General features: G+C 40.5%; 1 protein-coding gene across 2 annotated transcripts; it reads left to right on the forward strand.

Annotated features, from left to right (window-relative positions):
* Positions 1–22,182: 22,182 nt before the first annotated feature.
* Positions 22,183–59,236, forward strand: BCHE (butyrylcholinesterase). Of its 2 annotated transcripts, none has more exons than XM_049803129.1 (4): positions 22,183–22,275; positions 27,832–29,353; positions 49,754–49,920; positions 56,730–59,236. In XM_049803129.1, the coding sequence occupies exons 2-4, from the start codon at positions 27,837–27,839 to the stop codon at positions 56,855–56,857; spliced, it is 1,812 nt and encodes a 603-aa protein (XP_049659086.1). In that variant the 5' UTR covers positions 22,183–22,275; positions 27,832–27,836; the 3' UTR covers positions 56,858–59,236. The 2 variants fall into 2 exon arrangements, with proteins under 2 accessions (XP_049659086.1, XP_049659087.1); XM_049803130.1 differs by lacking the exon at positions 22,183–22,275 and adding an exon at positions 24,153–24,648.
* Positions 59,237–72,089: the final 12,853 nt, after the last annotated feature.

Genomic DNA, 72,089 nt, shown 5'->3' on the forward strand with positions numbered 1-72,089 from the left:
CAGAAAATTGGAAGTGGAAAAGAAAGTAGTTCAATGCCACAGCAACTAGCTGACCAGAAGGCAGAGCCCTTTCTCAGTCCCGAACACTGAATTGACAACCCACACTCATATGGCCAAGGAATACCAGATATGAAAATTGAATAAATGGGTTGGATGGCTACCCCAGTGTTACACCAGATTTTAATGTTTCTTTATTTCTAATAAAAACCACGTGGAATCTAGCAAGTCCTGCTCAAATGACAAGTTGACCCTGTGAATTAAAACTACAAAAAGTTAAAGAAAAAAAATTAAATCTACATGTACTTGTTTTGGATCTTGGAAAGAATTTCAAACCAAACTCCAGTCCTATCAGCAACTATAAAAATACACTATAATAGGCAAAGGTCTCAGCAAAGTGGGAAATGCACAGATGTGTAAAGAAAGCTGAGCAGAAATGTGTGCGTTTCCTTCAGTTGTTTGCCAAAGTGGCATTACTTCAGTACAGTATTTACATATAAAAAATAGCATATCTTTTGAGTCATATGATGTTCCTGGCTCCTTAACCTCATGCTTATCTGACAGCAGGTAAACCAGCAATTGCACATACAAGTTGTTTGGCTACGTGGTAGCTGGTTCTTGGCCTGAGAAAGCACTTTTATTCAAAGAAAGAAGCAGCAAGTCAGGAAAATCAGCTTTTGAGGTTGGTCTTTTCCGCTTCCTTTTCAAAAGGTAAGAGCGTTAAAAGCGGGAGAACTGGAAGTGCTGATTTGATCAGGCAGGGAGGTTCAAGTAAATAAAGAAATACATGCTGCTCCCCCCCCCATTGCCATGGTAATTTGTTGCCAACATAACGAGTCTGCTATTTTAATGGGCAGATGATGAGACTGGCACCGGCTGGACCCCTCGGCTCTGCGGCGGAGGGGCTCCGGGCGTTTTGGTACCCAAATTCTGGACCGTCCCCTCGGTGGCTGCCGGTCCTGTAGAGTTTGTCACTGGCACCGGCCCAAACCAGCCGCAGGGCGTTCCAAACCGCAGTCAGCCACGCAAATCCCAAAGCGCGGTTCTGGGAAAATGAACCGAATTGCACCCAAAGCCTGGAAGAGACCGCTGGACCTATCCTGCCCTTTGCTTCGAGCGGCGCACAGAGCACAGACGAAAGGTGCTAAGCAGGAAACTGGGGGTCTTCCTCTGTGGGAGCCCCGAAAGAGAATGAATTAATTGCTGATGGCTAAAACCAGCATGTTGTGGGTCCTTTCTATACTCTTTCTTGTTGAAAATACCAAATGTGCTCTAAGGGAATGAACAGGCAGTTAAACGTATTGCGATACTTTACTATTATATTTTATTACTAAGTAATCGCGTTTTAGACAAGCACAAAAAGGGCATATAGGCACCTCTGTGTCACACTAGGGGGATGCCAAATGACTCTACAGTACAGACAGACCTACGGAAAGGCAAACACAAGGAGATGGGTTGTACCCAGCTAACGCGGGGTCACGCCCGTGCAAAGGGGACTGGTGTAGGAATCAGCAGTGCTGCAGAGGAGGAAAAGACATCGTCTAAATCTGTCCTGGCCAAAGAAATAAATGTCAGCCTTAAAATCGCTCAGTAATATTGGAGTGAGAATTAGCGTTATGTTGAGTAAACTGAAGGAGGTCAAATTATGCATCGGTGTGGAATGAAACCGCATGTGCTCTTTTCTCTTTAAAGTGTTAGTGGGACATCAAGGTGGAATTAAAATGTTTTAAATGTCAGTTGCTTGCGCCTCGTAGATCCCACTGGGAATTTTCCAATCATCAAAAATCCAGCCATAATAAACGGCGCTTAAACTTACACTGCAGTTTGCAGCTATTTCTCTCTAGCCGATAATGCTGTCAGATGTCTTTTGTGCAAAGCATCTCACAAACAGAAGAAATAGAGCAAACGCTTCCGAGTTGATTTCCTGCTACTCCACTGGCACAAAACCTTTGGCAACAAGGTTGACGCTTCAAACGTGTTTTTCTTTGCGCTGCAGTCGTGCCGCGAGATTAGCAAAACTCAGAGACTGAAGTTTACCGTCACTTGATGGCGCGTTTCCAAAGCGCCGTTCGCTTCTGCCGGCGGAGGCTGCGTGCTTCCCGGGCTGGGGAAGCTCCTCCTGCGCGAGGAGGCTCTTTGCAGCTAATCCTTGGTCACAGCTCATCAAGGCACCGCTGAGATCCTGGAGGTTTCGCACTTACAAATTACAGTTATTAATGTAACGTGCCTGACAGCTCGCTGCTTGAAGCCGAGCGCTGAGGAGCGGCTATTCCTTCTCCTTTGGCTTTCTCCCGACTCATGAGTTGTGCTCAGCTTCTTCCCTTCTCCTCTCCCTTTTCTCTTCTAGCTGAGCCCAAGGCCATCTGCAGCAACAAGTAGAAGGGCTGTGGCACAGATGAAGTTAATCATTAGCTGATATAGTGGCGCGGTCGATGCTATAGGTAACTAAGCCGATTAACACGTGTGATTCTGCAGGAGTGGTCAGTTAAATCTTTGCAGTCTTCCTCTCTGGCATTAATCTCATTTTATAGACTCGCTTCTGGATGGTCAGCATTTGTGTTCAGGTCTTTGGATGCTGGAGAAGTCAGACTGGTCTGTCAGACTGCTCCGGGCTCCCCGAGCTCCTCGTCTTTTCAATCTTTGCATAAACATTTCTGCACTCCCACCATAACTAACATACTTATTTTAGTGAGCAGTAGCAGTAAATCGTTGCATTTCTAAGAACTCTGAAAAATAAAGTTCGCAGGCTTTCCCAGTTGTAAAACCCTTAGAAAGGCTTTTCTTCCCTTTCTGCGCCTGTTTTTCTCTGGCAGAAGTGTGACTGTTATACAGCAATTTTCCTTCTGCGCTTTTAAAGTGACTGCTTTTTATTTGGATGTATTTTCCCCTGAAAATCCTTTCAGTCAATATGGAATTAAACAAAGCAGCTTTCTGAAGAGAAAAAAATATCTGAAGAGGTTTCCTCTGAAAGGTGTGTGCTGTGGACAGGGAACACGGTTGCCTCCCTCTTTGAGCCAAAGCAGTTTACTTTGTACCTGGCAGAGGGGAATACTGGTGCAAAGTTGCAGTGAGAAGGAAATCAGACAGAAGTGTGGAAAAAAAGAGTTTGGATACCCAACTCCTCCTGCCTCAGTGCCACGCAAAGAGGCTGCATTATTAGACCATCTAGTGATGGTACTGAATTACCACCTCACATCACGAATAATGGACAAATTAGGTCTTGATACTCACTCCAGGTCATCTCAGCCCCACTTTGCACCACCTGCCCTGCTTTTATTTCCTTTGCTGCTTGATCCCTGTTCCCAGAGTTTCTCTGATTCAAGAAATAGTCTTCCCTCATCTCTCTCACCCTAAACAAAGCTGCAAAATAGACGGAATTGATGAACCCACAGGGAAGAACGGGCACCGAGGGTCCAGTAAACCAAGCAAGGAAGGCAGAAGGAATGAGTCTGGACAGGCCAGTGGCCGTTCATTCCTTTGTAGAATAATTTCTTTTCAAAAAGTATTTATTTTTCTTTTTTTATATTGGTTCTATCACTTTTGATGGCCAGCTTTCTACCAACCTGACTTCAAAGAAACAAGATGAAGTTTTAGAACCTATGCTGGGGAAGAAAAAGTATGGATTCTATTGTCAAATAAGTTGTATTGGGTTTGCATGGCAAGGTTTTGGTAGCGGGGGGGCTACAGGGGTGGCTTCTGTAAGAAGCTGCTGGAAGCTTCCCCCATGTCCCACAGAGCCAATGCCAGCCGGCTCCCAGGTGGACCCGCTGCTGGCCAAGGCCGAGCCCATCAGCAATATTGGTAGCGCCTCTGGGATAACAGATTTAAGAAGGAAAAATGTTTCTGGGACACAGAAACCGCAGCTGGAGTGAGGAGTGAGAAGATGTGAGAGCCCCAGCCCCGCAGAGCCCCAGGTGAGTGCAGAAGGAGGGGAGGAGATGCTCCAGGCGCCGGAGCAGAGATTCCCCGGCAGCCCGAGGGGAAGACCACGGTGAGGCAGGCTGTCCCCCTGCAGCCCAGGGAGGTCCACGGGGGAGCAGATCTCCACCTGCAGCCCGGGGAGGAGCCCACGCCGGAGCAGGGGGATGCCCGAAGGAGGCTGGGACCCCGTGGAGAGAGGAGCCCGCGCTGGAGCAGGTTTGCTGGCAGGACTTGTGACCCCGCGGGGGACCCACGCTGGAGCAGGCTGTGCCTGGAGGACTGCAGCCCGGGGGAGGGACCCACGCTGGAGAAGTTCATGGAGGACTGTCTCTCATGAGAGGGACCCCAAGATGGAGCAGGGGAAGAGAGTGATGAGTCCTGCCCCTGAAGAGGATGAAGCAGCAGAGACAAGGTGTGATGAACTGACCGTAACCCCCATTCCCCATCGCCCCCCCATGCGCCGCTGGAAGGGGGTAGGTAGAGAATCCAGGAGTGAAGCTGTGCCTGGGAAGAAGGGAGGGGTGGGGGGAAGGTGTTTTTAAAATTTGGGTTTATTTCTCATTACTCTACTCTGGTTTGATTGGTAATAAATGAAGTTAATTCCTTCCCCAAGTCGAGCCTGTTTTGCCAGGGCTGGTAACTGGTGAGTGATCTCTCCCTGCCTTTATCTCGACCCGCGAGCCCTTTGTTTTATTTTCTCTCCCCCGTCCAGCTGAGGAGGGGAGCGATAGAGCGGCTTTGGTGGGCGCCTGGCCTCCAGCCAGGGTCATCGTTCTGCAATGCTGAAAACATTGTGGATTCATTTTCTTTTTCAAATAAGACTATAATAACACATTTACCAGCACACAGCTTGCTGCTGTTGTCAATGGCTCCTAGACCTGATACAGCGAACCCTGTACCGGTTGCGAGCAGTCGAAGAAACGTGGCAGAGTACTCAGAAAGCAGAATTTACATCTCAGAGGACTTGCCAGTATTCCTCCATTTGTGTTCATCTCAAACTGCCACGCAAGCTTATTTGGTTTTGTAATGTCATCTCAAACCGAGTCATGCACTCAGGGACAAACTCAGTAGAATTTGACAGCTCTCAGTAATCTAGGATAGTTTCACTGGAATATCTGTATAGAAATAAGACATGAAGTGTAAGATATTGATGTACTTTCCAATAATGATGCATATATTTCTGACCCCTCCATGTCAAGAGTGCTGTTTTCAAATCAGGACAGGGTGGACAAGGTTTGCCTGGATGGTGAGGGGAAAGTAAATTCTCTCCTATCCCCCAAAAGCCTGATAGTCTGAAGCAGGTCGGGTTAGCTTAGCAAAATGATGCGGCTAATGCAGATGTTTCCTTCTTATAAATTTAACCATAGAAATATCCAGGAGGGGAAAACATAAGAGGAAATGGTAACGTTCATGGTAAAAATAGTTTTGTACACATTTATCCTGGAAGAGGGAGTAAGGTTTCTAATCACAAGTGACTGAGATTGTCAAATGCTCTCCCATTAGGAGCAAAGTGGGGATGAAAGTACAAGATTATACTTAATCAGGCGATGAGTGAAATAATATATAATGATTTCTTAAAAGAGTAGAGGTCTGGACATGATGAGCAGGAAGTCTTAAGGAATTTTGCTGTGAACAAAATTGATTTTTGTTAAACAACACATTCAGAAAGAAAAAAGTCTGCAGAAGCTATCGGCCTGCTCTGGCAAACAGATGCTTTTGGGATTTTTAAGGTTAGTAGGCCTTCTAGCTTAATTAAACTGTGTTCTTATCAGGTAAGTAACACTGAGGAATCTATGGAAACTGAGATGCTACATTGCTAACAAAATAAACTAGTATCCTCAGCTTTACCCCAGTCCATGTATTGAGAAAAAGAGAAAGGAAAAAGAGACAGTGAAAAATGCATATTTTAATAATTGTGAACATATTTTTAAAAAAAATTTAGGTAGATCAGGGATACTTTCTGAATTCCTTTCTAGGTGGATATCAACTCTTGATTTCCATCAGTTCCCCTACAGGGACTATCAAGACTTCATGACTGCTAATCTTGCATTACAAATAGAGGGTGAATGCTTTGCATGTGCTACGCACAACCTGAAATAAAATACAATTATTGACTTCAGTTCTACATTATTCTCAAAAGGGCAAATGTACTGTGTTATCTGGGAAGGCTTCCAATCACATTTTTAGAAAAATGGAATATTTTAGGTGGTCTACATTAGGCAACATTATTCATAATGCAAATGAAAATATTACATAGTCATATATATCAATACGTGTTGGCATAAGGCAACTGATTTTCTGAGATCATTGCTTCATCAAGTGACAATGGAAATTAAATGTTCAACTTTGTTTTCTGCCAATTCCTCCTGCCACGATGCCTAACTATGAAATACACCACGAAGACAACTTTTTGGCTGAACCGACTGCTAATCAATTTATGTTCTGAATCATGAGTATTCATTGTACTTAGTATTTTTATCTTGATATATGTGCACAGGATAATTGAACCAGATTTCTCTAATCAGTGTGAGCATGGCAGCTTTTCAGCTTTTGAGACACTGCACAGTTGAAAGACTTTTGCTGGTTTTGCTGGTCAAAAAAGGAGCAGAACCGTGTGTAAAACTGCTTTTACACTTTTCAAAGCTCTTGTTGCCTAGAAGACATTTCTGTTTCTTCTTCTGAATGTTTTCCATGTTTTCTGTGATGTAATTGAAACTGAATGCAAAATCAAGAGGATGTGAAATAACAGCAAACTTTTTAATTGGACTTTATCTTTTTGCTAGCAGTCGCTTGCAACACATTAACCATTTTTGGCTGCTTTTGAAGAATAAGCAGACATTTTTACTGAGCTGTTGTTTAGATTTTTTTTAATTTTTTTTTTGAGAGTTAAATAACCATCTCTGAATCCATTATTGTCTGTATTGGTAGATTCATGAGTCTTCATTTGCATGAAACTTCCTCTACCTTTTTTTTCCAGTTGGCTACCTTTACTGGAAAATGAGTTGTATACCATTTACTTCCACGCTGAACATCTGCATACATGCGTGGTATGACTTAAACCTTTAAGATGGAGTTTACGTGGGATTTAAAGAATCTTTTTGATGCTGCATGCCATTCATTCAGACATAGTAGCACTTTTCCGCAGCAGCAGCATGATTCCCACTTTTTTTCAATATACAAGGGAAAAATATGTTTTATCTACCTCGCAGAGCTTCAGACTCACTGAATGGTTTAAAAGAAGAATTGTCTTTGTTCTGATTTATGAGCAATCACAAGTAACAGAGATTCTCCCCTTGGGACTTCTCTACTGAAGTGTAACCACATCGAGATTAAGCTTCCTTTTTGTGTGCCCTGATAGTCTTGTGGGTGCTATTACAAGTTAAAACATACAGACTTGGGAGCCAGATCTAAAGCAAGCAAGCACAAGTATTTATTGCAATAGAGAAATGCAGAATATTTGCTGCATAAGCGAGTACTTTTTGCGTTATGCCGTCGATTTAAAGTGACAAAAATCAGCAGCAAGTCTTGGGGCACTCCATATTAACCTCTCTGTATGTCAAAAATTAGATCTTTTTTATTCTCCTTTGTTTTCTCTATTTCATGAATAGTTTTTAATCCATGACAGAAATTCACCTTTTACCCTGTAGTTTTCAAATTTCTTAATAGGCTTTGGTGACAGATTGTGTCATAAGCCTTCTAAAACTACAACTGAATGATCTCCTTAGGTTAGCTTTCATTGTCTGTTAACTTTTTTTGCTGGCATTGAACAGATCTATGGGGGCAAGATTTTTAACCTTGCCAAAGGGGGGGGGGGGGGGGGGGCGGGGAGGAGATTTTTCCCTATTTCACGACTTTGTAAATGTTCTGGAGTTTTATATTCCCATTTATCATCCCATCTAAGACACTGGACTTGACATAGTAGTAGCTGCTTCTCAATAATTTAGATAGAAGGAAATTTGAAAATGTCCAACATGCTCTTACCTTCTTTCTGAACGGACAGATTCGTATCTCAGCTAAACAGATGTACAGAAGCAAGCTCTAACAGTGCTACTGTGATTTTCAGTAGCTGAAAATCTGATTGTATTCTTTGAGAGACTATTTTAGGAGAGAAAGCAACAGTGCTGCATGTCATCCACAACTAAAGTGTGATCCACAGGCCAGGATGGTACCAGCTCCCCACTGGGAGCTGAATAACCTGAATTGTGTTTCTTGTGTTTGAGCGATTCCTGATCCAGTGTATTCCCACTGAGGTGCAAGAAGGAAGAGGAGCCTTTCCTCCTCTTCTTTTTAAGCAGAGCTAAAAGCTGTTTTTCTTGGCGTACTTTGAGGGAAGATAGAAGACAGTATGTGTTGCATCAATTAAGGAGGAAAGCCCACAGGGAGGAAAACCTACTCCAGCACCAAGCAAAAAGTTGAAGGGTAGCTGGAGAGTTATCCTAAAAGGTTTGGGAATATTTAGAAGGCAATACACAGCCGAATGCTTAGTGATATGGAAGTTAAACTAAATCATCTCCAAATGTGACTCTGAGTTATTTTGTCTAGGTTTAAAGGTTTGGGGTCCTGGTTTGGGGTTTGTGTTGTGGGATGGTCTAGTCTCTTGTGTCACAACCCCCTAAAACTGATCTTATCTAATTATTTAGGTTTATGAGGGAAAGTATGAGGATCCAGCCCTGAATCTTAGCCCAGTTTTCTTTATACTGTCTCATGTACAACTAACAGGTGGTGGGTTCAAAAGCAAACTGAAAGGAACAGTTTTTCATGTCTCGTGTACTTATGCAATGGATCCAGTCGCCTGATGTTCTGAATGCCAAATGGTTACAAGGTCACAAAAAGTGCTTGGGCAAATTCAAGGAAGAAAAGCCTCTGGGTGGCAATAAGATAAAAACCATCACCGCTTATTGAGACTCGGTTTTTTGCCGGCTGTAAAATTTTACATCTATCATTATGTTTAGCCTGCTCTTCTACTTTACTTTTGCAAACTTCCCTGGAATTTGTTGATTTACCTTTGGTCAGACTCAGCATGGCTGTTCTTACACATTCTTCTTACGTACAATTTCTGTTATTTAATGGAAGATGTTATTAATTCTCTGCAGTTAACATATCCCTTTAGTCATACGTAGTGGAAAAGTGATTTTGAGTCACACCATTGTCTGAGGTGATCCGTCCTGTAGAAGAAAAAAATCTGCTCAGTTCAGTGATTTACTTAGAAACTGTGTAATGGGGAACCTGAAAAAAAAAAATCTATTTAGAAATCAGAAAAGAAAAAGAAGTAGCTCAGGTATGAACTATCAAAAAGAGTAATCTGAAAGATCTGAAAAAGTTATGGGTTAGTCCAGCATGCCAGAGGCACTCAAAAGATTCAGAGGGTTCGTCTAGCGCAAGCAAAGTTGAGATTCCAACTGCGAACGGACATCGTGTCCAACATCTGCACCAATCTCTACTTATTCAAGGCATCCTCTGAGCTATCTCCTCAGTACACTCCTGATTTTTGAAACAGTATATAGTTTTGAAAAACTGAAACGGGTTATGCATGGAGGGAAAATGCAGTAGTGAAAGTAAGCTGCCGTGAGGAACATTAATGGATGGTTTGTTAGAAATTGCACTGAGTGTAACATCAATTCTCGGGTCAGCTTTGGAGTGTTTGCATCCTAAGCCTGTGCAGCTGGATTATTTATTTTTGTACCTGAATTTCATGGCCAGCAAACGCTGCCAGTAGTTTACAAAACGAGCCAAAGTCCTATGAGAAATACTGAGCTGGATAATCAAAAGGAAAATGAGTCCGAGGGACTGGGTTTCTTTCTGGTTTTCTGGGATTTTAGGGTCTTCCCAGACGAGTAACAGCCATCAGATGAGCACAGTAGCATAGCTCTGTGGTGATGCATGTTGCTTAAGGGCAACAGCACAACCTGGTGGTTTATGGTTATTCTAATGCATCAGATCAGGTATCTGCACAAGAAAACACGGGACTTTCCCTTCCCCAGAAACCAGCTCATTGTCTGTACAGAACTGAAGCTGTTTTTCATTAATTCGTTTGTAAGACACCATTTTACCTGAGGTTTTCAGAATAAATAGAAAAGACCAGACTGCAAGGGCATATGCAGAAAGATAAATTAATAGGTCCTTTCCAACATCTATGATTCTGAAACCTCGAGGCGCCGTTGTGATGATCCATTTCATGTGGTTTTGTGCTGGATATGTCTGAATTTTTGTTCCAAGATAATAGCTAGAGGCGTATAACTAAAAAGAAAAGCTTGCAATATGCACTATGCAAAATTTGAAAAAAAAAAATACAAAAGGAAAGTGTGTGCAGGAAAAATTACAAGTTTGTCTTGCTTGCTTTTTCCATTATGACGAAGCTAAGCAAAGTATATAATACATTTGCATAGACTGAATATTCAAACACCAATAATAATATTTATTCTCTTTCTTCTGTGTCTTCAGGGCATGTGACGCTGGTCAGAGTGTATCTTCTGATGTGGCAGTGAAATGAAGTGGGTGCCAAATGTGCCTAGACAGAATTTTCAAATAAAATTAATTACATTTTCTATTTTGCATGATTCTGAAGAATGGGCTATGTTATTACTAGCAACGCAGCTGGTACTGGTGTAGTTGCTGAAGAAAATTCTTGCAAACTACATATTCAGTTCATTTACTGATCATATAGAATGGGACAAAAGCCACAAGCTGTAACGAGAAAGGTGGTGCCAGTCCAATGCTGGGGCTGGCCCTGAGACTGTGCAAGCATTTTTCACCTTCAGGCTGTGTCCAAAACACAGATTCCTCACTCCTACTTATCTCGATAGAAAGAATCTTTGATTTCAGCTTGTGTTGGGTTGGACCTTAGGGAAAAGGTATCTTAAGAGACGCTTAACAAGGCACTGAAAGACTGAAGCGATTGAGTCAAAATGCAGCAGTATTTTTATGCAGTGAAGATTCCTATAGGACTGTCACCACAAGTGAATGCTAAGGTTTCTCATTGCTTCATATTTTTACTTTAGTCCTGTTGGTGGCTGAAGTATGATTTAAAATCTTGGTCCAAGAAAGCACTTTAGCCACGTGGAAGTATGATTAATGCATTTAAACTTACACTAAGGTTTCATTTATTTTATTGTGATTGAATATATATGAAATGTAAAGTGTGCTGACATTTTTGAAAATGCTTATTATTCTGCTTTAGCTTATAGAGGAAATATGTTCTTACATAAACAGGACAAAATACTCCAAAGACCAGTGAAGATATTTCTGAGGAACTGTACAAAGAGTTTTGGGAAAGGCTAGAATGAAGAAAAAAAAAAAAAAAGAAAGGAGGGAAATAATTGTTTTCTTTTCCTTGAGTGCTGAACTGGAGGATAAAATGGTTAAAGATTAATTCCTGTTATTCACAAACTTTCCCTAAAGTTCACTGAAGCACGGGGAGGTGATGTGGTTCCCGCATCCCTGCATCCTGCTGGAGCAGATGCCAGAAGCACTTTCTGTTCTGCTGCAGGTAGCCATAACTAAGAACAGAAATCAAACACATCTGAGATGAAATGCCTTTGTGCCAGCTTCCCACACAGCCTGCTTCACAGTGGAGAAACTCCAGAATATTTTTCATCTTGCTAAAAATTATCGGTGAGCACAGTGACATCAGGTCTACCCGCTTAATATTTCTTTTCATCACACGCTAACCATAACCCATCGGTTCAGAGCTTGTTTTTTTACTTTGCTCACAAAGTCGTTGACTGTTGATTACTGGACAGAGAGCCTCAAATCAGCTGGGTTGAGCTGATACGTCTCCAGCAGCCCCCGCTGCCGGCACTGCTGTGTTGTGTCTGGGGCAGCACGGACACACGCCGCCGCTGATGGGATGAGTCCTCCGCTCTGCTTCCCCTACGGCTGGCTAAAGTTATTCCATGTTTTCATGTTAGCAGAAAGAATTTGTCAGCAACAACTTAATATACTACTTGGGGACGTCTGCCAATCTTGACAATTGAGTATCAAACACCCACTCAGAGAACAAGCGTGTACCCAATTTTCATGCTGGGTAAGAGAAAGCTCTCCTTTTTCCATGTTAAATGGAGGGAACATAGAAAGAGTCTGTATTGTTTTCACAGTGCCATTCGTGCCACCAAAGTGAATGCTGCCTCAGCATTTACAGTACATTTGGAGGGTGAATCATCTTTTACTCTGAGGAGTAACAATTCTGTAGTACAAATTCAACGTGTTCCATTATGTGTCCACCAAATTGTCTTCTCATTGCTACAAATTTTGTATTAAATTATTAGGTCAGCTTAAATTTGGGAAGCAACAAAATAAACAGCCTTTTTGGCTCATTTACATGTCTGTGATTATTGTAAAATGGTTTGCTTCTTAAATTAAAGTGATGCAAGCAGTCTGCCAGGAAAAACAGCAGCAATGTTTTTTGTTACATTTTTGAAAAGCTGGTTGTAACAGTCAGTCATTAACCCAAGAATAGGTGGACACCTGGAAAATGAAAATTCAGATTACTTGCGGCATACGCTGGATCCGTGGAGGCTCAGGTTTGAAATTTCCTAATTTTCCTTTGAACTAAATAACATTTTGAGTCTTTGCCTAATGGTTTTACTATATACTGTTGCAGACGCGGGTAGCACGCTTTGGCACCGTACACCTTTAGAGCTGTTAGGGCTGGTGTATCAATATCCGCGATCCGGTGATTAAGGACCGCCTAATAGCATGCATTGTCAGGATACGGAGTATCGCATTAAAAGCCATTAATAGCTCGATCCTGTGCACTGGCATGAGGTAATATAGCAGCTGTCCCGCGGAGAAACTCTTAAGGCATCCTGTCAAAGGTAGACATGCTAATAACCGCGGTAGGCGCTGGCATATTGCATCGTGATGGCGCCAGGGTCCTTCCTGCTAACAGCACTACGGTCATGTCAGACATATTCTATATAGTGCTAAAAATCCATGCGTTAACAGCGCCATTTTTACCCACATTCTCTTGTACGCCATGCCAAAGATTTATAGTAGATGAGTTAACAGGAGCCAAGATCAGGCCTATTTCATACGACTCTGAGGCACCATGAGGACAACAGGAGGCAGCAGGCAGATGCTTGAACTCCCAGTCTGAACAAATTGTCTTCACTGCCTGCCCTCAACCTACGTCTTATTTTCACTGCTGTTGAGATGCCAGCTCCTGCCAAAAAACTCCAGACTTCGTTTCTGGCTGACCCTGTCTCAGACAAACACCTCTCTGTTCTTCAGCGCATGGGAAGCAGCTTCCCAAAAACATTTCCACGCAACTTTGTCACCTTCTATTGCCTTACATTCATGTGGGCATATGCTGTATGTGCTCACAAATGTTGCTTTGTGGTTTGCAGGGGACGTGCCAACTTTCTGCTTCCACCAGATACCACTTACCTTAAATTGAAATTTTTTTCACTGACACTGCTCATAGCTGATCTCCTTGCACACCCCATTACATGAAAAGTCCTGATCATGGCTGAAATTCTGGTCACGGAGTAAAGACCCAGCACAGCTTTCTAAGATAAAGGTTTGCTCTCTATGAACGTACGATAAAATTTCCCTACAATAAATCCAAAGGGGTCTTAGTAAAGATCTTTAACCCAGTAAGGGGGCAGAGGGAACGCTTTCTGAAGTGCCACAGATCAGTAAATGAAGGTCGCTGTTTGGATGTTTGCTATGCCAAATTCTGGTTATCATCACTGGATTGGGCATTCACTGCGGTGCCGCTACCACCTCCGGCAGGTATTTAGGGTTTTACTGTGCTTGGAGAATCTCACTCCCGTTATTCAAGAGAGGTTGTTGGCTTTAGCAGACTGTGTTTTAACCCCTCAGGATCTTTGAATGAGGAGGAGGAGGCAATAGGTCTGTCTTTCAGCCACTTTTTTTGATAAATATCCACTGAGGCACAGGAACCACTTCCGTAGCCTCTGCTGTTGAATCTGCGTGTGTAATGGAAATGGCTAAGCTGGAAATTCTCTGCTTAATACCCATAAACTCTTGGGCTCCTGCCTCATATTTTGGCTCAAGTGTAGCATACTAGACAGACAGTAACACACCTGTCGAACAGCCCTTTGATAGCTCATCCCATAGCAATCCCGTATCCAGGACACCGGAGATACCAAAGGAAAAGCTTGAAAATCCCTCCAGCTGCGTAAGGCAGGAGCTGTCTTCCCATGGTTAACCTCACATTGCTCAGGGGTAAAAAGCTCTTAGTCCACAGACCAGACACCAAAGCCCACATAACCAGAACTTGGAGCTGCTTCTCTCTATTAATGCTATTGACTCTTTATTTGATCACCTAAAATAAATGCTTCTCTTTATCCTGGCTCAGTTCTGAAGGCTGCTAGGTACTGGCTGTGCACGGTCCCATTTTCTGCTTGGTGACCAGATGGTCTTTGGGTTTGTTTGCAGAGATGAGTTGGACACGTCTGGGTGCGCATACCGGGGTAGGGAGGTACCCATGGACTCACCGTGGCTGCAATAGCAGGTAGGGCAGCTTGGTGAGAGCAACAAAAGAGCCAGTTCTGAGGATCTGATGGTGTACACATTGCAGGGTTTCATTTTCTTTTTTTCTTTTTTTTTTTTCTTTCTCCTCCCCCCCCCCCCCCCCCCCCCCCCGCCCAGTTTCGAGAAGCTCTGGACTGATCCCATAGACTGAATCCCCATTGCCCATGCATCAGGTGCTTAGCACGAACTAAATTCCTGCTGTCCAGGCACCCATCGTGCTGAAACATCTGTCTCAGCATTAGCTTAAAATCATTTGCATGGTGTCACACTGGGATCACTTAAGCCCAAAAGGACAATGATTTGGGAAGCATAGAAAAGAGCTGGAACTGTTCACTTACATTCCCTTTGGTCAAACATCTTGTTTCCTGTCAGTTCTGGTATAATTATCTCAGCAATATTTGATGAATTTTACTCCTTGCCCATCTTCTCTTGAAATAGCTTCCAGGTCTCTCTACAAAGCACTCTGATTCAGCCCCTTTTCCCATTTCATGCACCAATACTTAATTCTTGTACACATTTTTATTGATTGTTTTTCTTAGTGTTATTTTATTTTGCTGTTTTACGGCTGCTGGTAACATTTATTAGAAAAACTATTTTTTATACTCTGTGTGTAAGAACATTGCTGCACATTTTTTGGCAACACTGAGAACAGCTGACTAAAAATTGGGGGGATGGAATAAAAGGAGGAGGAGAGAAAAGGCAGCATAGGAGAGTTAGCAAATTGCTTTTCACTTTTCACATCGTTAAATCCTAAACACTGGTAAATGCCCTTTCACTGGGGAGGACAGTTCATATTTGATATAAGTACAAGCGTGCTTAATCAGAAAGGCAACACCACAGGCACTTGCATTTCTTTGTGCGACATTCAAAATCTTCGATGTTTTCATCAGCTGGTGATGGAGGGTTTTTTGCATGAACACGAAAATTAAAATCACTTGAATCTTTTCACTGAGCGAGTCTTAGCCATTGCGCTTTATTCCTCCGGCGGCGCTGGGAAATACACTGACATTTTATTAAAGCTGTGTTCCTGCAGGATAGGCACTGAAAGGCAAACCGTGTAAAAGTCACTCACCAGCGCCTGCCTGCCTACCTGTGGGTTTTCTTCACCGCGACTGACTCGTTGCTTTGGCAAAAATGAAGGCGTACAGGTTTGTGCCATGATATTCCATCTGTGCCTTCTGAATCCGTTTCCAGACCAAATCCTCGCTACCACCTTTATTATGATTAATTATTGCACACAAAAGATTCACAGCCGTGGTGGTGGCTCCACCAAGAGGCGCTGGCAGCTCCTGGGCAGACTGCTCTGAAGTGGCTTTCCTTCCCCATGGTATGTCTAGCAGCTCAGGAGCCCAGGAGTGTTCTGCAGTAACTTCTTTTGATTATTGCCTGTGGTGACTTTTAGAAACTGCAACCTCTGAATCCCAAGGGCTGACTTCTGTTTACTGTGGAAAATGGATGGAAATGCTGCTTTTATTCAAGATTACCATCAAAAACGTCTTCAGTTTTTAGTAATATACTGAGAGAAAGCCTAGCACACTGCAGCTATAAAACTGGGGGATTTAAAACAAACCAAGAAAGATGGTGTTTTAAAGTTCTGGGTTTCTGAATACAATTCAGCCTTTCTTATGATCTTGGGCACATCTTTCAATTTTCCAATATCCTTGGTCTGATAACTTAAATAGAAAATCTTTCAGGTTGCGGACTGTCTTTGTGCATTTCGTACTGAACCTGCCTTCAGGCGAAAGTGAGAGAATGAGCAGAGAATCATAACGTTCCTGCAAATGCTAAAAATGCCTCTTCTCCCCAGCCGAGGTCCGCAAGGTCTGCCCGTGGTGCCACGTTCTCTATCAGTGCACCGAAGTTTTCCTTTCCTGTTTCAACCTGCTGCAACCCTTGCTAAGGGAAAATACACTTATGGATTGTTTTCGGTGTTAAAACGTTACTACATGATAGGGGAAAGGGACTGGGAAAAGTCAGTGTTGGTTCGGGCTTGTATGATCTCCTTGGTGCAAACAAAGGTGAGTGGAAGGAAAAGTAGGTTTATTGGGTGGGTTAATGCGTCAGGAATCTGCACAGGGCAGAATAATCATGACCTAATGAAGGTTACTGATGACGAATTCTTCTAAGTCTTTTATAAAATAATGTTTTCTAATGGTTATGGAAGATTAATGTTTTAAGGACACTGTTGGAATCAAAATGCCCTTAGTATTTTGACTGGCATCCTTGAACTTTATATTGAGCATCATATTTTGAACATCATATTACCTTTAAGTTAATATTATGTACTTAATATATAGAGTCTACTCTATATACTAGAGGGAGTCTACTGTACATTACCACTAAGCCACCTGTTCCGACAACTCTGTTTTTCAAGCAGATGGCATGGGGATGTCTTACCCAATATTCACCAACCATGGCATCTTCCTGAAAAATTTGCACAGATGTTTATAATGAGATTTTTGTGATCACACAATGCTTCCACATCCACAGAACGGAGGGGCCTTCTGTTAAAAAGTCACTCAGCTTGAGAAGGTTGCTTCTTTGTTGAGACTACAATAGTGCTTAGCAGTGCCTGAGCTTTCATAAGCGTAATGGTATCTGGGCATGACCGTATGGCAGAGGTCAGCGCGTGTCTACGTGTGTTGTGTCACAGTGGTAACAAAATAAGCACAACCTCTTCCAGGGTCGTCTCTTTTTCCCAAAGTTATATTTCTTTCATGAAACACATAGGCAAAGAGATCAAATCGACTGTGAATGATGGAAAATAAAGGAAAAATGCTCTGGAATATATTTTTAGTTTTGCCCTGGGTGGTGGGTTGACCCTGGCTGGAGGCCAGGTGCCCACCAAAGCCGCTCTATCGCTCCCCTCCTCAGCTGGACAGGGGAGAGAAAATATAACAAAGGGCTCGTGGGTCGAGATAAGGACAGGGAGAGATCACTCACCAGTTGCCCTGGCAAAACAGGCTCGACTTGGGGAAGGAATTAACTTCATTTATTACCAATCAAACCAGAGTAGAGTAATGGGAAATAAACCCAAATTTTAAAAAAACCTTTCCCCCACCCCTCCTTTCTTCCCAGTCACAGCTTCACTCCCGATCTTCTCTCCCTCCTCCCCCCAGAGGCGCACGGGGACGGGGAATGGGGGTTTATGGTCAGTTCCTCACATGTTGTCTCTGCCGTTCCTTCCTCCTCAGGGGCAGGACTCCTCACTCTTCCCCTGCTCCAGTGTGGGGTCCCTCCCACGGGAGACAGTCCTCCACAAACTGCTCCAATGTGGGTCCTTCCCACAGGGTGCAGTTCTTCCCAAACTGCTCCAGTGTGGATTCCCCCCCCGGGCTGCAGTCCTTCAGGCACAGCCTGCTCCAGCGTGGGTCCCCCGCGGGGTCACAAGTCCTGCCAGCAAACCTGCTCCAGCGCAGGCTTCTCTCTCCACGGGGTCCCAGCCTCCTTCGGGCATCCCCCTGCTCCGGCGTGGGCTCCTCCCCGGGCTGCAGGTGGAGATCTGCTCCCCCGTGGACCTCCCTGGGCTGCAGGGGGACAGCCTGCCTCACCGTGGTCTTCCCCTCGGGCTGCCGGGGAATCTCTGCTCCGGCGCCTGGAGCATCTCCTCCCCTCCTTCTGCACTCACCTGGGGTTCTCCAGGGCTGGGGCTCTTACATGTTGTCACTCCTGTCTCTGGCTGCCGTTTCTGTCTGTCCTGCAACTTTTTTCCTTCTTAAAAATGTTCTCCCATAGGCCTTACCACCGTCACTGATGGACTCAGCCTTGGCCAGCGGCAGGTCCATCTCGGAGCCGGCTGGCATTGGCTCTGTGGGACATGGGGGAAGCTTCCGGCAGCTTCTCACAGAAGTCCCCCCTGTAGGCCCCTGCTACCAAAACCTTGCCACGCAAACCCAACATGCCCTGATGCAATCATAGTGAGGAAAACTAAAACGTGTGACCTGATGTTGACCAACATTGACTCTGCCTTCCTCCTACACGAGCAAAGCTGTTAGAAAGCTGCATCCGGGCTGCCTTTGTTGCACATGGGCTGCAATAACCTCTCAAGTCTCCTCTCCCACAAGCTTCAGACCGATGCAGAGCAACAGCAGGGCATCAGTGGGTCTGAAGTTTTATCTCATGACAAACACCTAATTATTTCCATTAAAATCTGTAGTTATGACATATTCGGGTGCACTGACCCATTTATTGGAGAGTGGACCGAGGCACACTGAACTTGTTTCCCCTATAACTTCCCACCCACAGGTCCCAGCAGGTCCTGATGTAAGCCTCAATTCTTTCATTCCTATTTCAACATGCTACATTAAATTGAAATTTGAAAACTGCAGTGGCTTAAGCTAAAGCTTCGAACGTCTCTACGGCATTTTTCGTCAGAGATGTGTATCTCTCTTGTGGATGCAGAAACTGAAGGATCATATTAGTGATAAGGCCTAAAATAAAGAGGAAGAATTGGGAGAATTGGGAATTGGGAAGAGTTCCCACCTCCCAGATACAAATTCTCCTTAGCAGATTCAAATGAGCTCATTTATCCATCAAACTTCTTAGTTATTCACAGAGTTTGTGTATGAGAGGACATACTATCGTTGTGAGCTTCGCAGTGCTGTCGGTAGGTGATTACTAGCAACCAAGCCTGGTTATTCAGGGATCTTTACATAATTTTAAACAATTAGAGATTTACTATCCGTAGGAAAGAAAAAGGAAACAGAAATAGAAAACATTTATATTGTCAATTAATTGTCATTTTCTGCAGAAATCCGTGAAACCTAACTTATAATTTAATTAGCTTTATCGTGCTCACACAAGATTTCAGCTCTTTGCTGACACTCCAATTTTGCCTGTCTTTTTATAAGCTAAACACCAGGCTATAATAATGTCATGCAAGACATATTGTGTATCCATTAATCATTTTTTATTTTCTTTATTGAATCTGATCCCTATATGAGACAAAATATTGAGTTATGTAAGAGTACCATAAGGAATTAAGAGTAAGTGAACATTCAAAAGAAATAATAATAATAATAATAATACCTTTATCTTTTAACTGGCTATATTTTCCCATTCGCTTTGATTTCTTCAAGAATTTTATAAAAGTACAGACCATAATTGTGCTAATAAAGAGGAAATTATACCAACCTATAATTAGAGTAATAAGGAAAAAGGTACAGCGGATCATAACTGAACCAATAAGAGGAAAAGATAATCATGTTTAATGGCTTACATGAGTGTTAGTGTCTTCTTAATAAATTGGTATCCATTTTCACGGTATGTATCTAAGACACCTTTCCTAATATTATCAAATTACCCTCCAGATCTATTGTTGGGAACTTCTGCTAGTCCTGGAAGCTGCTCTGGAGTGAGGCTTCTTTGAATAACCAGAATAACAGAAATTCAGACTGGTCTAACCAACAGCTACAATCACCTGTAGCAACATTTAAGCTCTCTCCAGGTTTATTTAGGGTGTCCGTCTTTTACGTTCATAGGTATACACAGGTGTCGTGTGCAGTACCAAGTATGAGATTTGCAAAAGAAATACAGAAAGAAGAGAAAGGTGTAACCTTTCGGGATCACTGTATTTAGGCATGGAAAGATCCTCTGCGAGCTGCGTATACTCCAAAGTAAAGGCAATGATTTATTTCCTAATATGCACAGCAGAATAATGTGAATGCAAGCCCGAAAGCTGAGCATCAGTAATTCCTTTCTGCTGCTGAGCTCTCGTCTTCTGTGGTTTTTACCTGAAGATTTCACAGCTTGCAGCTTTGATATTTTTCCCTTTGAGTCCTTGAGCTGCTGTCCCCATCTCAGCAATCTTACCCCTGTCTGCAATTTCACCTTTCGTATCTTGTACAGCTTGAGTTTACTTGTTTTCCTCACACCTTTTTCTCACAACATAGCGGTTTTCTCAGAGGTTCGAGCCAAGGTCACACAGATGCTCAGCATGAAAACTCAGCCGGGGATCAGAGACGGCTGAGCCCTCCCTGAGGGACCTTACCAAGGCTGGAGTTTAAACGAAACCTCCCCACATTTTCATACAAATGACATTTCATATGGTTTAGCTGTAATTTGCCTTTTGATTTTCCTCTCGGCGATTAAGAAAACAACCATCTTTCCTACTTTTACATATTAGTAGCGCGGAAATATTTCCTCACACATGCACACACTTTGAATGTGATAACCTTTACTTTGAAGTGACATTTGCAAAGCTTTTCAGGCCAGTTATCCTTACAGGAGCCCAGATGCTCTTTCTGGGGCTGTAGAGGGCTTGGAAGGGCAGGATCAAACCTGGTGAATGGGGCGTTTCACGTGCGAGGAGAACTTGAACGCTTAGAGGACACCTTGGGAGAGAAGCACGTGTTTTTCCACTAGAAATATCTGAGATACATCTTTTTCCAAGCAGTTTTATCTCTCTCAGATTTCTCAGCTCTATTAGGTAAGTCCGGAAGATAACCCAAAATGTGCATAATTTAGGATATTCAGAAGTGTAAACATCTCTATATGCTTAGGTAATATCCTGAAGGGCAGTTTAATAATGAACTGAATCATAACAAAGAGGTTTGATATTTCTATAATACATATTGTTTAAATTCTCTAAGCTTCTTAGACTACTAAATGTCAATCTTTCCTAGACCTGGCCTTTGCTTTCATTCCTTCAGAGACTTGGACATCTTTGCTATCAAATTTCCCATGTCAGTGTGACATCTATTTCATGTACACATTAAATAATGAAAAGACACTTTTATATTTGGTGGTGATTTTTCAGAACCTTGCCTTAAATAAAAATTTTCATAAGGTCAAAAAAAAAATTAGCATTATAGATAGGTAGAGAGATGGATAGAGATAGTTAAAAGTACCACTATATGTACATAAATAGATATATATATGTATGTAAACCAGCTCTTATATATATACCTACACATAAATATATGGTGTTCTATCTGCTGGCTTGTACCTCCTTTCTTTTCAAGCTCCCAAAGGAAAACTGAGAAAATGACCACTCTACACAGAATTACAAAAAGCATTAAATGTATTTAATCTCTAATTTTCGTGCAGGTATTTTTAGTAAGCTAAGTAATAACTAAAATAAGTGTTTCCTCTCACAGCACACAGTCGTGAAACTTCAATTTATATGTTAATTTTTTAATTAAAGGAAAAAATTATAGACGAGGGCTTAGTTTTCTTAAAAAGTACAGCATAATAGCCTAACATTAGACTAAAGTACAATAGTCGAGAAGTATAACAACCTAAACAGCCTGTCCGAATGTCCCCCTTCCCTGAAGACATCCAGGTACCGCCAAGGCCCAGCTCAGTGTTTCCTACTGCCTGAGAAACCACCCGAGGCAGTTGATTGACGTATCCCAGGGTCACCTTGTCAGAGTCCATAGAAATGCTCCACGTTTTGCATTTAGTAACCGTGTCTGCCTCTGTAGGGGACAGATCACACGGACATTTGTCTTAAACATTTCTTGGTACAGAGGAAACCACAAGACATGGGTTTCAGGGCCCTGCGGTTAACTTGCGCCATAACGACGACGCCCACAGCCTGGCGCAATCTCTGCGGCGCAAGCGCAACGGAAGGTCAACTGGTGGTCATGACACTTACTGGGAACAACCAACAACCCCTAAGAACACATCCGCATGCGCAGTGGACTGGAGACACCACACCATCGCCGCGTGGGTACCAAAGTCTACGTGGCAAACGTGCCGTTGCCTTGACTACTTAAGTACGCACGAAATTTCTTGGAACTGGGCAGACATTTTGGGACTCGGACTGTATAAAATGGTACCATCAGGTGCGAGGAGGGGACCTCCCACCACCAAGACACCAATAAACAAGAGGACCAACGGGACGCTGCTCAGCCACAGGTGGTGATATCTTCTTTGTCTGTCTCTGTCTCTGCCTCTCTCCTCCACTCTTTATCAAATTGTGAAAGACATGTGGCATGGGACTTGTTTGTCTAGCTGAGTTGTCCGCTTACGTAGTTGCCATCAAGTTATTGCATCTAACCTCACGCCTCGTATTTTGTATTAATAAATTGTTAAACTGGTTGGCTGGTGTCGTTTCACCTTAATTCAGTCCAGGGGGATCACGAACTTGGTCGGTGGTCCCAAGGGGAGGGAGGTCATCCTAAACAACTCCTTTTGAGCCCTGACAGCCTCAGAGCAGAATGTTGTTTGAGGTGCCTTGGGTGCTGTAAAGGGGAGCAGAGAGGGGTGAGGAGAGGGGAAGGGAGCAGTGGTGACAGCAGAGGTGGGACAACGTGGCCAATGCTGGAAAATAGATGAAGCCAGGAAAAGCATTTTTAGTGTTTTGAGAGTCCTGCTGTTTCTCTACTGCTCAAGGTAGTGATGAGGCTTGAGAATAAAACGGTTTATCATAAGCTTCAGAAATACCTTATTTAATAGTGGCCTGTAACAAGATTTGGGGGTTATGATTCATTCCTCTGGTGTCACAGCAAATGTGTGTCACTTGGCCATGTTTCCAAATGGGTTGAAGAGGCACTGGAGAAAGTCAGTGACTGTGCACATCAGAGAACATTGAAAACTGCTTTAATTTAAAGAGCACAACTTAGCATTTCCTGCGGGAAACTGCACTTGAAAAGTTTTGATCAACAAGAGTTGCCATTAGAGTTGATCCCGAATTAATCATATTTTGTTATTAAATATTTCTATTTACATTACTGAGATAACAATCTCGGCTAAGAATTCTGAATTTCCAACTAGCAACTATATTGGACACTTCCATGCTGACAGCTTGCAGATTTATAACCTGGTTTAGGTTTAGGCTGGGACATATTTTCTCCGAAGGACATGTCCCTCAATATACCTATTGAATGTCCGAAACTAAAGGTAGACTGTAAAATTACTGGGAGAAACCAAATGACCGTGCTTTCTTGGGCTTTTCTCTATTAAAACGCTATTTCACATGCTAGCTTTTAAAAATCATTTGTAGTCTCCATGTTAAGGTCTATAAACTTCATACTTAACTTTTTATTTCGGCTTTATTCCTGTTCTTGCATTGCCAAATATTGCTTTTGTGTAATTGAAACAGAGCTGTAGTTTGATTATTAAACAGAGGGAAAGTAATTGTCTTCAGCTCTAACAGGGGAAGCAAAGGCTCTCCGTAGAAGAAAACCTTACATTATGGAAAAGTTGCCTTTTTCAGAGCAGAGCTAGAGAGCAGATGCTGCTGGGGGCCAGCAGCCCCACTGCCAAGGGGTGGCCTTCTGGTTTCACGTGGTGGCTCAGGGATGTGGGTTTGACAAGACATTTTGTAAGGGGGGTGTATGTACTTATTTGCCTTCTCCACCTCTCTTCTGCCTTTATTTGTACCTCAAAATATTTTCAATTTAAATATCAGCCCTGCTTTGTGGGACATGTCCTCAGCTCTGCTGCAACCCTGACAACTCTGCCCTGCCGTTTAGACCGGCTTTGCAACTGTGGTGCTGAATTCTTGTGGAAACAAAGCTTGAGAGGTTCAGGCAAAAGAAGGGTATCAGGTGGACTAAGCAGCATGGGTGATTTCCTATTTGAAGCCTAAGAAGAGAGAGAAAACGGCATGTGACACCACAGGGGTACCATTTTTAACCCTAACATCAGTAGAGGACAACGCAGGTTTCTGCCGTAGCCCACAGATGGCCATGAGTCAAGTAACACAACTGATGCTTGCCAGTTGTTGACATTTCTGGGCAGAGGACACTCCTTTTTTATCTGCCACAGTTGCTTAACCCCCAAAATAACTACTTATCTTACAGTGAAAAGAAAAGCTTGAGGTACTTTAAAATGGTGCTAATCTTGAGTTGTACAACAGCAAAAAAGTACAGGTGAGACCAGTGGTCTAAGACAGACGAAGGAAAGAGAGGCAGGATTTTATTATATTTCTAATTCTGTTTATCTTTCCAGATTACAAAATTGTTGCCCTGTGCTAAGAACAAATCACTGCACCTTCCTCCCCTGTAGGAGCTCATGCCTGATTTTTCTCCAAAACGGGTTTATCTCTCTAGCATTTCTACAACTGGACCATTAGCCTTTGAGCAGATGTCAGATCGTAAGGAACGGCTGCCTGCAGATCAAGTTGCTGCTGCCAACTCTCGCGAGCTTTGTGTCAGAAACAGTTGATTATAATGTCAGTACTGTCCAATTTACGGGCTTAAAGCAGCAGCTGCATACTGCATTTTCCCTGAAGTATTCAAAGATCCTGACTCTTAAAAACTTTGTAGTTCTTGTAATAGAAGTGGGGTAAGTGCTTCTCTATTTACACGTCTCTGTCTGCCAGGATAATTTACAGTTCTGCTTGATTTGCACGGGGATTGTGATCTTTTAAAATGTTACGCTCTGCCCATTTGTTGCTCTCTTGGGAAAACTCACTCTGCTCTGCAAATGGAACGAGTAAGCAAGCGTGTGTATCAGACCTTGGTATTTTTCAAGGGAACCTGGGCTAAGTAAATTAAGCTGAGCTAGAAATCTCTTATTAATTCAACCATCTTTTCTATTTAAATAGTGATTATATAGTCTTGTGTATAGATTTTTTGGCTGGGTAAAGATTTGCAAGGAGAGGAAATAATCATTGAAATAAATTGTGTTCCTTTGCTGAATAAGAATACAAGAGTATGGTCTGTTTAACTTTTGCTGGAGGAAACTGCTACAGAAGAAGCTTTTTAAAGTATGCAAATACACTTTACGATACATCTCTGCTCTGTTAAGGTTGATGAGCTAAAGCAATCTTCTGACCCTTTTACTCTCATAGTAATAACCGAGTAACGTTTGTTTTGCCCAGTGTGCATTATGTTGTTGAGTTTGTTTTAATGCAGCATTAAGAACCTTATTAAATGCAATATTTGCCATACATTCAAGGTGTAATAATAATTCTCTATCACTTGCTACTTTTGTTAATATTAGCAGAGTAACTTGAGACTAGGCATGTTCTCTCACTCAGTAGTACAAAATTTCTGTGTTTTTCAAGCTTGATCTATTTCAAACTTTTTCTTTAAAATGCCACCTGCTCTTTTGCAGAGCCAATTAAAAAGGTACAGATTTGAATTTCTTGTTAGTTTTTTTCTTCCTAGAATTCTTGTCTAAAACTTCATAGGGTCAAATGTTGTGCCTCTGTGTTTTACAATACTACAGTATTTCCACCTGTCCCATTCCTTTTTAATTAAGAGGAAAGTGCAGAGGGGAATTAATTTTAATTACTGTTTAGACAATAAAGCTGTAGGAACATTAACATCTCTTGCTTTTCTTAGTGTCATTTTCTCTTCTTCATAGTGACAATGATTGAAATCTCTTACTATTTCCAGCTCGTTGTTGTGGTTCCGTCCTGCGTGGCATGTTAGAAGTGAATGTGTAAAAAAAGAAAGTGTCAGTGAAACAACAGAGTTACAGAAAGTGCTCCTCCCATCTCACAGTGCCGTGCATTGGGTACACACATACCCAACTAGATCCCTACTATTTGCATTTCTCGCAGCCACCCCAGTTGCCTTGCCTGACTGTTAGATAGGGTGAAAGAGTTTAGCCCTAAGTTAATCTTCACAACCCTTTTCTCACCCAGATCTTAAAAGATTTTGTTACAGGAATGAATGGGGGGAAAAAAAATGACTGGCACATAGAGAGGGGAGTCAAATGGCACTAAAGGATGCGAGCCTCCTGTGTGGGTACCGCGGGCTGCTGGAGCAAGCATCTGCTTACCCAAACTCCTCGGGAGTTGCTGGACCTCATGTGTCATCCAGAGTGACTACTCACACCTCTAAAGTTTAGCATACATGGGGCATTTGGAGGTTTCTGTAAGTTTAGCATACGTGGGGGCATTTGCAGGTTTCTGTAAGTCAAGCTGGAGGCTAGGTGGAGTGTTAGACCAAGACTGAAGTCTGTTGCCCCCAGCCACTTTTTAAAAAAATTAAAAGACAAAAGCGTAAATGTTTATTTTTTCTAAAATTTATCTATTTTCTGTCTGTTTAGATGAATGTTAAAAATATTGTCTCTGAAGATTCTTCCTTGCTCCTTTGATGCTATCTCCAAGTTAGGAACCTCCCTGCGCAAAATCTTCCTTCCCTGCCCCCCCCTCCATTTTATTAATTGATTTCCAAGAATACGCAAACAGGCAGGAGGAGCTCAGATTAGGCCACAGCTGTACTTTCCACAGAAATTAGCTTCATTCCTTTCAAGGACACAAGTGCTCCTCATTAACAAAGAATGGCCTGTTTAAAGTGGCAGGACAGAGTACACTATGTACGGCAGGGCAAAGAGCAAAAATAGAAGGAAGCTTTGTTGAGCATTTTCAAATATTTAAGCCATAGAAATGGGTTTATGCAAATAGTATTCTTCTGACTTTTCACTTTCCAGGGGAAGATACTGGGGGTTTTATAGCATTTGAAATAGTTGGGGTAAATAGGACTACTAGTATGCTTAAATGTGGTACACAATTAGCATGTATAGCCTTACTTTTAAGATCATATTAATTATGAAAAGTTCTCAGGAAACAAAGACCAGGCCATACTTAAATTATTAGGTGCCACCTACATCTATTAAAAAATCCTTGGCTTTTTAGCATTTTAATGTTCATTCTAAGTAGTAGAAGTATGACTACTTCTCATGACTATGGTGGTTGTAAACTTGGTTAAGTTGCTTTAGAGAAAAAAGATCTTGAAAGAAATGCTTCCTTTAGGTCTTGGTGTACCTCTGTATGCAATCGCTGAATGGACAGTCAGCTCAGAGGTCCTTCATGTAATTGATTTGTTAAAACACCTTCAGATCTTAAGACATACGAGCAGGACAGTGAAATCACCCAGTGCTTTGAGTTCATACCAATGCCATCTCCATGGTTTGCTTCAGCCCAGGCATCTACTATGACAAAAGCATATAGTTCAAAACTTCTTTAGACCTGGAAATCCTTGGATTAAAACTTGCCTTCAAGCTCCAGTGTTCATGGGATGCATGTTTATGTGTGGAAAAATCTGTGCCTAGTGATGTTTGTTATCACTCTTTATTGATTTGAGAACATGAATTGCCAAAGTAACCTCTAACAGAATAACGGCTAGTCGGGCATGGCATTTTCCATCACAGATCATAAAACGTCCTGTTCATCGTGCCAGTGGAAATGCAGGTGGTTAAGTCATCTGCTAACTGAAGCAGTCCGAGTCTGCTCATATGACTTTACCTCCCCTGGTCTGGCTTCTTCAGTTCTATGGTTTTTTAGTGACAGTTTTTCTGAAGCACTGTACCAAATACTAAGTACTAAACACAATCTTTGCAACACAACTAACTAACAAGAACTTATGGTTAAAGACTGCGGAGCTTTGTGCAGCAGCACCATCTTATTTGTAATGCCCTTGGGATGACCTACACCCTTTTTGAATAAACTGTTGTGGCTCTGGTACTAATACGTTGCAATACTAATTCCGAATTTGTTTTTTTCCTGTGTTTCAGGTATCATGATTTGGACAAATGGCACAAGTCTCTATACGAGATCTCTTCTGTGGCTTCTTCTCCTGTATATGTTCATCAGGATGGTAATGCCTGAAGATAACATCATTACAACCAAGAAAGGCAGAGTCAGAGGGACGAACCTACAGGTACTGGGGGGAACTGTGACAGCTTTCCTTGGAATACCGTATGGACAGCCACCCATTGGTAGGCTGAGATTTCAAAAACCAGAACCTCGTGAGAAGTGGTCAGATGTTTGGGATGCCACAAAACATGCAAACTCTTGCTACCAGCTTATAGATACAACTTACCCGGGATTTCCTGGATCAGAGATGTGGAATCCAAAAACTAACCTAAGTGAAGACTGTTTATACCTTAATGTATGGATTCCTTCTCCCAAACCCAAGAATGCCACTGTCATGGTGTGGATATATGGTGGTGGCTTTGAGACTGGGTCAACTTCCCTACCGGTCTATGATGGCAAGTTTCTGGCCAGGGTGGAAAGAGTCATTGTAGTTTCCATGAACTACCGGACTGGTGCATTGGGATTTTTGGCTTTGCCAGGAAACCAGGAAGCTCCTGGAAATGCAGGTTTATTTGATCAAAGATTGGCACTTCAGTGGATCCAGGAGAACATAGCAGCATTTGGAGGCAATCCAAAAAGTGTGACTATATTCGGAGAGAGTGCTGGCTCGGCTTCTGTCAGCTACCATATCCTTTCTCCTAAAAGCCATCCTTTATTCACAAGAGCCATCATGCAAAGTGGATCTGCAAATGCCCCTTGGGCTGCAATAACAGCATCTGAAGCCAGAAACAGAACAGTGGCTTTAGCTAAACAACTCCAGTGTCCCACCAGCAATGAGACAGAGCTAATTCTCTGCCTCCAAGACAAGGACCCAAAGGATATACTGGAGAATGAAAAATTTGTTGTAACATATGAGTCTCTTTTACAAATATATTTCTGTCCAACTGTGGACGGAGATTTTCTTGCAGACATGCCAGAAAAGTTGATTGAGAATGGCCTTTTCAAACACACACAGATCTTAGTTGGTGTTAATAAAGATGAAGGATCAGCATTTCTAGCATATGGAGTCCCTGGCTTAAGCAAGGATGGTGATGGCTTGATCAATAAAACAGAATTTGAAGCAGCTTTAACTCAGTCCTTCCCAGAAGCAAGCCAACTTGCAATAGAATCGATCAGTTTTCAGTACACAGATTGGGAAAATGAGCAAAAGCCAGAACATTACCGTGACGCCATGGATGATGTTATTGGTGACTACAATATAATATGTCCTGCAGTGGAGTTCACCAAAAAATTTGCACAACTAGGACACGACGCGTTCTTTTATTTCTTTGAACATCGATCCTCAAAGCTGCCTTGGCCAGAGTGGATGGGAGTAATGCACGGTTATGAGATCGAATTTGTGTTCGGATTGCCCCTAGAAAGAAGAGTGAATTACACCAAAGCTGAAGAAATCTTAAGCCGGTCCATGTTGAGATACTGGGCAACTTTTGCGAAAACCGGGTAAGTTTACAACGGAAGTTTGTTTGATTGGTCAGATGCTTGTTGTTTCACAGGCGGAAAAAGCTTAACTGTTTTGATGGTGATTTGAAGCCTGATGAGAATGACGAAGAAGGATTAATTGTTCAGCTATCCAAAATTCCTATTTTAGTTCTGATAAAAACACGGTCTTTGTCAAATAAAATGTTGATGAATAGCTCACTGTATAGGATGAGCTTAAGGAAACAATGTACATCCACCCATAAAAGTAAATGCAAAACATTTTTTTGCCATGGCAGCAGTTGTTACAAAGGCAGGTAATGGTTTCAAGTTTTAGAAACAAAACATTTCAAATTCTGGGAAAGACTTCCACCAGTAGACGTAGGAGCAAAAAGCCCAATTTCCTTTAAGATGTAATTTGCTCAGAACATGCAGGTGTGTAATATGGAGGTATATTATGTTCACATGATGAAGTGATTGGGATTGCAGGATGTTCTTTTCAGAAAGCCTATTCCATGTGTACTGTAAGTATAATCCTGGGTTTCACTGAAGCCGATGACAAATCCCTTGCTATTTCCATTAGACTCATCTTTAAGTGAAATATGTCCTAGCCTGTATAAGAAGCAAATAAGCATATTTCATTTGGATGTTTGAAAGGGATTAAATACAACCCCTCATTCAGTCTATTTAGCTGGTGTCCAAGAGAAGTGATAGAGCCCTTGCTCTGCTCGGCAGGGCTATGGGGCTCTCAATGCAATTTTCTGTTTGAAATGAAAACATTTCGGTGTGGTAAGAAAAAGAGCCACTACTACAGTCATGTACGATTACTCTCAAGGCTGCAAGCCTGATGGGATAGGGAGGTGTCTTGTCTTCTCAGAAGCTTGGTCTATGCTCTCTCCTGAGAAAATTATATACATAAAAATCTGTGCCTGAGAGCACGTACAACCAAACACTTAACTTACACTTTAAAAATGTTTAATTAACTTAAATTTTCAAATCCTGCATTAATTTTACTTCCATGGTGGACTTCTCCTTTGATTTGTTAAGGATATTTTGATTTGTAAAGGCTGAAATCAACTTTGGAACAGGATCTAATTATTTTTCTTAATAGATTAGAAATCAGAGGAGACCACTGTGCTCATTCAGTCCATGTAAGTTGTACATAAACCAAAACAAGGTTAGGACTTAAACATTTCCAGTGATGAAAAATCCAGAACAAATGTTGGTAGGTTGTTCTACAGCTTAATTCCACTTAAAACGGTTGCAGTTATAAAAGGAAGTTTTGTGTCTGGTCTGAATTTGCCTATTCTACATTTTCCAGGTGCTATGTTTTGTTTGACAGTTTCTAAGCTTTATATTATGATTTGTGTTCCATATAGAGATAATTCTAGGCTCTATTCGAACAACCCTTAATCCTTCTTTTGGCTAAATAAACCCAGTTATGCTCTTGAGGTTTTCACTATAATGCTTTTTTTTTTCCCAAGCCTTTAAATAATAACTATGCATCTTCTTTAAAACTGTGATTCATCAACACCTTGTTGGAACTTTCCTTGATGGAATTAAAGACTGTCATCCCCAAAGAGTCCTAATTACAGCTGTCATCCATCCCCTCTAGTTCAACCTGCTATTCCCCTGTTTACTCATCCGAGGAAAGCACTATTTGCCTTGACCGCGGCGTTAGGGTAGGAGCTGCCGTGTGCCTGCCCGTGGGCAGCGGCTCTGTAACCTGCCCCAATCCACGGTCCCAGCTTCGTGCGGTGGTTCTGCTTCGGCTCAGAAAGATGCTGAGCTTGGTGGCTGGCACCAACCTGTGGGCAGCCCGGCTGCTGCCCGCGCCCTGCGTCGTCCCTTCACGTTACGCTCCAAGGTGAACCAACAGCTTATTTTTATGTGCATCCTTTTTTTAACAGATTTGCTTATCCATAGGTGTGATTGATTGTTTGCCTTGATACATAGGAAAATTAATTATGTTAACAAGTTCTATCCCCTTTATACGTTGGAGCCTATAGTATTTTTTTTTTTTTTACCATAACTGATGAGCATATTAAAAATCAGAAAATGACTATACAGATAGCTATCCTCCTCACTGCACAATGTTTTAATACAGGTTTTATTCTTGTAAAATTTAATCTAAAATTTAATCTATGAGCTCGTCCTGCTTCCCTCTTTACTTGGAGCCTGATGACACCACTCCACATGAACTTGGTGGGAAAGACTGTAGCACCGAGAAAAGCATTCCACAGGGGTGTACATTCTGGGATTGAGCTGTGTGGTTGATTTATCAATGCCAAAAATGCATCTGATTGATAGAGTCCCCAGATGAAGGCTGCACAATGAGGCCAGGTAGAGCTTGGTAACAATTCCTGCATCATGGAGACATGCTATGACAACATTGCTTTGAAGCCGCTGTCGTTAGGCCCTTAGTGGAGAGCAAACGGAGTGAAGGCTCCTTATTTCGCACTACAGCTTTACAACCTGCCCTACAGGAGTTTGCAGTCAGGATCTTATACCAGAGATAACGGATCTTTCCATTAAACAGAACTATTTCTCAGTAGGAAAAGAGAAATTCAGGTCTATATTAGATTTTGCAGAACAACATTTACATTTCTGTGAACTATTGCTTTCCACTGGATTATATATGTATATTTAATTTTTATGTATACATGTATATAATTTTTATGTATGTATATATATTGAAAAATCTCAATAACCTGCTGTGCAAAATAGAGTACACTGTCCCTGTCACTGTAGCTAGCTAAAATTAGACAACATAAGGTACGTTCAGGTTTAAGTTTATAGAAGACAGTCCTGTCATCTAGTCTTATTATCATTTGCACTATAATTAGATTAGCCTACAGATTGAATTTCAGGTGGTTTCCACAGCAAACAGCAAATAATCCCTCCCTCTGCTTCCACCGCAAGTATCAAAACCATCACTATTACTGTAAGCAATATAATCATGCGATTTATGTACCAGTAAAAGATCAGATCAGTATTAACCCATTGTGCGACACTTTCTCATCGTCCACAACACAGACCCCTAAGGCTCTGTAACACATGATTCATAGGGTACAATGAGTGGGGAAATAATTAAAGTTGTTAATAATTCCAAAAGCAATAGGTGATTCTTGTTTTCCTGGCACCTTTGAGCACAGAGTAAACATTTATAAAGAACTGGGAAAGCCCCGTTTGACATGATGTTTATAGTAAACTCCAGCATAATGAAAGGGCAAACATCTGAGGGGAAAATTACTTTACCATTGATGTCTCCAGTAGATGAGGAGAAAATCAAGCAAAAAGATGAAAATCAGAAATATTGTACAGCACAACATTTAGTGAGGGCGTTTGACCTAATATTCTAATGTGCAGATGTACAAAAGCACAAGGGAGGGAAAAGCTGCCTGCAGAGATAAGGTAGAGTCAACAAAAGCTGAAAGAAATCAGGTTTCTCCTGGCACTTGCTGGTTGGGAGGGACCGAGAGGCAGCTCAGCTCACCACACGCAGAGCTGTTTCTCACAAGGGGTATTCAAGCCCATACTTTGACCCTAATGATCTCTGGTTTTCGTTCTCACGTGAGCGCTAGGAATAAAAATGGTGATATGAAAAGTCAAATGTATGCCCTCTAGGAGCATTTTCTGTTTCTTAGAAATATCTAATGTCATGTAAGAACAAAAGAAAAGATGTTAGGGAGAAAAAGAGAAGTGACTCCTTCAAAGGATCCCAAGAGTGTATGTGAAATTCTTGATTTCTACATTTCTCAATAAACAAAAGGAGACTATCAGCCAGCCCAAGAGTTTCCCACTCAACCACCACCCCCATCAATAGCTGATGTAATTTTCCAAGTCTCTAGGCACTTCTTATTTCACATCCTTGCTAAAAATAAATATCAGTGATAACTGACCATTTTTGCTGGAAAATTAACAGGGAAAAGATTTTCTATTTTTGAGTATGAATAGGGAATGGGTAGTGTAGACGATTCAGTAGGAGATGGGAACAGACATTTCACCTGTGAGGCTTGAAGTTAGAAGCTGGTGTTATACACCAGTATCTCTCTTCAGTACCCAAAGGAATAGTGTCATTTTTAGGAATCTGCCATATATTTACATGGCTGTAACATCTGTGAAGACCCTGCTGAGACAGTCATCTTTGACAATAAGCCACTGCTTTTCAGTCATGAGATTCCCTGCAGCTTCATTATCCAGAACAGGATTTGGTGGCATGGGAACCCCTGCGAACTATGGATACTGTCTCTACCTCTGTTACTGTACGTAGGGACAGGCTGCTAACCACTGTCTGCAGTATTTACCCGTATAAATAATGTTACTTCATATCACATAGTCTGAGAAGAATGAAAAAAAAAAAATAAAGCCAATTACATTGTGGGTGTGACTGTTCAAGCAGTTAACATGGAGTAGCTTGAAGAAAGGACAGACTGGGTGGCTCATAAGGTTCCTGGTAGTGATGTTTAGGATCAGCCCTTTGGATTATTTCTAGCTAATTCTAGTCCTGATGCTCATAGATAGACTACAGGACACAGGTAAGCACCCACCATGGAGTTGTGGCTAGGCAGACTGACAGTGCGGGTAACATACCCTCCAGTTATACTCTCACAGCATCTCTTCCCCTCAAAAATATGCTTATGATTTATTTCAAGAGCAGATCTGAGTAATGAGTGGTACAGCTTATCTGTTACACTCTTGCAAAGATGTGCTGCACATGGAGAAAAATGCCATGCTCTGATTCACAGTGTTTGGAAGAGCATCACTCCAGTAATTAGTCTTGTCTTCCGTGAGACATGGAGACAGTTCCTGCCCTTCCCGACATGGCTGAAGTGCCTCTGGCCTCCAGTCCTGGGCATTCCCAGTCTCCTCCCCGGTGTACTGGTAGCTGAAGTCTACTGGCAGCTGAACACTTGTATCTTCCAATGACCTTTTCACGTTAAAATTGGATTCAATGTACTGAGGCAGAAAGTGTGTAGGTAGGAATGTCCTGGCTGAACAGTGTGAAGTCAGTCTTGAGGTGGATACCGATGTCTGTTAAGGTGCAAAGAAAGATAACTATTACTAAACTGCCAATAAATTCCTAGGATGGGAAGACAAAAGCTTCCAGGTGCGCCAATTCCTTTTCCATCACCTGAACTCCCCTGCTGTGTCATCATCACTACAATTTTTAATGACTGAACTTTCAGTATCAAATAAGGTTGACCAAGTATCCCAGCCTTTCCTAGTGCTATTAGCATAATTCCATAAAATACTTTCTTTTTGCATGTATTTGAGCCTTGAAAGAACAACATTGTCATCGCATCTTCAAAAGTCTCTGTTTTACCAGCCAAGGAAGAAAAAAGGTTATTACTGGTGCTGTCTGAATAAATCAAGTATAATAAAATATTGGGGTTATAGGAAAGAACAGATACCAAAATCAGTCTCCTTGATTTATATTTTGATTTTAAATTCTTCCATTTACCCTGACCCAGGGTCTCCTCAGCTGATTCTTATATTTAAGAATATCAGCAGCTGAATATCAATTAGTACCCTTAAAATCATTTAATAAAATGCCAGGCATCATCAAAATTAGGCAAGCAAGGAGAAGTGGCCAAACTGCATTCAGCAGAAAACCATGGTGTGATACCATATGGAAGGGGCTGGATCAGACTCAGTAAGGTTATGTTTGTCTATAGGTAAAGTTCTTTTTAACAATATTAAGTTAGTTTTCAGTGGCCTTCTCCTGAATGCTTTCTGGCACACTTTATTTTAAGTGATGTCCATGATGGAAGAATTTAAATTTCTCTTTCTAAACACTTTTAAAATTCATTTCTCTGCTGCACTTTGGTTATTCTTCAGAAAGCTTTTGAAAGTAAGCAAGTGACACTAACAGGTACTATCAATCATAAGCAGCAGAATGCTCTGCTAACTCTAGTAAAAGGAAGTTTTATTTATCGTGAAAAAATATATGGCAACCCAAATAAGTGGTTGCCAGGTTATGCCTTGTGCATTACTTTATTCATCAGATTTGGTAACTGTATTCTTCAGACATGAGTGACGTAAAGTGACAAGGAGACAGACAAATCAGATGAGATGAAAACTCAAACAAGAATGTAGTGGAACATACAAAGATAATATTTTTAAGGCTTTGTGAAAAATGTTTCGGATAAAAGGAAACTGGCAAAACTTGTCTCACTGCCAGTTTTACAACTGCTGAAACAAATCTTTGCAGCTTTTTCTATAAAGTGAAGTCTTTGAAATATTTCCTCCTATGTTTTAGGGGAATTTGTGAGGCTTTGATTGTCCCACTAAAGCTCTGAAGCACTTTGCCTGGTTATTATTGCCTTTCCCTGATGTTCCACTGGTAGACATATAATAAATTTCAGTGCTTTTGTTACCAACTTATCACAACATGTTTATAGAGAGTCGTTTCAGAACTGTGAGAACAAAAACAACAGCCTCATATAGAGTCCAGACAGCAGATTGAACTGGGGACCTATATACTCTATGTATGGAAAGGAATTAATATACTGGGGGAAAAAAAAAAAAGAAAATAAAAAACTCCATCCACTTTTAATTTTCTAATACTTCAGAAACTAGGAAGTTTTACGTACCACTAAGCCATTTCATGGTAAGAAATTTCCTGCGGGTTGTATTTCTTCCCAAGATGAGCCCATGTTCACAGGGACAGAGGCAGGTGCCTGGTTGGAACCACTCAGCCGAGACGTGGTGCTGGTCCCCAGTGGGGCTTCAAATACACCAGAACTGTCGCTCAGTGGGACCAAGGGAGGCTTTCCCTGAGGCTGTTGCTTCTGGCATCTCGCATTTATCTAGAATAAGTCATTTGTCATCTCAACTAGTGATTTGACTGGATCAGGTCAAGAATCCAGAACAGAAGATTTCTGGGTGTGAGGTAAAAAATGAAGGAGTATAAATGAAGCATGAGAGGTTTCTAAAAATACAAAAACGTACATGGAAAGGAAGGTCTTCCCTTCCCATGTTAGGGAAAAGCATAGCTTTAATTTTGACCCGAAAGGGCACATGCATTCTCACACTCACTGTCTTTCACTGGAATCACCTCTGAGCCATGAACAATATCGTGGAAATCATGGCCATGAACAAAAATAAGGTCAAATTTTAGGAAACTTACTCCTATTTCTCCACCTTTACTTTTGGGTTTTAGGTTCTTAAAAATGACTCGTCATCTTTCCAGGGTCCAATGCATACTGTTATACTCAGAAGCAGTAATGGAAACACCTTTTTAGTAATCTACTTGGAAATAGCGCATCATGGAAAAAATCAGTAACTAGAGACGCGCATTTGGCAGTCATCTCTCTCTTTCTGGCTTGCAAGCTGATAAGCTGTCATTGAATTTCAAAATTGAAAACAGGAGTATTTGATTCAGTCATCTTTTGAAAATAGGTCTGGGATACAAATTGTTTAGATTGGTTTAATATTATTACAAATATTGCAAAATTGCAAGAAGAAGTCTTGTTACTTTCCTTCTGTACAGCAAATGCAATTCCATCCATACAGATTTTATTCTCTACAACAGATGAGTCAAACTATTATTTTCAAACATGAGATGAGAACATCTATTAAGGAAATGTCTAAATATTTTAGGATTGAGTGAGACATAAAACTAAAACCTAACTATAATGCAAAGTTTTACTTTGAATATAACAGTGGCAATGCTTTCTAGAAACGGGTAAGCTCTAATACAGTCGTCAAAGGCTGCGGGATTAAAACCACTAGTGATAACGCACTGTCCTGCGACGGAGCAAGGTGAACTCCCCGTGTCTGCAGTCGGAGACACGCAAACATGCACGCACAGGCACAAGAAAAGAAATGGTAAAGTGGCTGTCTTTGAGGTGGGTTTTTGTAGAGCTATGCTGTCTTTGGCTGACCCTGTAAAAGAAGAGAGGGAAATATCTGGGATTTGGCTCTACCTATTCTCATGACAGAGCCTGTACTAGACAAAGTTCCCTGCTGTGCCAAGAACCCAGCAAAGAGCCTACCTTTATACATTTTGGGGAAAGGAGAGAAATAAAGAGATACACCTGTTCCAAGAGTTGAAATAAAGTCGTGGTATGATTGCTACCTCAGATTTGGGAGTGGGAATAAGAAGCTTGGATGGAAATAGTCTAGGGTTTGATGGAAAGTACATGAGTAAGAAAGATGGGAAAACAAGACAGGGAAATGCTAACTGATGCATGATGCTAGGTGAACAGGAAAAGACATAAAGAAGAGAGAAAGAACAAAAAGAAATAGATAAAAGAAGAAAATGTCTGAGAGACTTGCTAACCATTTTGGGGAGTGAAAGAGTCTGTGAACAGTGAAATGAAGGAAATGCATGCGTGAACTTATGAGTTATGTGTAAGGCAGGTTCACGTATAAGAGCAAAACACTTCAGAGACAATCTAGGATTGGGGTTGCTTTCCCCATATCATAACTTTCGCAGGCATGTAAACACACGGTTGCAAAAGTCACTGTGAAATTCTAGTTAGTGTTCACCCACAGTTAATCCTCTTTTTAGGGGCACTCTTCTTCTGTGCTGCTTTTCTGCAGCTTAGTCCTTGTTTCATCATCAAAAGGCAGAAATTGAAGTTTAAAAGGTCTGCAAACCCCATTTTTCTGGGTGGTTCTGGAACACTAATCTGAAGTCCTGCTGAGAAATTTCACACGAGGAAGGGAAACCTTTTGGTACGCATTTTAATTTGCTCCCCAATGCAAGAGATTGGCTTGTTTCAGGGAAGTGGCAAAGGGGAGGAAAGAGGAAATGAGGAGCAGCAGAGGTTACCTAACACCATATTTTTGAAGGTAGCTCAATATGATGTCTAATTTTTTTTCAATCAGCTGCAAGAGAAGTCAGTTGTGGGTAAACGTAGTTAGCAATTTAGTCACAGGATTTGTGAGATTCTGCCCCCACAAATGTAGAAGCTGCATAAGTAGAAATCAGGCATTTCATGCTTACAGTTAGTGATGTTACACAATTATATGCTAGCGCAGATGTAAAATTAAAAGCTGCCATCATCTGCTTTCTCAGACATCTCTGGCCGCCATCTGTGTTCTCTACCTTTCCTTGAGGGAACATAAGACAACTTCCTAATTTCATAAAATACAAACTCTAAAGTGTTGCCTCAAATTTACACCAGAGAGATCCTTTTTCTACTGGAACTGCTGTTCAGATACTGTGGTTTTTATTTTAACTAATGAAGTTTTAAATATCTGCCTCTCATGAATGTTATTCACCATGGTGTTCTCAAGGAGTAGCCTCCAAGTGAATTTTCTATACAACTGGATATGCTTAGAGGTTTAACAGTTGTTTTTTCCTAGTTATGAAGTAGTCTGCATACTATAATTTCCACAAAAGCCCTCTCAGTTTTGAAAGAGAAGGACTTTGAATAGGCTCAGATATCCTCTCCTCTTTACATACTATTTCTTCTCAAGAGCATGCCTTTCATGACTCTCAGTCCAAATGTTGGTATTTGGAGATCTTCCTCTTGGTGTAGTTCAAATCAGACTCAGAGAATGTTGTAATGCTGCGACATATTTGAATGTGTTTATCAAAGAAAGTTACACATAACTTCCACTTGTAAATGTCAAACCTACAATGAGTTTATAACAAAGATAAGAAAAGTATCCTTTTTATTATTAACTATTTTTAAATCTCTTTGGGGGGGGGGGGTATGAACATTATAGCTTCTCATTTACACTTCCCATAATGAAGTATCAGTGGTTTCAGATGAAGTAATAACACCTATACATGCTACTGAAAGCTACCTAGTGGTTTCATTTATAGGACTGCTCAAATTGATGTAGATTACCTGGTAGCTGAAGTTTGTGACTCATGCTTTTCCTACCATTCACAGAAATAAAACAGTGGCAGTAATGGAAAATATCAAGAAAAATGCTACTGTGATGAAGTCCATCAGGGCACAATGAATCTAGATGATTTTATTTGGTGCAGGGCTATGTAGACCATCCATCTTGAAAAGAAATCATGATTAGGGCAACTACAATTGAAAACAATTCTTAAATACTATATCCTAGTATAGTATCTACTGCACAGTCTGTACTGAAAATTTGGTCTCTAGAGATAAGGAAAGCATTGAATCCATTTATCTAACAATTTCTGAGTGTCTGGGATGAACTCTATTAATGGAAGAGAAAGCAAGAGATGGAAACAGCAGTCGTAAACATGAGTACAGTATTCACTCTTTCTCACAACCAACTGGGCTGACAAATTTTACCAAAGCCACTGAGAATTTAAAACATGGTATTAATAGTTCCACGGCAATGAAAACATTTTTCTCTCCCTTTACACACTCTCTTTAGGTTTGTCCCAGGGAGCAATTCTGGTTAAGGTACTATGTAAATTTGTGTTTTTCCAGGTCATGAGAAGGAGAAGCGAGGTTGTAGAGGAGATAAGACAGTTTGAGGATGAGTAAAAGGACAAGTGCCATGTGCCTTCCTGTCTACTTATTCTTTTACTTACCTTCTATGGAAGTTACTTCCTCCTCCAAGGTCTCAATAGAGTTCAGGACCTCCTTCCATTTCCAAATAACCCTTTTCAACCTCTACAAGCAAGACTAAAAACTATAGTTTCATTTGATTTCTTGCTGCAGTCAAGAGTGTAAAAAAAATAACAGCTTTGAAAAGTGGTCCTTGAAAGCTAAAATTGATGCCATACAAAAGGGCATAAGGGTTTTACAAAATGCTTTACAGGAACATTTAAAAAAAAAAAGAAAAAAGGCAAAAATATTCCTTTAGAATAAAGAAGGGCTAAGCCATAGTGTTGCCTCTCTCATGTCTATTCAAAAGTGATGTAAATACAAACTGTGAATATTCACACCAGAACCTGGAGTCCTGGAGAAGGTGTGAAATCATCATTGTGAATGCTGTCCACAGGAGAGAAGCTTCTTTTGTAAACACCTACAGGTATTTCTCCAACTGGGACCTGATCCAAAGCTTTTGAAGTCAACCAATCTGTTCCTTTTGTTTGGGTTTGGATCAGCCCCTAACTACTAAGGTGATTCACCTCAAAAAGTGCTGGACTGGTCTTCAAACACCATGCAGAATAACGCATCAGATGTAAGGCATGTTAAGCAGAAGGAATGTAATACATTTGAAAATTCTTTACTGCTTTATTACAATACATAATCCAAACATGTAAATGACTACAACTATAAGTTGTAGGTATGTTATATTAGACACTTGTCACATTCAGCTTAGCGTGACTGAGCATCATACCGAGTGATGAGTATTTCTTAAAACAAGACAGGATAAAACATATTTTTGGAGGTTTAAAATTATCTCCAGATTAATGTCAAAGTGTCACCTATTCCCCTGAACTCAATTTAACTTCAAATCTTTTGTCTTCTTGAAGTCATACCATTAAGCTAAAGATTATTCACTGGTTTGGGGTTGTTTGGTTTTGAGGTGGTTTTTTTTTTTTCCTTTTCCTCTTGCCAATCGCTCTTCTCGCTGTGGCAGCCTCCACCATCACAGGCTCTATCCATTTTCAGAGCCTGCTTTCTTTCCTTTGGCCAGAAATAATGGTCTGTAATGAGAAAGCTGTGAGATTCAGCATGGTCTCAGTCTCTTCTTTGCACTTTCTCCAAAACTGTGCAGATCATGCATGTATTTGGGATGTACCGTCTGAGATACTGAGGGATCTGTGACGGTCAGGACTTTAGGACTGTAGTGTAGATTTGCTGAGAGGACAGGAGACACAGGTCTGATGGTCCTCAGTCAGAGGGACCCAGAGGATATTGGGACAACACTGTTCTCATTTAAATCAATGTGGATCTTCTTTATTGATTAGAGCTAAATTTAGAGAAAGGTCTGGTCACTTTTAACTTTACCAGTTGCTCAGGAAAGGACATTTTAACTCGCTTTGAAGTTTCTAGGGCCAGTGACTCTTAGACAGAATGGTGGGACTGCTGTTCCAGACCTTGTATGACAATCGCATCTCCTCATATCCTATAAAGATAGTGGAGTTTTGGGCAGGGGTTCCCGAAATAGCACCAGGCTTTGCTGGAACATTTTCACAGTAGAAGAGACCTACGTGCAGGAGTGCCAGCGTGGGCCCAGGAGGTTAGAAATACACAGCCAGGGTCTGAAGGGCTCATTAGCTCTGGCTTGGCTGACCTGGCTCGTTATTACTGCTGATACCAGAGCAGACTCCAATCCAGGAGCCAGGGATTTGAGGTACTGAGTTCCTAAATGCATTGCAAGCATGCCGAAAGAGCTAAGGCAGAACATCCTGGATCTAAATTTCTCAAATACTCTATTATTTATGGCCAATACCTTAAGATCTACCTTGTCAGTACCTTATATAATTCACAAATAAGTACCAAAACATGCACAAGCAAGAATCATTCCAAATTGATCGGTGCTTCATGAGGCTGTTTTGAGCAGAACACAAGAAGACCAAAAAAGAAGCAACAGCTTGTTGCTTCATTTCCTGAAACTGATATCAGTTGTAATAGTGCATACCATGATAATTTATAGTTTAAGACATTTAAACACGCAATTGCTGTCACCAAGCTGGAATCTGGAAGGAACATCCTGAGCTATATTTAGCCTGTGAAGGTGTAAGAAAGCCTAGCTGCAAAGGTCCTTCTCCAATTTCTGTCAGTTAAAAAGTATGCCAGCTGGATCCTACAGGTTTCTTCAAGGATCAGCAGAAGAAATAATATTTACCTACGATATAACTTGCAAAGCAGTTTCCTTTTGCTGTGGCTCAGGGGCACTTTATAGTCACTAAAGTCGCACGTGTGATTTGTGAGTGAGAACTGAGCACAACAGAATACAATGAACTTCCCGTAAACAGCTGCTTAAGAAAAGGGATTTGAAGGATTCAAATCTGCAACCTCTCTCAGACTTGTAGTCCTCAATCATATCAGTCCTTTCATTTATTACAGTGGGAATCTGAGTAAGGCTCAAATGTCACAGAATCAGGACCAACGACTTTTGCATCCTATTAAAGAACAAGTAAATAAGAAAAGTTTAAATAGTACAGATTTTCAGAAACTGGTTACTATTTTCTTGTGAGAATTAAATTCTAATAAATAAAACAATGTTTTCAAACACAACCAATTTTTTTTTTTTTTTCCCTAAGTTCACCAGTTCTTCATAGTGCCACAGAAGCACAGGCCTGATACCTCGAGAATGCTGATGCCGCAAGGCTGCAAGGAAGCTTAGTGTGAGAAGCAGATAATCATGGGTGCTTTCCAGTCACCCAGTATTGCACAGGCTGACAATACCCCTGTCTGTGTTGTCACCTTTCAGTATGGCAGTTTTTAGAGCTTGGGTATTATAAATGGCACCACTCACCCTTTTCAGCTAATAGATTAGATAGCTGCTTGTTTTCCCATTTGGCTAAGAAGATGAAAACCTTAAGAGAATATTTTAAAATATTAAATGTGGCAGTGCATTTGTACAGAGGGTCCATCAGTTCAATAGATATTGGTAGTTAGTGATCAGCTGATATTAAGGAATACTCTGAAGAGCTCTATCAATTAAATAAACACTAGCAAGGTAACTTGTTACGCAGTGTCACGTATAAAGAGCACCAACCGGTTGCAGTAGTGACATCAAGGTAATATATGTATTTGTGAAGTGATAGCGTGTCAGCTTTCCAATTCACTTTAAATAAGTGGTGGCATTTCCCCCCCTTGTTTGTTATTCCAAATGGACCAACTCATAAACTTTGGATAAGGGACAGAAAAGTTCCCTTGTCATGCTGTCTTTGCTTTTGGAGTTTCTAATAACAAAAAACCTCAGAGTGTACAGTTTAATGTAAAATATTTTGCCATAATGCAAAGATTTTATCCAGGAAGTACATCAAATCATTTTAGTAGGTGGTAGACAATTAGTTGACTTGGGAAAATGTTCTGGATAACTGTCTGAATTAAAAATAAACAAATAAATAAGTTCTTTATACTGAATCTTACATAGGTGGACCCAATTGATGATGATATTGCATGAGATGCAATCTACGCAGCAAGAGCCTTTCAGATTTATACAGCCCTCACTCTCTGAATGGAAAGATTATACAGTAATTATAGTTTCTGGGGATGTTTTTACAGTTCACTTTTTTTTTTTTTTAAACAGGTATTACAGGTATTTCTTCCCTTGCTAACTTTTCTAAGGAAAGTTTCCAGAACAGGTTCACTTTCGTTGTTCCCATAGTTAGGACTGCTCCTTAGGTTAAGGACTTTGAGTCTTCAACCTCACAGCCCTCTCCAGTGTCTACTTAACAGTGAGTCATCTGAAACTAATAGCCTGGTATGAAGAAACCGGCATTAAGCCAAATTGTTTGAGGGTTTGAGAAGATTCAACCAGTAGTTAACAGTAAAATCTGCTCTTCTTTTTAATAGGACTGGGCTGGAAAGTATCTGTTAAGCTCCCAGTCGTACCATCCAAACAAAGCCTTACACAAACATGCACTGTCACCACATGGTCATCCCCCTGGGGACCATGCCACCGCCCAAAATTGATACTAACCTGGCAGTTGTTGTGTTGTGACGAGAAAACGAACATAGGTATAAATATCATGCATCGTGGCCTTTAGAAATTATGTGAGACATCTGGATACGTTTGCCTGACTAATGCCGCAAACACTTCCCGCCCCTCTGCAGCAAGTGGTGCTCCGGAGGGCTGATGCTCCTCATCAGCTCTCCCGCCAGTTAGGAGCGCCCTTCTGTCCAAGTGGGAAAGAAGGACAACAACAAAATGTTTTCTTCTGGGGCAGGGGGGAGGAAAAAAAAAAAAAAGGTTCATCCATTTGGATTAGATAAATATATTTTGATTGGGCATGTTGTTCAGTGCCAGCTTGATTAATGGTGTTCTACATGACACAACCACTAATAAAGCAATTGTAAAATTGAGATAAATTTTTAAGATACAAATCTCGTGGCCTTTCCTCAAAACATATGCTATCCCTGTTGTGCCTCCTCTGAAGTCAACGGGATTGCTCGTAGGTTGAGGCATCAGCATGAAGGACTCAGGCTTAGGCCGAACTGCCGAAAGAAGCACAGAAGTCTGGTATAGCCCAGCCCTTGGAGGAGCAAAGAGTTGAGGGGCAGAGCTTTGATGGGGACCCTTCACACGATGATGTTACTCAGGAGCCTTTACCATTCTATCATTTTTTAAACCTACCTGTAGTTTCAATAAAGCAAGCAGGCATGTTTACTTGTGGTGCAGTGACAGTTTAGTCTGTGCTATCGGTTATTAGTTTGGCATCTTTCTTTCTGTTGTAAACCACATAACTCCGCTTCCAACCCCTTACTCACCAAGATCAACTGTTGCTACTATAGCCCAGTTGACGCCTTCTCATCCTTTTGTTCTTTTTTCCTTAATCTTGGATTTCTCTGCCCCGTGCTACCTTACTCCCTTTCACCTGGCAGAAAACGTAGATAGGACACAACACAACCCAAATTTACAATGCCACAGAAAAAGCGGTTCATCACATATTTATTTCTACAATCACAAACTCAAAGCACGTTGATAACTACGTTCACTCCTCTCGGGTTTTATACCTGTGCTGGGCTGCTGCACGAGTGTTTGCAGGGCTGCAAACCACACCGTGCTGCTGGTAGCCTTCGCGTGGCTGCTCTGAAGCCACCTCGGGGACAACCCCGTGAGCTTCAGCAGTTCCCTTTCTTTGCAGCGTGGACACACGCAGAACCATCCCGCGCTTCCAGAGCTACCCCTGGGGTGAAACTTTTACAGCATAGACACACACAGAACCATCCCTCACTTCCAGAGCTACCTCTGGGGTGAAACATCTACAGCATGCTTCTTATTTCATGCCGAGCTGACTATTTCCATAATTCTTAAAGGCTTTGTAATGCAACTGTAGAAAATGTGCAAGAGACGGGTTATTGTTGCTGTTGCATTCGCTCTGAGGCCGTTCCCCCTCTCCTTATCTTGTGCCCATGGTAACACACTGTAAAATGCCATCCCGTGAAAAACAGCTGATTGCCAGTACTGCCTGACAGCTACAAGGAATCATGAAAGCTAATAAAAATGATTCACATTCACTCTCTCCTCCCTTTAAACCAGCTGTTTAAAGGAAAAGAGGGCCAAATTGAAAATGAGCATCGGCGGTTACAACCCCGGGGTGAAGTCAATAAAGTCGCACCTAGGAGGAACAGCTCTCCATTTGATTTCAATTCTTACTGCACGGGGGAAGCAGAGGGTGCAGCGGCATTATCATAACTTTTCATTAATCTCAGTGGGCAACCCGTTCAGCTAACGAGACCCATGCCAGCAGAACGCCAGCCTGGCGATAACCTGCAGAAGGCAGCGAGGAAGAAATTGCCTTACTGCGTACTTCGTGGGGTTGCTGCTACCCTGCCGAGAGCAGGAGGGAGGAAAGCTGTGCACGGAGAGGCCACCTTCCCGCTGCTCCGCTCAACTGGGAGCAACGGGAAACCCTCTACGGGGTGAACCGTAGGCAAATGAGCTTGCTGAGCTCTTCTCGGAGCAGGTCGGAGGGAAGCCAGCTGCAACTAAAGAGACAATCAAGAGCAATAACACACTGCTCAGGTGGAATTAGTGTATGCTTCCTCTCAGGGAGCAATATCTCTATGAACAGCTTCAGCCAGGCAGAACAAATGTTTGTCTGTCTGGAGGAAGGGGCTACCAGGGACTGGAGGTAGAATTGTGTTTCAGCCTGTGAATCTCTCGGTGAGTTTGGGTTGGTACAATCCATCTGTGTTAGACAGCTAAAATGATGTGGCTTTTGTTTTTCTTTTCCTCTAGAGAAACACACAACATGTTAACCTGATCCATTTAGAAAGAGAGCAGCTAAATAGGAATATAGTGAAAGCTTGGGACAATCTAAGCTGGCATGTGGTACAGTTAGTGTTTACAACACTCATTAGGAAAGTAAATGATGCCTAAAACCATTTTCAGGAGACATATCAGAAAAAGTTTTTCTTTGTGGACTATATCGAAATATGACTTAACAGTACAAAAGAACCTCCCTGTTAAATGGTGATACTACAGAGAGTGAAAACTATTCAGAGCTCACTCACAAAAATAAAGTGAATATTTTACAGGTACTTTATATCATGAATGCTTACCACAAAAACCAGTTAGAAGATGAATGACTTTTTTGTGTATGTGTATGATAAACTATCTGTAAAAGTAACGCTATGTGAATATTAATAAATATGCGGTGAACTAGTATCGTATTTCAGGCTATATTGATCATATTAATGAGAATGGTAATGTATGTATGTTTATTATGATTAACAGAACTGTGTTCAGGTTGTTGCATTTTCCACCTGAATCAAATTAACTTTCTTTCTAAAGTTGTTGAAGATGAACATTGAATATACAGAAATGATCAGTGAAGAAGCTCCTCCAAAACCCTCTTCAGTCCTATGTCAAATCTAGTATGCTTACTATAAATGAGACTTGAGAATTAAATGTTATTGCCAGTTTTGGACATACAATACCCAAAGGGGGAAGAAACTGATCTTAGTAACAATGAGTAATACCAAGCAACTTCCACTGAGCACAAGATTAAATAAGGCTCATGAACTTCAGTGAGAGCACATATATGTATAGAGGTAGAACACGAGAGCAGCTTTACTGGAGATTGAGCCCACAAAGATACTCTGTTTTCAAGTTAATGAGAAAATAAGTTTGGCTGCCTTAAAGACATGCCTTAATGAAATAATTACCTATAAATGAGCTGCTGTACCACTATCAGGGAATAGCAAGAGTCCAGCCTATAACTTCAGGGCATATGCAAATTAAAAAATAGCTGAAATAATGAAATAAAATTCTGTTTACACCAAAGTTTAAACACAGGTGGTTTGCTTGCGTTTTTGGTTTTGTGTCTTCCCCCCCCTCCCCCCCTTGCATTTCTCCTCTGGGAGCAATTCAAATAATTGTATTTCTTAATCGCCACAGGACTTGTTCCTGCAAACATTAAAAAGTGTGTAGAAAAGGAGGTAGCTTCTTTCTAAAATATTCCGTGAAGCAGCTCACTTTTTCTCCAAACAAAATGAAGGTCTTCCCTGACTAGAGCTTATAGATACGGAGAGAGGTCTAAGAAGGGTGATTAGAGTTTGACAAGGCAGATGCGTAAAATAAAGGTCTGTCCTGAAGATGTGTGGCCCAAGCCCTTTCAGGACATGCCTTTGGGCCCCACTGACAGCACCGAGGTGGGCAAAACTGGAATCTGCTGAAGAAGACACGACTGAGTAATACTAGAAGATGAAAGAACAGACATTTGAGGAATTGACAAAAGATGATAGGATGGAAGTTTCCACGGAAATTTTGAGCTTTGTTTCAGTAGAAGCAAGTTCCTACAATCTATCAGCAAAGATTGTCCATCCAAACACAGATGGACAGAGACAAGGCTGTGCAGTGTATTGGATTCCTTTCTGTTCAGTAAAGATATTCTCACAATGCTTTTAATTTTCTCTATGAATATTATTGAACTTTGAGTTTGGTGCAAAGAACAGGGAATTTTACAGCTTTTTCTGGGCACTGCAATTTTCATCATGAAGTTATTAGCAAGAAGGAATGAACAGTAATTGTGACAGAACAACGAGGTTGTATTCATAACTTGTTCTTCCCAGTTAAAAGTTATACTCCTGTAATCTCTCTGTTTTGCTGTAACTGGGAGTTACTTTTTAATTTGGGAAAATTTCAATAATGGAGCTAAGAAGGAAATTACTGGACATTTCTTTCAACAGTAAGCTTCCTAGAAACGCAGAGAGAATGTCATAACCAGCAGGTTCATGTATTTCAAAATGCTGTGTTCGTCTGACAGTTCTTTCAATCATTTTTAGTAAAATACATCTGTAGCCATTGTGTAATACCCCCCCCACCTGTAAATTATAATGTGGAATGTCATGATTTATTTCACAGCATAAAAGCCGTTAAATGAATACTGACAGCACCATTAGCGTTCTGATCTTGAACTGAAGTGCAAGTCAGCTCTGCTTAAGTCATCATTCTCATGAGCCACAAATAAACGTGCAGTTAAAAAGGGTGCCATAGGTTAATCAGAGCTGAATTAGTAAAGAAAAATTAGTGAAGAAGTGAGTAATTCAGGAAACGACATGCTGAATCTCTTACTCTAACATCATTTCTGTAGGCAGCCAATGCCAAAGACTCCAGAATACTAAAACACGGGCCGAAAACTTGATTCATTCTGAATGAACTAAGAGATATTGATATTATTTCAGCAGCTGAATCTTGTGCTCTGACTGCTCCCACCTACACCCGGTACCTTGTTCCCACTCTTGGCAAGCAGAACTCAGGTGGGCTTCACACACTCCAGACTCCTCTCTAACCGTTGCCTTCTGGGAAGAGTCCTGGTGAAAAGTAGAGATAACCAAATTAAGTTAGCTAATAGTGTTCTTAATTTACCCCATCAAGTATCATCAAATACTCTTGTTCTGCCCCTAAACCCCAGATTCCTTGATATCAGCTTCTAGAAAAGAAAATGAGTCTTTCTGCCTGCACTGCAATAAGATGTTCAATTTGTATGCTTAACCTCTTCCGAGTGAATGGTGATTTGTGACTGTTTAAAGTATAAATCTACTTCTTTTTCCAAGAATCATATTCCATCTCATTTGTTCCTTAATGCAATGCTCCGCGTTTTGTTGTTGTTCTACACTCTTAAACCAATTATTTTTTTCTCTAGTCATATAGATACTACATATTGTCCTTTTCGGAGGCAAAAACCTGGATACCTGTCCCTAGAACCTTATGAATTCTGTTGTATTATAAATATTTACCACTACTATTTTAATACTAACAACTGTGATCTTTTAATGTGCAGAGCTTGTTTTATAAAGAGCCAAGCGCTCTGTACCCCTTCCCAGTTTCCAAAAGATTTGAGATTGTTCCTGTTTGGCACTCTGCTAACAGGGTTCAACATACTTCATGGAAGAACAGTTCTTTCCTAATGAGGAATAATTGTTTTCTCTCCCAATACAGCTCTCAACCAAAGTTTAGACATTATTTATACCTCCAATTGCATTTTTATCTGAGCTATTTAGTCCAACCTATTTGTCTCTCTGAAGGGATCAGCAAACTAAAACATAAAACACGCAACCTCCCAAGCTGGTTGGTTTGTTCTTAAGTCATCCATAATAATTCACAGCTGTGAGAATCTCCAAATTCAACAAGTGTAGTTTGTGTATGGTTGTTTATTAACTTTTTTCTCTTAGGTGAACCCAGAACACCCCAAAAGGGGAATATAAATAATTTTCTTTTTTGTCAAATGAAGTTAAATCAAATTTACCTTCCTTTCTTCCCATTATTTACAAAAGTCTACTTCAGCAATTCCAAACTAACATGCTTAAGCCGAAATAACCGTTAAATAAAAAACAAATAAAGCTTTACTGATGTGTTGAGGTAATTTCTCATTCCAAATGAAATGTTTCTTTTCTCATTTAGGACTCCAAATGGGACCCTGATTAATGGAACAAGATGGCCAGTCTTCACCAGTACTGAACAAAAATATTTGACATTAAATACCAACAGATCAGAGATACTGACAAAATTACGCGCTCAGCAGTGTCGATTCTGGAATAATTTTTTTCCCAAAGTCCTGGAAATGACAGGTAAAAATGCTTTTATAGAGGCTTTTATGTAACTTTTATACAATGATCATTTCCTTGATAGTAACGTAATACTCGAGTTTAAATCTTTACATTTATCTTACGTCCTTATTTGAATTTCCACGAGATGCTCAGATGTCGGACGAGACCGTCCATGCCGTGGTGAGGCTGTACCCTGTAACGCGCCCTGTGCTTCTGGCCATGGGCTCACCACCCTGTAACACCCCGTTACGTACGAGGACAAACCCCAGGGACAGGCCAAGGCCCAGGATTGACGCAATACGGAGCTTCTCTGCCCCAAAGCGCAGATGCAGCCACAACACGAGACGTTTTAGAGTGCTGCAAATCTCTGCTCTGGAGCTGCCCCCTGCGAGGGTCTCGGCACTGCCTGGCTCTGCGGTCCTGGGGTAGCGGCGAGAGCACGAAAGACGTTGCTAAAGGGGAAGCTTGCGCTGGGGTTTCTGGAGGTTTTAGATGTTCTGTCGAAACTTTATGTTCCTAAGGTGCATTGTGGGATGTTATATTGGGATTATATTATCTATTATTTATGGGATTTATATTATTATGCAACTAATCCACAGAGGATATTAAGTGCATCGCTGCCGCCAAGGGGGGATTCTGTTCTACATCTCACATGAGAGCACCTTCTGTTTTGTTTCTAGAGTGTCAGTCATTGATGACAAGCCAGAGACTTCAGGATTTGCCTATGCAAATTAGAACTGATTTGTGCCCGACCCTGTATACAATAAGTTGAGGAGATTTCACTACCTAGAAAAGTATAACAGGCTCAGTTGAACACAAAGGACTCAGATTTTCTTTAGAAGCCCGATGCCACTGTTTTTGCAAAGCCCACCAAACAAACCAAGCCTCTGTGCTTCTGGAGTTTGAAAGGAATTGTGATTTTGCAGCTCTGGAGCAGCATTCTGCAGTTTGATGGGGGGAAGTCACATTTCAAAAATAAGATACACTTTTAAAATGTTAATTAGTAATTTACCAGCTTTCTGTAAGATTCAGTTTGAATGTTAGTCTTAAAAATACGTAAACCTTCACGATGCACAGATGATTCTTTCTGAATAATTTATTCCTTCCTCATTTAAGCCTATAAGTGTATTATGGCTCAACTTTCATCCCCTCTCAATTCAATAGATGTTTTTCAATTAAATCAAGACAAGAAAAAATCACTAGGTAAAATGAATAATTTATAAAGCATACTCTGTTTTTAAAATTATAGTATACCAAATTATGGATAGATTTTAGGGAGGTTACTCAAATTCTGGCAAGTCCTTTATGCTGTGCCAGAAGAATTGAACTATTTTACATATTTCTTTAACCTGGCTGTGAACCCCCATTGAGTACCGTGCATCTTACAACTGGACTGTACATAACCAAATGCTCTGTGGCGGAGCAGAAGGGAGCACATCACCAGACATAGTTCAACATATCTTGGCAGGGCAGCAGAGTTGCTTTGCACGGGCCTGTGGTGTGAAGGATGACAAAGCAACACTCTGGATCTGCCAGGAGACATAAATACAGCACTGTGCCATATCCAGTAATTTAAAACATAAATTTACATAATTTAATTAAAAGAAATTCCTGAGCATATCCTTAGCAAAAAAGAAAGAATCATTGTGCCTGGATCCTAATATAGAAATGAGACAAGAGTACTGTCAAGAAGGAGTGCTGCTTTGTCATGCATCTACATCTAGAGTATTGCTTTGTCATGCATCTACATCTATCAGTCCTTGAAATATTGTAACAGAAATACTATGGGTTTATATTTATGTTCCCTATACAGTCTCATACAATTCTGACAAAGAAACCTTTAACTTTCTGTTTATAAACATGATATAATACTTTATATCGTAATAATTCTCTTCGCTGAAAATATTACTTTGCATTCCTATCTCCTTTTAGGCTCAAAGGACAGTGCACGCCATAAATACATGTATTTCCTCATTTTCTGAGGCTCTATCTTGTCTATTATTTCTTCCACTGAAGTATTCTTATAAAAAGAAGGTTGCTTTAATATGATATGATATAAGATGACAGAGAACAAGAAAGAAATTTTATGTTATCATTATTGCAAGTTATAGTTCAAGTAGGATTCAGATAGACAAAGTGGAATTACATCAGTTAGAACCCGAAGAGCACGAGCAAACCGATTTATTTTGCAGAAATTGCAAGGGGATTTCTCATTGTGCCAAGTGGTCAGAATTTGGCGTGGATGTGCTTGGTAACGAACCACTTATTTAGTTACTGATCCACTGCTAGCACAAGCCTTGCTACCTCCTTGAGGTCTTCTCAGCATGTAATGGCCAGCTCCAAATGTGTTCAGCATCTGAGCAAGCCTGTTCCCACAACAGGCTGGGTAATACAGGTTCCTTGAGGCAGTTAAATATACAAGGGAGGGAAATATTTAGTCCCTGTCATCCTTCTGGTTAGATATTTTCCATTTTTCTCAAGCAACAAAATATGATATGTTTCCAAAAAAAAAAACCCAACAAAAAACATGGTTATGGATGGAGAAAACTAACAAGAAAAAAAATGAGCATAAGTTTGTATGATTTTGGAAAATTTCTCATGAGTCAAAATGTGTGATTTTGTGTCTAGCTTGGTAATAATCACCGGCCAGGTAAACTAGACCTAGACATGCCTTACATGGGCTTCAGTTCCAACTAGACAATTTCTGTACAGATTTCAACTCTACTGCAAAGGCATGGAGAATACCCTCCATTCCCACTCACCCCAAGACAAGCTGGGAGCATTCAGCATTTAATATTTTATTTGAAGGCATGAGCACTGGGACAATCACCAGAACTTTTTCTGATGGCTGCTTCTAAAAGAAACACACCAGAGGGACAGTAAACAGTAAATGACTCTTAAGTAGCTTTTAGAGCAATGGTCTGTTAATTATAAAAGCACCTATGTTAGACTCCACCTCCTTAACACAATCTTTAAGGCATCTAGAGCCCTAACTATATATATATATATATATATATATATACACACACACACGTACATGCCTATTTCCTCTTGGTTATAGAGAGCTGCAAGCAGTCAACCTTTCCACTTATTGTTCCATTACTACTTCAGTGTGTCTGATACATATTTTTCTAGTTTATTTAATATCACTGTATCATGTATCATCTATAGAGAAATCAAACATCAAAGTAGCTATTATAAATACATTCTATTTTAAAATAACCCTAAAAAGATTTTGAATGTGGAGACAGAGAGAAGTTCAACCAACCTCTTGACCAGTGAATAACCAAAATAATTTTATTTGCTATGATCTTCCAAACAGTTTCTGGATTCTATAAAGCTAAATACTCAGGGTAGTAAGAGTATTAAAAATGTGACCAATTAGAAAATTTATCATCAGAATTAGTTTTCAATTTCCATAGAGCTAGATGCTGCACTCATTATGCATGCAGAAAAGTGAACGCATCAAAAGTAACCTCACCAATACCACTGCACCTACTGACAGAGTAAGATGGTACTTAGTGCACCTATGGGCAATAAGTTATGTGCCTTAACAATGTGATTTCATTCTAACTCCAGTACCTTGTGTCCCAGGTCACAGGAGAGATAACAGCCCTTATAGTATTTCATATCCCAGAGAGCTCTATTGACTTTTGGGAGAAGAACATTTTTAAAAAAATAAATAAATTAAAAATCTGAAGTCCTTAAAAATACATACAAACCCAAATATACTGTTGTGGGTAGAAAAAGCACTGATGTTCAGAGTGTGTGATTAAAGAACATTAGAGATACTGAAGTATAGATACTATTTGTTTTCTCCTTTCTGAACATTTGTGTAGAAGCTATCACCATTAGAATCTACAGCATCGATAACTTGTAGCATTTATCAGACTAATGAATCAAGAAGTTTGCGGGTACTTGCATTTATAAGCTGTTGAGGACAGAAAAACTAATTCCAACTTGTCATCCCTTATTAATTATACTATATCATAACAGCTATATGGCATTTGTCCTAATCTTAATGTTAATACCACAAAAATACATTTAAAATTAGCACTTTATTGGCACATCTAGTAGTTCAACAAAAGATGGTATGGAGATAAATTTAACTTTGCTGTAATACTATTAATGTAAGGGCTGTATGCCTGTATGGAAAGGAAAGAAATGCCAGCTGCCTGTGTTGAAAGTGCTGAAAAATAATAAAAAAAAACCCAACCTTTTTTTTTTCCTCTCTGTTAAACTGGGCACCTTTCTGATCACTGAAGTACAATTCATTGCCTACTGAAATCTCCCCTTTTCTCCTTGTAAACATCACTGGGCTTTGCATTAGGTTAACTGGTAAAGTTTGGGATTGCCTAAATGACTGCATACAGCAAAATAACCTCACTGTATTATTAGCTGACTTCCAGAGTGTTGCAGCACATTGTAGTAACCCAGTGCTCTGAGCTGTAATTATCGGTCAAGTGGAATTCTCTAATCTTTTTTTTTTTTTTTTTTTTTTTTTTGCCTTCTAGCTGTCAGCTCATCTAAGTCATGGGTGGTTGCTTCAAAGAGATTGATGATGTTGCTGATAATGGGATGCATTGACTTGTGACTTCAATTTGGATCTTATCACTGAAAAAAGCAAACAAATGGGAATCCAAGTTCTTATTTCAGTGTTTTCCTTCCCCCTTTTGTCTTTCAGATTCATAATGGTGGCTATTCTGAATTTCTTGTTGTCTGCTTTCTCTAGCTGACTCACTTCACCGTAATTTGAAGAAGCACTGAAATGCCTCATAATTTATACTCTAGAACAGTGACTTTTAATTGAAGTTGTGTGTGTGGTAGAGGTATTCCATTTTCTAAAGTCTTTGGGCAGACTTCAAACACATCTAAACCTGAATAATTAATGAAGGAACAGGGGGTTTTAAATTCATAAGTGGAGGCTTTGCTTGGATAAATAAAACTGGATACTCATAATCAAGAATAAGACAAGAAATACAGTTAAGACATTTTTCTCCAAATAGTACTAGTACCAATTCATACACTAAATTACCAATCCATTTGACATATGTGGAAAATTTGGCTTTACCTGAGACCCTGGCTACATCTTTAAATTAAGAAACATGCAAAGGCAAGTCAGGAAAGTGTTGTGCATGTCTTCTCCCCATAGTTCTGTGAGTCATATCTGCATAGCTTAGTAATCAAAACATGGTTTTATTGTTACCAGCATTTACAAATCCTCTTTGAGTTAATGACAACTGCGGCCTGCAGAAAAAAAAATTTAAAATTATCTGAACTTTTCTTGATCTTGATGTAACCAAGCTTATTTGCATCTTTAACCGAGGGAGAGGAGTATGGTTAATTTTTTAAAATATGTTTTCCTATAGTTCTTCTTCACAATTTCCCTTTTGACTACAAGCAGAAGTACAGAACCTCCCCAAGAAAAAAGTATCTTGGTTTTATTTCTGGTCTCACTGAAACCAAGAAGTAATGTAAATCTCATTTCAAAGTATCATTAAATTGCCATCTGGATTTCCAGACCAGAAAGGTTTGGAAACATTGAGCTAAACTGCAGATAAGCAACCAAATTACTGGATGCTTCTCCAAAGTAAATCTCTGAATCTGTTAACTCTCTTTCCAGAATATTTTCTCTACTGATGTGTAAAACACAAAAGTATTTCATTTTCACATAACCAGTTAAACTTGCAGTGCTGACAGATCATAAAAAAGGGGAAAAGGGTGTATTTATGGAGGGAAAGGGCCTATGCTCTACTGCAGCAGAAGAACATAAAGCCAAAAGAGCATAAAGAAACCATGGAACTGTTATCTCATGAACACAGTTACCAAATTTTTTTGGAAGCAAGCTATGTCAATATGGGACACTGAGATAACTAGTTCCAGAATGAATAAAGGCATCCATAGATCACAAATGGTTTCTAAACTTTAAGAAGTCTACAACTGATCCAAAATAATAAGCCACAGTATGCAATGCAGCCTACATACATTACCTTTTCTTTAGTTGTTGTATGGGCTGTTTCTGCAAGGTCACTGCATTTCTCCCTAGTGTTAATTACCTTTTGGGACTGGAGGAAGTAATCCCTGTCCATAAAATACTCTGGGAACCTTGTAAAATGATACATTTTTATTATTAGTGTCATCCTCACCCTCTGCTCTGATGTCTATAACAAATTTGGCTATAAATATTGCCTTGGGACACAGGATTAGTCGGCAAATTCTTTATAGGCTAGAATGAAAAAGAAAAGAGGAGATGGTTTCATGTTGACATAGTGCACATTTTACACTATCTTTCTCCAAACTTGTTCCCCTTACACATTAAACTTGTGGATTTATTCCTCAGTAGGGTGAAATCCTGGCTATCCATTGAAATCCATTGAAACTAATGGCAATATCCTTGTTGCCTTGAACAAAGTCGTGATTTCACTGTATCTTTACAAGCACCTATCTCAGTTTGCATATTGTAGTCTTCAGGGTATGTAAGTTTCACTGTAGCGTATACTGAACCAAACTAATATTTTGAGGCAAAAAAAAAAGGCAGCTTTAAAATGAAGAACTTGGACAGAAGCATTATCCAGAAACAACAAGCCCATACATAGGTATATTTATTACCCTGTGGTGTGCCAGAATGATATCTTTGCAGTACTTTCTTCCTGTTTTAAAGATAAAGTGTTAATCACTGAATTTTCAGTCATTCCAGGTTTAAGAAATGAGACAAAAGACCACCCGAAAATGTATTTGGAGCAAATGACATTGATAATCAAAATTATTTTTCAATTAACACATAAAGAGATTCAAATTTAGATTAATGTAACCCATTTCATGTTTTACAGGAAATATTGATGAAGCAGAACGAGAGTGGAAAGCAGGATTCCATCGCTGGAACAATTACATGTCAGACTGGAAAAATCAATTTAATGATTATACTAGCAAGAAGGAGAGATGTGCAGGCTCCAATTAATATGTTTACCCCTTCCGGTATGTCCATATTACTGTTCATCAAGCAAATATACAGGTAGCTTTCTAACACATCTAGCATTAAATATGTTATGCAGATTACAGAAATGTTATGGACATAATTTTGATTCCCCAGATCTTTCATTTCTATTTTACCTCATATCTCAATAAACAATAGAAGGCATCCATACCCTTTGAAGCTTCACTGTGTTAAACAGGACTATAGAGATTAAAGTCTGAAGATTAATGATGTACATATTATTATAAATACTAGCTGTTTAAATTCACACTTCAAAGAAACAATGTAATCTGTTATAGAAAAATTGATTTTTTTTTTTTTTTCAGTAGAAATAGCACTGTTTTACAGTATTGCCATGCAATACACAATCGGGTTTGATCTTTAACAGCAATGCCACCGCACTTAAACCTTGCTTCAGACATAATTTAATTGACATAAACATAAAGAGATAACAACTTTGCTGGACACTCCAAATGGTATTTGCTTGTTAGACCAAAAAGTTTTAAGACTGCCATTAAAGCCCAAATCATTGCTTCTTTATGGCCAAATCTGTAGGACAAAGCTATAGTAGGAGAGTATTCAAACTATGTCTTGAAGGACTAAATCATCAGCACTCTGTGTGCAAGTGCAACGGTGGGACAAGCCAGAAAAACTGGCACCTCTGCTTCTGCTATCCTCATTTCTCAAGGAGTAAAGATGTACAGATTCACAAAGCAATGAACTCACAGCTTTCCCTGCTCAGGCACCCACTCTCTTCAACTGGTAAAACCTCTGTTATGGAAGTAAGCTCCAATTATGGTTGTTGGGGGTTTTTTGTCCATGAGTTACCTCCTAGTTGAGGGACAACCCCACATTTACTGGAACATGATGGACAAGTTTTTATACCTGCAGAAAAGCATCGATCTGCATGTCAGCAGGTTTATCAGAAATCAGCCATGAAAACCCTGCTCAGACAGCCGGCTCTCAGCAAGGGAGCAGGACATGGCCACAAAGCCCTTGCTCCTCTTGGGGAAGGCTGCAGAGGATATCACTGCCGAGGGACATTGTGACCTTGGTGGGAAGGACCCAGGTCTTCGACATGGTCAAGCGAGCTCTAGTTGCCATGCAAGTTGGCATCTCCTGTACCCCTTTCTACCTACTTCAGCTGAATGTATTAGAAGCTTCTAAAAATCCCGTGGATAATTCTTCTTCCTACTTCTCTGCTTCTGGATGGGGTTGGAAGTTGTACGCCTGAATAACACCTTAATTGGCTGCTTTTCACTGGCCCAACTGGGCAGAATAAATGCCAAAAATTTGATAAACATAACGAGTACGTAAAAGCAACAACTCATTTCATAAATAAATTATCCTGAAGCTTTCTGTCAATGTAACAGCATTTCAGTGCATCTATTTTCTGTTCTAGTGATTGTGAGCTCTTGCAAAATTCCTTCTTGAATTGAGTAGGCTGAAGAGATCTAGATAAAGAACAGAGAGTATGCTCTTTCTGGCAATCAGTTTGACCACACAGGATCCCTACACCAAAGGGATTTATTTTTGCAGAAAGGCCAAATTCTGCAAGAGATGATGGCTTATCATCTTTTCAGTTATTTCTAAGAGAATACAATTATTTCCTGACTAAATTATGGAAAACCACCTTTTAGCACAGTATTTCCAAAGACTACAATCAAACCCGTGCAATCAAAAAAACCTGGTCATTTTTGAGCAAGCTGATTAAAACTTGAAATTATCTGGGATTAAAAAGCCCTCTTTATGCAGCACTTCATGTTTATACCACAGGTAATTAGCTCATTACATACATTAGCATAGTTACTGCTATTAATAGTTGCATGGAGAGCTGTGTCAGTCTACAGTGTATTGGGTATTTATCAGCTACTCCTTATGCCAGTGATGAGCTACTGTGAAAAAAAACACAGAAGGATGAATTTTCTGTCTGTCATTGAGCCAGTTCTGGCACTCCCCATTTTATTTATGTGGTGCGCTTCATAGATATGTTGGGTGCTGATCTGCTGCGGTGAGCCTTGGCAGCACCAGCAATGCCTAAGCACGTTTAAAAGCAGCATTTGTCTCTTTTGATATCCTTCTCTTAGCTATATTTCACTATCTATCTGTCTAATCAGCCTAATCAATGGGAAAAAAAATCTGGGCTAATTAAAATGCACAAATAACCTTTGGGAAGGGCAGGTTGCAAAGCAGTTTATAAAATATTTTGCTGGGAAGATGTCTTTTGTATGTGCTGTGAGCTAGTCTGGATAAGGTCTACTTGAAGACTAATATCCTTCCCACAGTATGCATACGACACCTGTGATTTCTTAAGAAGGAATAAGGATGGAGGGAAGAGGAAAGAAAAGCAGAATAAAATAAAGGTTAAACCACTTTTTGAATTATGTTTTTTTTCTGATTTTCTTGGTGTGAATATATTGCTAGCTTTGTATTTTTTCATATGCTGGGAAATAATATCTCCATTTATTATTCATATGAAATCAATATATCATGTAGACATATATTCATATCCCTCACTTATGCAAAAATAGGAAAACCTTAAGTACTTGGATGTAAGTGGCTAAGGTAATGAAGAGTGAAAAAAGACCAGTCCCCATTGCGGGTATCTTCAAACTAAAGGTCAAACAAACTTTATGTTGGAAATCGTTTGAGGATACTGTGTCACTGCTTAGAATGATGATTACATATTAGAGGGATATTTCGCCCAGCCCGCGCTGAAGATGTAATGTTGTTAATTAATGTTTTCTTTTGGCTCAAAAGAGGCAAGAAACCAAGGTTTCTCTGTGAAACCAGAGAAAATGTGTTGATTCTTTCTTACCATTCTTGATACCCAAAGCAAGGATTCTGAATTTAGTCCCAGAGCTGCTGAAAGATTATAATAAAATGAACTGCAGTGCCAACAAAAATGTTGGCATTAAACCAGTTGTCATTAGGTTTATAAGCTAACAGCACACTGATTAAATTACAGACATTTCACACATATTTTAGAGATAGTCTTAAGAGGACTGATGTCAGAAATTTCCCAGCAAAACTCTGTTTAATTAAAACCAACAGTTTCTGCATTTTAAATGTTTTGTCTAAAGGAATTTGGGTTAGATAAGCTTTCTGTAAAGTTAAGCATTATTTAAGTGAAATCCTATTTGTGCTCCTGCTGGAGCATCAAAAACTGAAGGAGCTGGAATGTTCAGAATACCTGTCTAGGGCACCCTGGTCTGCATAGCTGGACCAACCAAGGATGAAACTTTCTGGCTTTGAACAGGAGCCCTCAGACCCCAAAAGTTGTCTCTAGCAGAACTAAGACTCCCCCAAGGTTTCCAGGCTTCCTCCCAATTGCAGATTTTACACTCATAGCTCAGATTTTTGGGACGGGTTCTTGCTGTCCTATGCCCTGGCCATCACTCTAGGTTTATCAGACTGTTGAAGCCAAATTTCTGTTTAAGTGGAAGCCTGGCTTTTTGGCCCTCTTTGATCACTACAGGCTCAGGTTATTTATAGAGCAGAGATTACTGCTCTATAAACACATGGCTATACATGCCCAGTTTAGATCTTCATGAACAGACAACTCATATGCATCTCTTAATAGCAAGGAGCAGAGGCAAATCTCTGTCAGCTTATAGCTAGAAAGTTATCCTTGCAACATAAGGAATATAAGTCCTTTTTTTATTAAGTAGAGTGTTGGAGAGAAAATTATCTTAGATTATGAAAAACTGATGGAACTTTCAGGAAAACGTACATATATTTCATTATATATAAGCTTAATATGACCTCTGTAGGCCTCTCTAATGTTCCTATCACAACAGATCATCAGCAAGAGATTTGGCCCTTTGTCATATGCAGATATCACATAGATTAATCCAAACGTAACATTAACAGTGGAGAGCTATATATTTGTCTCTGTCAACATCATAACGTTGTCTTCTCAGGCTTGATTATGGTTCATGCATTTCTACTGGCTCAGCACCAGTTCTGCAACATCAGCAGCAGCTATTTAGAGGGACATAAAAAAATGTCACTGTACTTCAGTTCCACCTGCAGCGTACCCAGCTAGCAAAGAGCAGCATTCCAGTTGCAGGGAAGAAATGGGGGGCGAGGAAGCGACGAGGCCAAAGGGGAAAAAAAACCCCAAGGAGGCAAGGTCGAAGGGAAAAAAAATACCCCCAAGGAGACTAGGCCAAAGAGGGGGAAAAAAAATACCCCCAAGGAGACTAGGCCGAAGGGGGGGGGGGGGGGGGGGGGAACAACCACCAAAGGAGACTAGGCCGAAGGGGGGGGGGGGGAAACCAACCACCAAAGGAGACTAGGCCGAAGGGGGGGGGAAAAACCAACCACCAAAGGAGACTAGGCCGAAGGGGGGGGAAAAAAACAACCACCAAAGGAGACTAGGCCGAAGGGGGGGGGGGGGGACGGGGGGACGGGGACCCCAAACAACAAACACACACACATCCCCCTCCCCCCAAAACAGAGAAACAAGGCCAAAGGGGGGGGACCCCAAACACATAAAGAGACAAGGCCGAAGGGAAAAAACACACCCGCAAGGAGACTAGGCTGAAGCGAGGGGAGGAATCCAAGGAGACTAGGCTGAAGGGCGGGGAGGACCACCACAGAGACAGGGCCGAAGGGGAAAAAAAAAAAAAGACAAAACAAAGAGACAAGGCCAAAGGGGGGACCACCCCCCAGAGAGACAAGGAGGAAGGAGGGGAAAAAAGGAAAAAAACCCACCAAAAAACAGAGACAAGGACAAGGGGGGGGGGGGGGGGGGATCCAAAAACAAACTAAAAACCCCATAAAACTCCCACACAAACACTTTTGCCCCAGAACAATCAACAATTGAAGGGCTTAATACTGTACACAGAAGTACTAAGTATCCCAGTGTCTCTGTTCCAGTAACTCCAGCCAAAAAAACCTCCCACTGAATTGGCAAAATAGGTTTAGGAATTTGACAGTGATTCAGAATATGGGGTGAGGAATGAGACGGGCAGGTTTGGCTCAGGCTTGGGTGCTGCTATGGAAAGTGCTAGTGCCAGCTGACTACTTTCTCACTGTCTTTTCTCTTCCAATCCATGGAACTACGGGCATTTGCCAAAAATTCTGACTGCTCTTGGCTAGCCACAGGGTCTAAAACCAAGCACCTGTGTAACAGATTTGTGCAGCTGTATGTGTTTACCATGGCTGATCCATCTGTAGTACATGCCACACGCCTGTTGATTTACTCTGGGTGGATTGGGAGCAAGAATCCATTAGGAAAAAAAAAAGTTCCTGGCTGAATTACAAGTATTTCTCTCTTTCTCATCGCACTGTTTTTATTTGTCCTCATCTGTCTAAGGTTCTAGATGGGTTTTCTATTGCTAGATGATTGCTGCATTATGAGGGTGAAAAAAACTTCTTCTAAAAAAAATCTCTAGCAAAATAGAAAATTTTAGACTATTTGAATACTGTATATTTGGACTCTATAAGAAGTACTTGGAAACTGTGTGCACATAGTTAATATTTAACAACCTTGACCCGGTTCTGTGAGCCGAGGGCCACTGCTTTAAAATCATGTGTCTTAGAGAATATGCATCCATGCACACATACATACATAGAAATATAGTTTCATCAGCAATTGCCTCTCAACAGTATATTTCCAACCTGTGCAAGCAACATGGAGATGGAGGCTTATATGTTATTGGTTTTGTATGCTTTCAAAGTGTATCTTTTTGGTCTTTACTGAAGAATAAAATGATCACAGGACTTTCTGATATAAATCAACACCTCAGCCAAATTAGTCATTCACAGTTAAAAGTTCAAAAGCTTTTACTCTGATTTCAATTGTTTTAGGACCAAATTTTATGAACAAACATAATTAGCCATTTTGAAATGCTTCATAAGACAAGATAATTCCTTCCTGACCCCTGCTGAAATCTTGAAGCATGAATACTGATTATCTTGTTTTAGCACGTAAACCTTCCAGCATTTTGTTGATAAACTAGATTAGTTGCACTCATAAAAACGTTAACTCATAGACTTAATGACTACAAAGCAGTGATGTGAATCTACAATTAGGGCAGGTGTGAATTTTTGAGAGGCTTTTAATTGGATTGCAGGTGAGATTAAATAAGGCTTCTAGGCATGTTGCAATCAGAAGTGCTGGGCTGGGGGGGTGAAGGGGGCTTAGACACATAACTATTTAAGTTATTCTGGGGAGAATTAGGAGGAAAAATGAAGCTTAATTCCAGCACAGTATCTATTACACAAAAGTGAACAATGAAAGTTTCCTTCCTGATAGCATCACAGTAGCTTGAGGACATGTACAGAGGCTGTGGGGGTCTGTCTTTTGGAATTTACTGAATCTGGTCATTACATATATCACCAACTTTTTAAGAATATTGTCATTCTGGTCAGGGATGTGGAGATAACCAGGACATTACCATTTTTTTAAAACTGAAAATTATCTAGGCCCTCCAAATCCACATATTTGCCTGGAAAAGAACACCAGCTTCTGATCTTTTCGATTCTGCTCCATTTTAATATATGCCATGGTTGCAGGAGCTAATGTTTTAGCCACTATTAATAGAACAATGTACAAATGGTGTAGGTGGTTCTCACGGTTTGGGAGTGCTGTGGTTAATTTCTTTAATTTATAAAGTATTTATAAGTCCTCAGTTATACTGAGCAGTGGTAAAAGTGTGTAGGCAGAAAGCAGTTATCTCCACACCTCTCAATCTTCCAAATTAAATTCACTCTTGCAGCATGTCTAATCACTTCAGGGTACCTCATCATCCTCTCCCTATTACAGGCTATGCAGCACCATTTCTTATAAAATAGATACATTTCAACTGAGGTTTTAGATTAATCTTATTTTATTGTCTCGTGTGAGACAATTAGGGTATTAACCCAGAAAAAGCAGCAAGAGATGTGACTGATCATTTATCAACAATTGTTTAGAAAGTAATTCACATGGACCTTATTTAGGACTGTGAGAACCAGCTGGAATTACACATCCAAAGTGATACTTCTGAAATATTAAACTTTTCCCACTTGGTAATTACAGAGCTACAAATTTTATAGCTAGTGCTAGCTGAAGTTACATCAGTCATTAAATAACATTAACCCTGCCTCATTTTTGCTGAGTTAAAGCAAGTGTATTTAACTTTTATTTAAATTTGGAGTTAGAATTGCAGAAAAATATTGCTTTGTTATCTTTTAACTTTTTTTTTTATCTAGATGTTCATCCCATTTCATGTTTTGTTTTCAGTGCTACAGTGATTTGGATAGTTCGAGTTTTCCCCACCTCTGCTCTCTAAAAGAGCTTGATCTTGTAGCTCTCACTGCAGGTATAATTCTGGTTCCAGGAAAGATTATTACAAACCAAAACTGCAAGTATATACTTACGTACACATGGTTGCCTCCATTCAAGACGTTTATATTGCATCTGTCTTTGGGAATGACCTCAGCACTCTTTTAGATCATTGGGTAACTTTCAGTTAATTAAAGCTTTGTCATTGCCTTCAGCAGAAGCACAAGAGCTCCTTTGACTGACATTTTCAATCTTCCCTATCACTTAGTAATCTAGGAGATGTTTACTATTTAAGAAAAAAATTCCACACCTCTGAACATACTTTTTATTTTCTTCTCTTAATGACAAGCTAAACGGGAGAGTAAAACTGTATTTATGTACTCCTCTTTGCAGAGGAAAATCCATTAGACGCTAACTAAAAATACCACCAATTCATTTACTTTATGTTTTACATATTTCTATTATTTTACTAATGGTTGGACTCTGAAAAATGGAAGCAGAAACCAAAATTATCCTCTGCCAATCCCTGGCAAAACTGGCAGTGTGCTTTCAGCTCACTTGAGGGTCCTCTGCTCCTTCATCAAGGCTCTCAACAGATTACTTTAATTGTACCATAAATAGGATCCACTGTAGCAGTTCCCGTCCTTATCCACACTCAGATAGTGATGTATTACTAAAAATGCAAAGATCAGTATAGCCAAGAACTCCTTTCTAGAGAGGAGTATTGACAACTAACCACTACAGGAGCTCCCAAGCCTGTGACTATCCTCTGCAGGTCTAGAAATGCAAAGAGGGATCTTAGTCAGAACTCATCCTCCAGGACTCTACTCTTACTCCAAGAAACAGCTGGATTGGGTCTGAGCAATGCAATTTGACAACACTTTGGAGCAAAGAAAGCAATAAAGAAAATCTCACTGAATTTTCTTTCCTATCCCTGGGCACAAAAATACCAGATTAATGACTTTAGCTACCTCAAACAGTGGTAATGCATGAGGTTTCTTACAAAGCTTTGTGCTGAAAGTAAACACAGAACACAAACAGGGTCTTACCTGCTCTCTCCACCTAGTTAACCTCTGGCTAACCACGTTCCATGGTGTTGCCCATAGCAGGACCTGATGTCTGTAGCCCAGGGGGCTGATGAAAACTGAAACCTCCACTTAGGCTGAGGTCTTGCTCTTTTGGTGAGACAGTACTTCAGGGGACAATTGGAACCACCTGGATCCCCATTAGCTTTTCACTCATTCAATCTAGCCTCGTTACTGGTGAGGCAGGTGTGCTGCAGCATGAAAATAAATGGTCTTCTGCTGGCAGACTTTTGAATCCTTTTGAATAACCAAGGGATTAAAACTCACTCTGAGCAATGGAGAGGATTCACAGAGGCTTTAGCCTAGGATGTCACCCACTCCAGAATAAACTATGCAATTTATGTTGATATAAGAACAAATCTCTGAAAATCACACTCTGTGTTATATCTATATTCAAAGGAAGCTCCCTTGACCATGTAATCAGCCACTGCAGCCTGAATTCCTTCTATTTCCCGTTGGTATTACTGTTACAAACTCCTAAAATCTAGGTTACTGGTAGTGCACTCTGGCTCTACAATGAATTCATGGCATTTGACATTCATAACCCTGCATTTATGAAAATAGACTAGTCCATTAAAAACCTTGTTAATAATGGTTCTAGCAAAGCATACATTGCCTAAAGCAATACAATTATTGGTCAATAATTCCTCTTTAGCTCTCTGTATTACTACCACTTTATTTCAACACTTGGCTTCTTACCCTTTGATCTGCTAATTATCTTTTTACCCTTTGATCCTCTTTGCAATTCCTTGGCAATTTGATCCATTAATTACAGTGCCCATATTCCCTATTTTCTGTAGAATGTGCATTTTTTCTGAACCTCTTCACCTTTCTTCGTACAAATACTTACCATATTTCTGTAGGGTATATCTTCTTCTCTAAATATATATATTGATAGAAAATGCTATAATTAAAAGTATCATTACACTTTCCTTTCAATCCTTTGGACTACATGAAAATGTCTCAATAGTTTGTCATTGACTTAAATTTTGATGGAAATGGGCACTCATCTCTGGTAAATTCTTTGGCACTCCATTGTCAATTACCATAAACTCTTAGATATTTTTCAAATGTTAATAAACATTGATTGTATTTCCATCCTGGAGTCTCTGTTAAATACACAGTTTCTGCTATGTTTTTGATATACATTATTAAAAAAAAAGTATTTTCTGATATAAGGCTTTTCTCGCTTTATGAGCACATGACTCACGAATTACTGAATTTTCTGCATTGCCAATTTTCTAGTCCTTTCAAAGACAGATGTGGACTTTCAGTGCAACCTAAATATGTTCTAGAATGGTAGAATTTTGGGAAGATAACCTCAGGCTGTTAACTCGTACAGTGCAGAAAAGATGGTGCTATGGGAGGGGGTCATCTCTGAGACTGGGAAGTGAAAGTTTGGCAGCTGTAACACAGCCTCAGTGTTTGAAAGCCGGATTTCATTCATTTACTGTGATCAGGATATCCTGTAAGAATTAAAACCAGTCACTTATTCTACCAGGCATTCTCTGACACTGCACTAAAGACAGCTATATAACTATGTTTGAGGCAGCACTGCAGTATCTGCCTGTGAAGGAAAGTGGAGCAGCATGAAAAAGGGATTTACACTCAACACGCACCAGTTTGGGATACAAAATCCCTTTGGGGATCAGTGGTGGACGGTTTCCCTCTGGGCAGGTCAGGCAATTGGGCCAACCTGGGGTCTGGGAGCAAAGAGGAGGGGGCTCACGTCAGAGTCCTTCCTCCTCCTCCTGGCTGACCCAGACCTACTATTCCCACTGGGACATGCCATGGGTCAGTTTAGAAGCAGTGCAGTGCAGTGCTGTGGTTTTACAGTGAAGTTGTTTTTTTTTTTCTCCCCCCACTTAAATTACCCATTTTGCAAACCTTGCAGATAAAAGCATGCAAACTCAGAATGGTCGGCAGTGGTTCTTCCTTCCTGCTTCATGCAAGAAAGAAACTGAGTGCAAGCTGGGTCTCTTCAAAGGTTGTGCAAAAGAAGGACACACTCCTTTAAAACTCCTGCATCTCAGTTTGCCTATTGGTGGTGTGGGAATTCATCCGTTAATATTTGCCTAGCTTTTTAACCTCAGAGTGAGTAGTTTTAGTTCAGTACTGAGGGCTTGGGAAATCTCAATCGATAAAGCACAGCAAAACACAGACTCTATGATTCTAAGTTTTATTCAATTATGTGGCACTTAGTTGCAACTGCTCACTTAGTCCTTTGGCCAAAGTTACTAGTCGTTTAAAGTGATGGTTTTGTGGTGCGTCCACTCAAATGAACTCACAACTTCTCGTTCCAGAGAAACCTCTTCAGAGTTGCCAAATAGTTATCATTAATGCAACATTTTTCTTTTTGACCTGGTTTCTGCTTTTAAAATGATTGATTGAACACCTCTTTTCTTGCACAAATAATCTTTGCAATTTTTAATATAGGGGATTCATTTTAGCTTTTCCAGTGTAAAAAAATTTCTTTTTTCTGTGCAGCCAATTGTTTTCAATCAGATTACTCTTACAAACTATGGGGACTGCAGGGGCAAAATACATGTTACAGAGTAGAAGTATCTTCCTTTACAATCCAAAAGAAAATCTCCTAAGAAATAGCATTCTTCTCTCACAATTTCAAAACAAAAGTGTGCTTATTGAATACAGTCCTGTCTAATCCTGTTGACTTATTCTTCCTTTTTTCCCTTTTAGACCTACCTGATAGCATATAAGTTGCCATTTTTCACATTAGTTCTTAAATAGCTCACACTTCCTTGCATCACAAAGCACTTAACAGCTTTTCAGTAATCTGATTGTTCAATTGTCTGAATATTTCTTGACATAGAAAAGTGAAGTACAAGATCAGCTTGAAATATCTTGAAATACAGTAGGCCATTTCACTGTAACTGAAGCAAGTAATGGAGGATTTGTAAAATAAAATGTAAAGAAATGAATTGCAATAAATACATGTACTGCTCCAAGGGTATTTCCGTTGAATTATGGAAGTTCTCATTCATTGTTTGGGAATCAGGGCTTATCTGCTTGACTTCACTTTATAGTCCCCTAGCCAGATATCTTAGCTTCTTCTGAGACACACTATAATTCCATACTATATGGAGAAGCTCAGTTCATTGATTGATTGTAGAACTCAGATTTGCCAAACATAACCAGAAAGGTGCTCAGAACCGCTGACAATGTAGTTTTTCTTCACTACCACCTGCATTATGAAGGAAAACTTTTTGCTGCTTCCTTTGGTGGAACTCAGTCTCATCACGTATTCCAACCAGAGAAGCAACATTACCAACAACCAGATTAAACAGCTGCTGAACTTCAGACCCGGATTTGTGACTAACCTGAAATGTACAGTAGTAAGGGAAGAAATTCATTAATCAAGAAAGTCTTCAAAGAGAAGTACCATTTCCTCTAGTCAAATAGCCTCTCTTTTTATGTGTGTGTGTAATACTTATCCCAGTCAATATTTAGATTATTAAAATCCAGCAGGCTACATAATATGAACACTTATATTTTTTTTCTACAGCAGAATCCACAGTTCACCTAATTGTGATACTTTTTAATCTCCAGATTCAATTTAAATTCACGTAACCAAAACACTTAGGTCATTTTCCTTTGTCGTTAATTAATATCTCTCACTAATAACTAAGTAATCTCTCTATTTTCCTCTTGTATCCCTCTAGAAAATTGCATCAGGTAGTTTTCAGTTATTCATGTATTTTTTCCCCTTTCCTTTCTGTTTCTTGCTTTTCCTCTCCATGTTGCCTAGACTGTTATTCAGTGCTGTGGAACCTTAAGTAATCTGCAGAATTCCTCTGTATTGTTTTGCTTTATCATTAAAAAAAAAAGACAAGGTGATTTTTGATAGTGGTTGCCAACTAAGGTGTTCCCATACACAGAATTCAGCTGCAGTCCATTTCTTAAAAAATATCATTTTGCCTTTCCTACCACTGCAAGTTGGCTATAACTATTAAATCTTCAGGCTAGTAGATCTTATCCCAGCTTTTGTGTTTGCCCTTTTAGCTCTGAATAGCAATTAAAAGCCAAGTTTTCAATAGAACTTTATGATTTGATTTTCAGTCATCCTTTGATTTAATTCTCTAAGATTTTTTGCTGCAAATAGGTTAAATTTTTTGCACTAGAAACCTCATCTAAAGGTGATTGAAGTCAATAGAAGCCTTTCAGCTGAAGTTTGTAGGCTTTAAAGTGAACCCTAATTTAGGACCTGAGCCTGCCCCCACTTCTTCAATAGAAGTCAATGACCCTTTCAGCAGAAGTCAATGTACAGGTTATGCTTTGACACACACACACACACACACACACACAAATTCCAAAACAATTAAGCATGTATTTATAACTAAGATGAATGCACAAGTAATAGCATGTCACACATCCCCAAGAATTGCAAAGCTTTGTTGACTGTAACCTTCACCACAGGAAGATTTATAAAAGAGTGAGGTGCCAGCTTCACTTTTGTAGCATACAGGATTGCCTCTCCTATTACAGCTGGGAGAGGCACAGATTTAAATATTGTTTATCACTGAAATGTTTAGATATCCTTCCACTCTTCTTCCTGTGCTATTTAAGCAAGAAGCTTTATTTGAACAAGAGCTCTCTAAACTCATCACAGTGGGGTTTTTTCTCATTTCAATCTTCTTATTCATTAATATAAGATCCAGCGATCTTGCTGTCCCTACCTTGAGATTAGCTGATATTTTGCCTTTTGATGAAGACAGCTAAGGAGGAAGCATTCTCCAAAAAGAGCTTGGACTGGAGAAGAGAAGGCTGAAGTGGGATCTTATTAATGTATATAAATACCTGAAGGGAGGGTGCAAAGAGTACAGAGTGAGGCTCTTTCCAGTGGTGCCCAGTGACAGGACAAGAATCAGTGGGCAAAAACTGAAGCGCAGGAACATCAGGAAACACTTTTTTACTGTGAGGGTGACCGAGCACTGGAACCGGTTGCCCAGGGAGGCTGGGGTGTCTCCATCCTTGGCCTTGGACATATTCAAAAGCTGTCTGAACACAGTCCTCGGAAACTGGCTCCAGGTGTCCGTGCTTGAGCATGTCATATCAGATTAGGTTCCCCATATCCAGTGGGGTTCCCAAACTGTGTAGCACCCCAAATATCATAAGATTTGGATCAATTTTTTAACTGTCTTTGCTCTCTTATCAAGCCTCTCATCTCATTCTTTTTCGCTCTCCTATTTCTAGAATAAGAAATAAACGTACCTTTGCCTGGCCAATTTCTTTGAACCGAAAAATAAACCTGTAACTTGGGGCATACTTGGAAATGTTTACAGATGCTCAGTAACCCCGTGAAGACTCTCATGTCCCTTTGAATTTAATGGAAGTTGACACTGAATTCAATGAAGTGCGAATTTCCCTCTCAATTTCGCTAGCACTTTCTCTGGGTTTATTATGCCTGTGATTTCACACAGTGTCTGTAAATAGTGTTATAATACGGCCACCAACTCAGCCATAGTATTTCAATTGAGAAGTTAGAGACCAAAGTCTTTTGCCATTAGCTGCCTCCAGTTCACCTCTGCGATGGATAATCTGGATTCGATGCTCTTGAGATCTGTCTTTTATTACTTATTGGTTTCTTTATTTTCTAGCAGCTTCTTATAATTAGAAATGGTGAATCCCCCTCCTTTAGGAAAATATCAATAATATATTATAAGACAAGATTAACTGCTGCACGAGGGCCTTATAAACCAGAGAGATCTCAGCAGCTTCAGCTTGCTCCTGCAGGGTCTGTGTTAGGAGCAGCGGTTTGGTAGAAAACCTCATCGCAGGATGATACACCCTCTCCTCTGTACTTCTTCCAATCTCACGAATGGTGATGTGTCACACCGCAAAGTCCAGTGTGTTGGCTGGCGATCCTGTGGACGTTACCTGCCTTGCTATGGCTTCAACACTGTGATGCATACTGAGATGGGAAATCACAGTTGCATAACAGTAGACTTAAGAATATGGATTTTGTTCTTCTTTTTTATCTTTGCATGTGTGTAAGTAAATTGCCATCAGTAGGACTCCTGCAATCCTGGATCGTATGTGGTATAGAATTTTTGGACTTTAAGTCCCTCTAGTTCCTTTGTAACCATCCCTGCAGATCTGGCAGGGTAAGGTTTTAGCTTGTTATCCTTCTAATCCTGTCGCAGTGCTTGCTGCCCTTGATAATTTTCAAGCAAGCAGGTGCCTGGAAGGAAATGGAGTCAGATAGCTGATTACTGTCTCTGCCGCGCTCTGAGGAGTGGTGAGAAGAGTTATGCTGGAGTAGATGCAAGCGGGAAACGGAAGGGAATAGCAGAAATGCCATTGCCCTGGGTCACGTACCAGAGTGAAGCTGCTCTGGTAGAAGCATCTCCTCCCCAGCCTGGCACGGTGACAGACCAGTCCCTCGGCCAGAAAATGAGCCGAGGGTTCAGAGAAAGACAAAGGTGCTGTGCTGGCAGGGAGCAAGATCTCGTCTCTGCTTCAGGGTGTCAAGAGAGGGGAGCTAATGTAAGAGCTAATGTCTCCTGGCCTCTGCCAGGAAAACTGGATGGCCCTTGCTAAACTGTTTTTCTGGGTTTAGTTTCAACAAGCTGTGTCTATGCAGCAAAGCCCTATTAAAATCAACTGACTTATGTTGGTGCTTAAAGCTACCCACAAAAATAAGTGCTTTGCTGAAAAAGGATAGACTTAAGCTGAAGCACTTTGCTGCATAAAGTTCTGAGTCAATATTTTAACCGGGCTGTGTAATTTCCCATCGTTTAATGTGAGGCACCTCCTTGCGCCTTTAGTTCAGAATAGTCTTATACATATCATCAGGAAGACTGTGCTCATCCTATGCCTCACTACATCTTATTATGAA

The sequence above is a fragment of the Accipiter gentilis genome, chromosome 6 (assembly GCF_929443795.1).
Source record: "Accipiter gentilis chromosome 6, bAccGen1.1, whole genome shotgun sequence".
NCBI classification, from domain to species: domain Eukaryota; kingdom Metazoa; phylum Chordata; class Aves; order Accipitriformes; family Accipitridae; genus Astur; species Astur gentilis.

What these genes read in the sequence shown, in the direction of transcription:
- BCHE (XM_049803129.1), top strand. Translation starts at nt 27,837, where the DNA reads ATGATTTGGACAAATGGCACAAGTCTCTATACGAGATCTCTTCTGTGG. An exon ending in GCAACTTTTGCGAAAACCGG is followed by an intron (nt 29,354 to 49,753) that starts GTAAGTTTACAA and finishes TTTCTCATTTAG; the next exon opens with GACTCCAAATGGGACCCTGA. An exon ending in CAAAGTCCTGGAAATGACAG is followed by an intron (nt 49,921 to 56,729) that starts GTAAAAATGCTT and finishes CATGTTTTACAG; the next exon opens with GAAATATTGATGAAGCAGAA.